Raw genomic sequence first — 72089 nt, 5'->3', positions numbered from 1 at the left:
TCTTAGAAAACCACGAGTTACATTTTTTATATAAAATATATTTTTTACTTTGCCATGGATATTTTTCTTAGAAACATGTTGTTTGCTTTGAGTTCTCAAGTTCTTTTTTATGTGCTTAATTAAATCATTTAAAACATGTTTACTGACTCGGTTGGCATGCGTGTAAAACAACTTTCATCTCATTAATCATACAGATTTAACTGAGGTCATTGACCAAGTTTGTCCAGCTTCAAAGCTCTATGTTCAAATCACCTAAGTAAGATTCTCGATTTTGAAGAAAAATACCAGGATACTTAGTTTTCTCATCTTTTAATTTTTCAAAAAATGACAAAAATATCTGAAAATATTAGTTTTTGTGATTTCCCCCCTGAATATTATAACATTTTCAACAACCATGTTCTCTTCTTCATTTCTATTTGTTCACCTAGGTTTTTTGCCGACCAGGCTGACATGTGCATAGACCTTGTGCGATGTCATTATTGGTTATATATATTCAACTGCGGCTAGTGACAAAAAGTTTTTCGGATTTCAAAACTTTAGGGTACGTGATGTAATTTCGGGTATCAAATTTCGAACCGTCCAATAGCTGTGGTACCAAAAGATAGAATTCATTGTTTTGAGACAATGCAAATGACATGGTTCAACAGTTTATTCGAATTAGTTGATGCAATCTAGAGAAAATTAGCCATGCTTCCGCTAATTTACATTTGTAAGGGAATTCTTATACGTGTACGACTACAATTGCCCTCATTTGGTGAAGAGATGGGTGCTCAAATCCCAATACTTACCACAGTGCAAAAACCCCTAATCAGTGGAATTGGTAAAGGTCAAGAGGTTCAGAGAACCTTTTTTATGAACCTTGGAGGTTCAGACAACCTAACCATCAAGCACATGCACGATGCATGGGTAGATAATTGTGCGGAATGCACCAGGGCCACATCAAATGAAGCTTGGGGAAGCCATAGCTCAAATGGCCAAGCCATGGGGAAGATGCCATAGCAACAATATTGATTGTTTTCCGCAAGTAACGATGCTCCCACATGAAGGGAAAGATCTTTCTCTGACCTGCTGTTGAGAGGATTGATCCCTCAAGCAATAGTGACGCTGGTCGAAGGGAATTTGGCGTATGCTACCACACTGACACATGACACTTTCCTAAACACATAACTGCCCTCACATGTTGACGCATGCAGCTCTCTGTGACAGGGCATAGTTCATCAGCCCATGATCATGTGTTACATTTTTTTTATACAAGAATACCGAAATTGCAGGAGCCCCAGTACTAGACTGTATGTGTTATGCATGGATGACAGTGGTATCCCCAATTTTTACAATACTACTTCAGTATGGCAGGGAGCTGGGGGAAGGATCTTGATCTGCAGGACTGCTGTTCTGTTGGATAGGATCGGAGGCATGCAAATGCAAGAACCCTGCAGCTTGTCCAGAAAGGCAACAATTATAGATTTGGCAAACTATTTTTCGTAGAAAGTATATTGGTTCGAAGGCGCTATCCCAAGTGGTTTGGAAACCTGGGGATTCTCACTTCTGGGCTGGTCACATGGCGACAAAAAATGTATTCTTTTGCCATGGTACTTTCTCTATTAAGAATGGAGAACAGATACGGTTTTGGGAAGATGTTTGGTTAGACAATGCTTCCTTAAGTGAACAGTATCCTTCCTTGTATAGTATTGTTCGTCGCAAAGGTGATACCATTGCTACAGTAATGGCTACCTCACCTCCGAATGTGACCATTAGACGGGTTTTACTTGGACAAAGACTATTGGCATGGAATGCTTTAATTCAACGGCTGGGAGAATTCACCTATCGCCTGAACCGGATGAATTTAGATGGAATCTTCATGTAGATGGCACTTTCTCAGTCAAATCTTTATACAATGTGATTCTTCATTCTGATATACCGGTTGATAATAATAAGAAAATCTGGAAGATGAAAATACCATTAAAAATTAAAATTTTCGGATGGTATCTTCGTCGCGGAGTTATACTTACCAAAGATAATCTTGTCAAGCGGAATTGGCATGGAAATTCTAGGTGTGTTTTTTGTCACCAAGATGAAACTATTAAACACCTTTTTTCCAGTGCGATTTTGCGAGATCTATTTGGTCAGTCATCCAAGTAGCATCTACCCTGTATCCCCCTACTAGTGTAGCCAATGTCTTTGGCAACTGGCTTCACGGTATCGATTCAAGGTTTAAGTTGCTTCTTAGGGTGGGGGCGCTAGCAGTTATCTGGGCACTCTGGCTAAGTAGAAATGACAAGATTTTTAACGATAAAAATTATTCTTTGTTGCAGGTCATCTACAGATGTACAGGTATTCTCCGTTTGTGGTTACCTCTTCAGCGGATGGAGAACCGAGACCTATTTACGGAGGTCTGTACACGGTTGGAGGCTACGGCGAGGGATACTTTTTCCCTACATGGGTGGCAGCATAGTCTACGGATTGCAGCACCACCCACACCTTAGGCGTTATATGATTCATCGCTCCGATATGTATTCCGTCTAGTTTTATATACTTTGAATCCAGACACTTTGAACGGCTGTGCGTATCCTGGTTATGCAGAGGCTGGATGTAATTGCTTTCCCAAAAGTAATAAAGCATCTTTTATCGGAAAAAAAGAAAGGCAACAATTGTTTGGTCTGGTTGAGAAATCCTTAAGCAAGAACCAACCTGCAAGCCAGCCACCCACTTAATCTTGACGCATTTGCAGGATTTGCACTGCTCGCATTTGGTATTAACCTCTTCCTGTGCGTTGTCTGCAGGAGAACAGTTGCGCTGTCTGCTGAGCGTAAACTCCGTAGTTCATCGATGATGACAACGGCACTAACCAGGGCTAACAAATTCTGAAGTCCACCGAGAAATTTTATTTATAAAACCCTGAGATTTTTTTTAAAAAATTTCTTGCGTTGTCAGAGTGTCTGCAGTAGGTACAAGACTTGTTGCAGGGAACATGGGAGCATATGCTCCCTATATTTTGAAATATATCTTACACATATTTTAAATTTCAAAAAAATTGAAACAAAAAATTCGCACGTACATCTTTACGTGCTACACGCTCACAAAGTCGTTTCATAAAAAATAAACTTATCATGTGACGTGTGTAAAAAAGACAAAATTCAGTGCTGAAAACAATGCTTTTCACAGGATAAGTTTTCTTTTTTTTACATAGGTCACAAAAAATATTATTTTTTCGTGAAACTTGACGCATACACATATATTATGGAGATGTACATGTAGAATTTTTTGTCAAAATTTTTCCACACTTCGAAATATGTTTTATTGGTAGAGGGAGCATACGCACCCGGGAGCCGAATTGAATTTCCGTTGTTGCAGTCTTTATATAACCCAGTGAGTCTGGTCGAAGAATAAATATATTTTATAATCAGTTCACTCCATGGTCATCCCCCACAGGCAGCACGGCAACACTTCTTGCATCGTGCACAGGGTAAAAAACTACACTTCACCCCGATTAGCAATATTCATGTACTAGCAATGCATGCCTTAATTACTTTTTGTGGCACAAATCTCGAGCTGACAGCTGACGGCCAAGGATACTGGAGCAGCGGTTCCACAGTTTTACGGAATATTCCCGGTTTTCAGAAAGCAACATGCATGGTGGAATACTTCTCTGTAATATTTTGCTGAGACTCATTTTAATAAAAAGTTCTATGCTTCGATTAATGCAGAGGCAGTGGCTACACCAATTTCGGAAAAATTTAACATTGTAACATGCTATAATAATCAAGTTTGCCTATCTGGTTTTTGTTCCTTAGAGTTTGTTAAACCAACTTCCAAACAATTCTGTGGCCACTATTTTGTAGTAAATTTGAAAATAATTAATTTTTTCATGGCTATTTTTTGCGATGAGTTGAAAAATAGTTTTAGCACACTGCATTACCAACCGCAAACTATTTTGATCAATCTGTAGGCGATACAACACTAAGGAAAACCAATGTGAGAGTGTGTGCACCTCTATGTGTGGTATTTTCTAGGCATATTGGCTAAGCATCTCCAGTGGCGCCTACTTGACTATGTCCCAAGAACTCAAAATAATATCTAGTTTGAGGGTGTCTGGACACAGCTGACCCACTGGCACCATATCCAGCTCGTCCTATTCATTTTGGCACATTTTCTAGGCATAACGGGTTATTTTCTTCTGTTTTCTTCTATTGTGTTATTATTTACTACTATTGAGCATACAAATATTAAAAAATGGAAAAAAATACAAATATGTAGCAACAAAATCAAATTCAGGGATTAAAATCAAGGCCAGCCATCAAAATCAAGTACAAATCTGGCTGTCACAAAATCATTCATTCTTGACACATCACATATGCTTGGAAATAAAACATTGTTTGCAAGGATTCTCGCATGAGCTTGATCGAACCAAGCTTCTCACTTCGCCGATGTTGCTTGTGTCGGTTGTCATGATCCTCATCTCCAATTCTATTTGTAAAACCCCGCTATCTTCTTCGCACGTGTGCGCTTGTGTCCCCTTTTGGGGTCTCGGTCTCTACCTGCTTCGTCGTCTTCTCCATCAACAACAACAATGAATGAGCCAGATGTCTTGAATGAGATGTGGCAACAAGCTAGGTAGGATAAGACACGGTGGTGTGGGAGTGCGGCGGTGGACATGATGTGGCGGTGTCAGCTAGAATGGGACCGGTGACCGATATTGTGGGACAGGAGGGGAGAACCAGGTAGTTTTTTTTTTGCTTATCTCCCTCTTGGGTGGCCTAACTGGTCTTGCGTGGCAGACATGTCCAAACATGTCTAGAGACCCCTAGCTGACCTAGAAGGTTCGGGCGGTCAAGAGGTGTCTGATCAAAACATTGGCATGTCCATACTAATGGGGGTGCCACACAGGAGATGCTCTAAGAGTTCGTTGAACCAACTTCTAAAATATTTTGCAGTTACTATCTTTGCAGTAAATTTGAAAGTGATTAATCATTTTCAACGCTCTTTTTTGTAGTAAATTGGAAAATAATGTTAGCAAACTGCTTAGATCTAGATTCTTCAGAAAATCTCGAAGGCAATACAAAATACCGTTACTTGTGGTATTTGGTGTTCGTTATCTATTTCATGTACTCTTCTTAAAGGTGTCCCCGTGGAGAAATAGTGACTTACTTGGTACTCACTAGTCTCTTTATTTTATGAGAATTGCTAATTCACAGTGAGTTGAGGATTAGCTTAATTAGAACTCAGTTAACTTACAAATCGTCTGATTAAACACTAATCAAGATTCCCCTTGATTAGTCTTGATTAGTGTTTAATGAGGCGGCTTGCGAGCTTGATAAATATATATATTGCTTTAAAAAAAACACTAATCAAGATTCGTGTTAGCGCGTGAGTGTATGGCGCGATGGCCGGCCACCCCTGTCTCTTGCTGCCTAGTGTATGCGGACGAGTGCCGCTCTAGTGTACGTACAACCAGTCCACCCAGTGAAAATTGTCATATCCTTCACTAATTAGCACTAATGGATGTGTAATTATAGAGAATGACCCCAGTGAAATTCAAGTATCATACAGCTGACCCCATTGGAAAACAATTCTAGCTTCGTCCCTGCCAGTACAGGTCAGTTAAAAGCTTGCATTCATTTTTTTTTTGTTTACTTTCGTGGGTAAGACGTGGACATCTAAATTTTTTTCACCTCCTTTGTTTAAGTCAGATGGATGGGTAAAAGGTTGCAATTTCTAGGCTAACTAAGAAATAATGGTAGTTTGACTGACTCAGCAACTGTAATTGTTGTTGCGAATGAGTATTTATTTTCAGTTACAATTGTAACTGAGTGTACCTAATTGCAATTGAGGTCGTAGATGATTTTCTTTAATTGTAAATAGGATTGCAACTGAGTTCTCTTAGTTGCAACTGTGGTTGCAAAAGATTTTTGTTCATCTGCAAGTGGAGTTGCAACTGAGTTGTCTTGCAATTGACACTGCAACTAATTATTTATTGTTAGCTACAACCTCAGTTGCAACTTAGTGTATCCCATTGAATTTGAGGTTCTAGATAACGCTTTTAGTTGTAAATGGGGTTGCAACTGAGTTCTTTGTCAGTTGCAATTACAACTGAGATTTTTTTTAGAGTTGTAAGTTGAGTTGCAACTGAATTGTGCTAGTTGCAACTGGTGTTGCAACTAAATTGTCTTAGTTGTCGGTTATAATTGAGGTTGCAACTAAGTTTTTTTAAGTTGCAACTGCGATTATTGTTGTTACAAGTTGAGTTGCAAATGAGAAAAAAAAACTCAATTTTAGGTTCTAAGTGAGATTTTTCTTTTAGTTGAAACTACGACCCCTAATATATTAGTCATACAAAATAAAGCACGATGGGCCAATTAAGCGACCAATTAAGCGCGACTAAAGGCCTCCCCCCCTTTAGTCGCGGTTGCTTACGAACCGCGACTAAAGGCCCGTCCACGTGGACGGCTAGCGTGCGCCTGGGCGAAGGACCTTTAGTCGCGGTTGGTGTCCCCAACCGGGACTAAAGGCTATTTCGTTAAATTTTTTTAATTCATTTGGGTTTCTAATTTTTTTTCACTCCGTTTTTTTTCATTTTTTTTTTCAGAATTTCTATTATTTCAGTTATTTGCATAGCTTAGTCTCTATCTCTAACTACACTTATCTCTAATCAAATTACTTACTCGTGGTCAAACTTCCCGCTCGGTCACCCATCCTCCCACTACTCCACCTCTAGCACGCTTAAATTCCGAGTTCCATTCCGTCCCGCATCCAAGTGCTACGCGCACATGTATGTGATACTAGTATCATATCAATCCTATTAACATGTTGGTCGATATCACATTTTTTTATTGTTTGAATTTCAAATAAATTTTTTCATAAACAAAAATAATGATGTAATAATAATCGTGAATAAATAAATAAACATTAACTTTTTAATTTTTAATTTTTTTAATTTTTTTAAATATTTTTTTGCCAGAACCTAAAAATTTGAAAATCTAAAATTTGGGTAAAAGTAATAGTAATCTTTATGCTGGATGCAATTATTAATTTTATTTTTTTGAAAAATTTTAAAAATATAAAATCCATAATTTATAGCAAAAACAAAAATCTTCCTGCTTTCATATTTTCATTTGGAATTTTGAGAATCTAAAAATTGGCTAACCGGATGTAACTTTTTCCCAGGATTTTTTTGATATATTATACGTTTTTTCCGACGTCGTATGCAAAAGTTATTGCGGTTTTACCATTTTTTAAACTTTTTTTGCAAAAAAAGTGAAAATTCGAATTTCTTAATTTCTCCGAATAGTAGGTTGCATAACATACAAGAATCTGAAAACAATTTTTTTTTTTGAATTTTCTATCATTTTCTTTTGTATTTTACAAACCAAAAAAAGGTTTTTCCGCCGGCCGCATCCCTCCATAGCCCTTTAGTCCCGGTTGGTGTTACCAACCGCGACTAAAGGGGTACCCTTTCGTCTCGGATGGATCATTAGTCGCGGGTCGCCTCCCGAACCACAACTAAAACCCCCTTTAGTCGCGGTTCGAATATTTCCGGGACTAATGGGGGTGGACGGAAGCCTCTTTTTCTACTAGTGATCTAATGATGGAGCCCTCCCGCACCCCTCCTGCCCTTCGATCTCGCCGCCGTCAAAGGAGTTCGCCAAAAACCGGCGCACGGCTGCAAAGGATGGTGCGATAGGACTTCGATGCTTCGCTTCTCCAGCGAAAGACCTCCTGCCCCTGCGCGGAGGCCTCGGGAGGTGAGCACGCAACGTCGTTGCTGGCGGCGGGAGACATTTGCTGGTGCAACTGGTCGCTATCCTTGCCCATGCGGGCGGCGAGGGGGTGGAGGATGGTGGTTGCTTCGCTCTGGTCGCCCCATCGGCCTCGGCGTAGATCCGAAAACAATGACTTCGATACACGTTGTATCCATCCCAGCAGACAAGGATCTTGGCATCCTCGCCATATTTGGAGCCTATTTGGGTTGATGGTCAGGGACTGGAGGGTAGAAATCTTTGGCCGGTGGTAGCGGTCACGGTGTCGGTGACATTGAGGACATTGTTTTCCTCCTTGGAGGCGACGTCAAGGTACAACCCATTCCCCTCCTCCCCATGTGGCCGGATGAAAACCCAAAATCTTTTGATTGGGTGGTGGTGATGTTCTAGTGTCGTTTACTCCTTAGAGGCACCGTCTTGACTGCGGGTAGGTGAACGTGCAACATGTGATTTGTGGTATGCTTGCGGCGATGTTTGTCGTGTCTCGCGGCGATCTCTCGTCCTAAAGCTTGTGTCTTGCCGGGTAGCCCGGTGCTTCGGCCTGCGACATTGTCCGTGGGGTTCGTATAACGAGGTGTGCATGTTTGGGTCCATCCCTTGGCAAGTCGTCCTATATGAGAATGCGTACTTTTGGGAGCTACTCTACCTTACGACAATGCGGCGCTCGGGCGAGAAGGTAGGGGCTTTCTACGGAGGTGGAGGGAGATGGCTACATGACCACTACATACCGGGACATGATGAAGGTGAGTTCTTGTTGGCGTGTTTCCTAGCATTTTCCTTGCTTATGTTCTGATGAGAGTGGATTTGGTGTTCAGATGGGTACGTGCGCATGCATCAGCCGTCGTTGGATTGGCTTTGAGATTCTTCCATCCCACTTTCTGAACTACCGGTGACATACGGTGTTAAAGAGAATTTGTTTATCTGTTAAGTGTTGCTCTGGACCCGATGCGCTCTGTCTCCATGCTCTCTCTTAGTACTTGGCGAATGAAACCAAAAAGTACTCCACAGTCCACAGTCAGACACAGGGGAGCCAAATTCGTATTGAGCCTGCTCTATTTAATATTAATTAAGTTTAATAGTTAGGTTAATTAAGCCTCATTGCCAGGTTAATCGCCTAATCGTGCACAGTGGCGGCTCCCTCCCTCCATGCGTGCGTGGCGGTGGCGAGCGGCGGCGCCCTCCCCCGATGCGTGCGCAGTGGCGGCTCCCTCCCCCGATGTGTGCGTGGCGGTGGAGGCAGCGGTGCTGGTGGCCTCACTCCAACAACGGAAGAGATGCAACATCAAAGCACAAACCAATCGCTGGGATAGGAAATTGTTGGAGATAAAATCCAGCAAGAGGAGAAGGACGTGGGGATTTATTGGACTCAAACAAGAAGGGCTATTTGATAAAATGCCCCACTTTACTTTGCCATCTCAAAGGGCATATTTACTTTGGCATGGATGAAATGCCCTGCTTTACATTGTCCATTTGTTAAAGTGCACATCTACAGATCTACCTCTCCTCCGTACGCACTTGCGCAGGAGATGGCGACCACCGGCCGGCCGTCGCCCAGTGCCGCGCTTTCTTTTTCCCACGACGTCCCTCTCTTCTCCTCCGTCCGTGTCCCGGTGGTAGGGCGACTTCACCGGCAAGGTGGCGAGCACGGATAGCGGTGGCTGCGCATCGCGGCGACTCGTAGTCCGGATGAGAGGGGTGAAGCGGGACGCGCCGGCGTAGAGAGGGCGGCACCGAGCTTCGTCGCGGCAGTCGGAAGGCTCGTCGCCGTCGCCGGCGTACCCTGGCTTTGTTCCTACTTCCTACATAGAGATACAGATGATACAGATTAGCTTAGCCAGGTTTTCAGCAATCCACTTTAGAGATTAGTATTAACTTCCAGTAAATCATTGAAATAGGGCATTTTAGCAAATAAGCAATGTAAAGTGGGGCATTCTATCCATGTCAAAGTAAATGTGCCCTTTGGGGCAAATGGCAAAGTAAAGTGGGGCATTTTATCAAATAGCCCAAACAAGAACTAGACAGAGAGAGACTCGCCGGGAGCAACCCGAGAAAATCCCAGAGGTTATTGAAAGGAGGGATAACGGATTCTACCTCTCCTAGACCGGCGGCCACGTGGAGAAGCATAGCACCGAACAAAACTCGCCGGATCCTCCACTACGGCGAGCTTCTCCAGGAACCAGTCCTCCAGCGAACAGGCGAGGCGTTTCTCCTCGATTGGCCGCCCGAAAATCATTTGATTTCTCCTTGATTGACCACCCAAGTCAAACCTGACGGAGAGAGAGAACAGGAGAAGATGTTTGATACTCCCGTCACCGGCACGCGCTCAACCTCCATCAGAGAAGACTGCCACGCCCGACGCGCCTGGACTCTCGGGATGCAGCCACCGAGCTTGTTGTGCGCGAGCACGACGACGGAGGCGGGGGAGTTGCCGAGGTTGGTCGGGATGGGCCTGCAGAGGCGGTTGGAGTTGAGGTGGAGGAGCGCCTGGTCGGCGGCGGCGCGCGGGGTGCTGCCGGCTAGGGCGGCGCACGGGGGACAGGCGGAGGGCACGGCAGGAGGACCCTCGACGGCCAGCCTGATAGCGGTGGCTCCCCCGGCGCTTTCTCGATGGAGGCGGCCTCCCTCGACGGCCAGCCTGATGGCGGCGGCTCCCCTGGCGAGTTCCCGGTGGCGGCATTATCTTGATGCGTGACGAGGTTGTTTTGGAGAGAGGGAGTGAGTGAGGGACTGAGTGAGTGGTGGAGATGAGGGGATAAGATCTTGTATTAGCAGCTTTGCAGTATGACGCGTGACGCCCGCATCCAGCTTTGCATTAGCGGCTGATCGTTCCCACCTCATCACATGCTAACGGTAGAATAGACGGCGTTAGACACGTGTCGGGTAGAAAACGCGTGCTCACGTACCCATGTGATCACCGGGATTCATCCGTATGTTCTGACTACTCCGGCGGATCAAGACATCAAAGTCAAGCTGTGTTTCTTTGTCATTTTTGTTTTCGTTTGCTTGTTGTTCTTATATATATGCCGTATGTGGCTTCGTTAATTCATTTCGATCAAACCGTCCAACCAAAAACATGTAAGTCGGGTAGTTTAACCTTCGTATTAAAGCCGCGAATTCGTGGACGTCGCGGCTCGCGGGTTGGAACATCTGAAATCCCGATCACGCATGGTCCGGCGTCTTTCGGTAGCGCCGCACCGGCGGGTCACAGACAGGCGGAGATGGGAGGATTAAAAAGCGATCGACGCGCGCGGGATGCAATTGAGGCAGGGCGCATCGTGCGTGATTTGAAAGGGACCGGGGGAGATACGTGAGGCCGGTCCGTGCGTGGTCCATGATCATGTCTGTTTCCTTTCCCTATCAGCTCGAGGTGAGGTGGATGAGCCAAAGGCCCCTTGATCTTGATGGCCTCCACCACCACTTCTCCCAACTCCATCCCACCCACCTCCACAGTTGCACCGCCACTTCCATCGCCTACCACGTCAATCACCACCGTATCCTTGCAGCAACAGATCGAGCGCAGACGCAGAACTTAAGGTGCACCTAATTACCATGATGTATGTAAAAAGACATCATCTCCTTTATTTTACTCGTTTCGGTGTAGACTTCTAAAGACACATTTGCAAGATTAAAGGATGTTCAAACTGTCGTTTAGGTATATGAGTACGTGGGAAAATTGGACAAGACCATTGTGATGTTGAGTCTTCACTTTGGAAAATTACCACCGGCAGTGGGGTCTAGGTCCCACGTGTCTGAGAGACGTCCAATCAGGGACGGAGCCAGCAGGGGCCATGGCCTCCCTCATGGTGGAAAATTTTGTAAAAAAACTCTGGTTAATATGTGTATTTGACCTGCAATTTGCCTAAAATTACCTATATGGCCCCTTCCAATAATTACATGCAATTGCCCCCCTCCTTGTATTAGTTTCCTGGCTCCGTCCTCCCCAGCAGAGACTTCCCCATGCAGCAACCGGATGACGTAGTTGGACAAATACCGTGCGACTGACGTTGTGGTGGCGTTTGTGGATCTATGTTCTTGTGATCGACATGTTTCAAGTATAATACATAAATATATTGAAGTATACTCGAGTTAGAGATAGACCTGGAAATTTCCTTGTGCTAGTATGTTGGTGCTTATGCTGCCAAGTTGTCCACGATGGGCGGTGTGCCCTCTCCTGTGTCAGTAGGGCGGCTTCGATGTTCGTGTCTTGTAGGTTGTCAAGTCTAGGAGGTGTGTGTGTGCGTGTGTGTGACATCTTGGCAAGTTGGGTATCAAGGAATTTGGGTTTCGTGGAGCTATCCGAGAACGGATTCTTGAACTTTGGTGTAAAACAGCACATATGTAAACCCTTTGTTGCAGGCGTTGTTTACAATTTTGTTGAACTCAATCTTCCATGTTAATCCCTAATCTGGCTTCATCCAATAATGACGACCCTTCATGGAGGCCTTGCTCCGGAAGACTATTCTCGGTGTCCTTGTGTTGTAAAAGGTGAGGGTTGATGTAACGTTGGTCGTTGCATGCCGATGTTCACTATGGAATGCCAATATGTTGCCATGTTTGTAGCTTTTTCTTTTGTAATAATTTGACAATGTGCATCGTCGATATTTTGATGGCCCTTAATGTCATGATGTTATGGAGGCAAGGTGTTTTCCCCTCATCTTGATGTACTAATGAAAGGTGATGTACCGATAATGACCATCTTTTCTGAAGGCGTTGTTTTTTATTTTTTCGATAATGGGCGTTTCATTACTTACTCTCTCCGTTCCTAGATATAAAACATATAGTTTTTTTTGGAAAAAAAATCATAATGTAAGGTGTACTGCGTTGCATCACTTGTATGGACAATATTTTTAGGGATGTGATTATGTTTTCTTATCTTATGCAAAGTCCTCTATTAGCTTACGTCCATTGTCGAGGGTTAATCCCGCACAAACTTGGCATAATTTTCACTCAATGTGTGTTCTTTAATATTTGTGCCAAAAACTATATGGCTTATATTTAGGAATGGAGGGAGTAATAAAAAAATTACACCCGATTTCTGCATAGTTAGGGTGCACACAGCTGTACTAATCCATGAGTTGCAATCATTAAAATTGTAGTTCTCAAGTAGCACACAATAAAATTAAAAATAAACTAAAGTGAAGGAAGATCGATCCGCGAATCACGTTGACATCCATGTTGGGAAAAGATATTACTCTTCGTATAACCATGTAGACACCTTCGTAAATAGGTCATGATGCTGCGCATGTGTAGAAGTGACCACAAATGGAGCGCATCTATACACCGGTAGATGACCTGCATAAGAGATGCATTTTTATTGTTATAAACCTTGTCATTCTTACATAGACATAGCAAAAAATAACAATCGCGCCATCCCTAATAAGTAGCTCGACCTAGGATTACACCATTAATATATCCGCAACACTACATGGTGGATATAAGGTAGAACCAATCTGGATGGCTGATCATATAGATCTAGCAAGTTTGCACTAGAATATTAAATACTTAATTGTCTCTTCATGGTGATAAAAGACACGTGTTTTACTTTTCTGCCAATTGCATCTTGCAAGGTTATCTGTTGTAAGAATTACCCCTCGATGAAGATACCATGAAGACACTTTAGTCTTAAATGGTATCTTCATCTTCCAATTTTTCTTATTATGATCGATTTGAAGCTACTGAGAAAGTGCCAATCTCAATAGGATTCCAACGAAACACACCAAATCCCTAGATGGACAGAATCCACACGCTGTAACAATTCATTCCACAATGCTTGTCTAGGTCCAATTAGACTTCTCTTGAACGATACATTCGATGGGGTAGTTACCAACAACTTGGCAAGCGTATCACTCTTGTATCGAACTATATTGTACAATGCCAAATATTGTTCTGGGGGATTAGTGTTGCCTGACCATTTATCCTCCTAGAATCTAATCTCTAGTCCATCACTAATGGAAAAAGACCCATATGGGAAGAAGAACTTCTTCATCGCCATCATACCAGCTCAAAAAAAAGAGTCCCTAGGTTTCCAATAAAGCTAAGATAATGCATTTGGGCCAATGTACTTTCTCCTAAGGAATGCTAGATTTCATCCTCAATTAATAGCTTGATTAGCCATTTACCAAGTAATGCCCTATCTTTGATATATCAAGATCTTGGATTCCAAGACCTCCAAACCACACTCCATTTCGTTAGTCGATATTTCTATTTCTCACTATATCCTAGCCAAAAGAATCTTAATCAGAAATAAGCCAATCTTTTAAGACTCCTTTAGAAAGTTGGAAGAATGATATTATATACAGTACCATATTGCTTAGTACTAAGTTCATAAGAACTAATATTCCTCCTAAGGATAGTAATTCTCTTTTTCAACTGCTTAATCTAATTTGTAGTCTCGCCACCACCATTTTCTATTCGGAGTTTGTAAATCTCCAATAATGGATCGGAATACCCAAATACCTAATCGGAAACTGGCTTTGTCCGTAGCTAAGCTAGGTAGGATCAAGCACAGAACTGAGTTTTGGCTGAGTGGACACCCTGTGGAGGTGGCCAATGCCATGAACTTGGATTTGTTGGAGATATGCCCAAGAGGCAATAATAAAATGGTTATTATAATATATCTTTATGTTTATGATAATGTTTACATACTATGCTAAAATTGTATTAACCGAAACATTGATACATGTGTGTTATGTGAATAACAAGGAGTCCCTAGTGAGCCTCTTGTATAACTAGCTTGTTGATTAATAGATGATCATGGTTTCGTGATCATGAACATTTGATGTTATTAATAACAAGGTTATGTCATTATGTGAATGTGTAATGGACACACCCAATTAAGCGTAGCATAAGATCACGTCATTAAGTTCATTTGCTATAAGCTTTCGATACATAGTTACCTAGTCCTTTCGACCATGAGATCATATAAATCACTTATGCCGGAAGAGTACTTTGATTACATCAAACGCCACTGCGTAAATGGGTGGTTATAAAGGGGTGTCGTCTAATTAGCTTGCAAGCATATGAATGGTTCATAAGAGATGACATATCACGGTACGAGTAAAGAGTACTTGTCAGGAGACGAGGTTGAACGAGGTATAGAGATACCGATGATCAAACCTCGGACAAGTAAAATATCGCGTGACAAAGGGAATCGGTATCGTATGTGAATGGTTCAATCGATCACTAAGTCATCGTTGAATATGTGGGAGCCATTATGGATCTCCAGATCCCGCTATTGGTTATTGGTCGGAGAGAAGTCTCAACCATGTCTGCATAGTTCGCGAACCGTAGGGTGACACACTTAAGGTTTGATGTCGTTTAAGTAGATATGGAATATGGAATGGAGTTCGAAGTTTTGTTCGGAGTCTCCACTACAAGAGATGGGGGATTTGTTGACGAAAACCCTGGTGACAAAAATGCATACCGTCATGGATGTGTCCTTATAGGTGACGAATTCATCTTTCGTCAAGCATTTAAGGTAATGCTTGACGGTATGATTTTTCGTCAACAAAAAATCGTCACCCATTACCCAAGCGGGAAGGGCTTCCATCGTGTCTGTTAATAGGTGACGAAATCAAAGATCGTGGTGACGAAATAATACTAAGTTACTTTATTAAATGTTAGTAGTTTTATATATCATGCGTGACCCACTTGTCAGGAACATATTTAATTAAGTAAAAATTGTGGTTTGGAAGAATCGAACAAGGGCTTTGGCGCGACCGACGCGGAGTCTTACCGCTAAGGTAGATATGGAATTTTGATCTGGATCCGTAAGTAGTCTATTCTACATATTTATTTCAATGGTGTGATCTAGATGTTACGACATAATAATTCCCTTATTAATATTTATGTCGGCCGAGGGTGCCTCGTTTAAGTCGCGCCGCTAGCAGACACGGCCTATATAGGTGCTCTTGCTAACAGTCGAATCGACTAGGGTTCTCGTCGAGGTGAGAAGAATTCCGTGAAGGCTCCATTGTGGTGGCGGCGAGACGCATCATCGGTGAGTTCTCCTGATTGTTCGTTAGGTCTAGATTTTTTAATCAGTTGTCAAGATCTGTTCTGAAGAACGTTGGCATGTTCTTAACTGAATTGTAGGCAATGGATCGAAGTTGGATAACTGATGGCACCAAGAAGTTCACAACAAAGTACATGGCAGGTGTTAGGGATTTCATCAAGTTTGCGCGAGAACACTTGGACAATACAGATGAACCAATCTTGTGCCCTTGCAAGGACTGCCTAAATCTGATACGTCAGGATATAAAAATAGTCGAGGATCACTGCAATTGTTCAGGTATGTCCATGACGTATACAAGATGGACTAGACATGGGGAAGGTTTTAGTGATGACGAAGGGCGGGATAGAAACGATGATGGTGCGTATGATAGTGACAACGATGAAGAGGAAGACAATGGTGATTGTTATGTTGATGATTCATCTAGTATGATCGATGAACTGCAGAAGTCTGGAAATAAAGGTCCTGAGCTGCCAAATCTGTATGCTAATCTAATTGAGTCAGCGAAAAAAGAACTTTATGAGGGATGCACCTCTTTCACTAGGTTGTCGTTCATTATTAAGCTCCTTCATGTCAAATCATACAGCCGGATAACAAACAGAGGATTTGATCTCTTACTTCAGCTTTTACGTACAGCTTTGCCAGATGTGGACTTTCCCAAATCATATGTTGATGCTAAGAGTGTTCTTTCTGATGTTGGGCTTGGTTATGAGACAATTCATGCATGCAAGTTTGATTGTTCTTTATTTTGGGGAGATCACAAGGACGATACGAACTGCCATGTTTGTGGATTATCAAGATATAGAGACCCTACTGGAAAAAACAAAATCCCTCACAAGGTGTTAAGGTACTTTCCTATAATTAAAAGGTTGCAGAGACTATTTGTTAAAAAAGAAATGTCGACACATACTAGATGGCACAAAGAGAAGAGGGTTGTTGAGCCCAATGTACTGAGGCACCCTGCTGATGGTGAGGCATGGAAGCACTTTGATGGCAAGTTTGATTGGTTTGCTAAAGATCCTCGTAACATAAGACTAGGTTTTGCCACAGACTTCTTCAGTCCTTTTGGAAGTATGAGTAATCCTTACAGTATGTGGCCTGTTTTTGTGATTCCTTACAACTTCCCACCATGGATGTGCATGGATCAATCGAATTACATGATGGCATTGCTAATCCCCGGAAAGTATTCCCCAGGGAAAGATTTTCATGTATTTATGCAGCCACTGATAAAAGATATGATGCAGCTATGGAGTGGTGTGGAGACATTTGATGCATGCACAGAGGAATATTTCCCATTGCATGCTGCGTTTCTTTGGTCTATTCATGATTATCCTGGATATGCCACTATGTCAGGCCGAAGCACAAGAGGATTTCATGCGTGTGTGCATTGCGATGAGAATCCTTGCGCTGAACCTTTGAAAAACAAAATTGGATATATTGGGCATCGGCGATTTCTTGATAAAGATCACCCATACAGGAAAAGCAGACTTTTCAATGGTACAACTGAGACTAGAGATCCACCAAGGAAGTACACACCCAAAGAGGTAGCTGGGAAGGTAGAAAGGGTTAAGGATTTTGAACATGGGAAAAATCCAATAAGTAGAAAGCGGAAGCGTGCAACTGTACCCGGTGAACCAACATGGCACCTGAAAGTCAGCTTACATCATCTACCGTATCGACGTAACTTAATATAGCTCACAACTTAGATGTGATGCATATTGAGAAGAACATATGTGACAATATTGTTGGTACACTACTTGAACTTGAGGGCAGGAATAAGGACACTGTTAGTGCTAGAATTGATTTCAAGAAATTCAAAATGTGGAAGAAGTATTGGTTGAAGAAAATTGTGAAGGATGATGATGATGCAGCAGTAACTTATGCGAAGCCCCCTGCACCGTGGACGCTTTCGAAGGAACAGAAGAGACATTTGAGTAGGTATTTGGCAAACACTAGGTTCCCAGATGGTTATTGCGCAAACTGGGGAAGATGTGTGAATATTGATGGTTGTAAGGTTACCGGTATGAAGACGCATGATTGCCACATACTTCTGCAGCGAGTGTTGCCGGCTGGGCTCAAGGGAATTGCATCTAAGGAAATGTATGTGGCTATTGCAGAGCTAGGAAGATTTTTTAGGGAGCTGTGTGCCAAAACCCTGAAAGTTGATGTGCTGAATCGATTGAAGGTTGAAATTGTTGTGATCCTATGCAAACTTGAGAAGCTCTTCCCCCCAGCTTTTTTTGATGTAATGGTGCACTTAGCTATTCATCTTCCTGAGGAGGCTCTTTCGAGGGGTCCTGTTCATTATGGTTGGATGTATCCAGTTGAGAGAAGATTAGGTTATCTAAAGTCTATGGTCCGTAACAAAGCAAGGCCAGAAGGTTCTATCGCAGAGAGCTACATTGTTGATGAGTGTTTGATTTTTTGCTATAGATTTTTCAAGGATGGCACAGAAACAAGATTTAACAAAGATGATAGGAACCAAGACATACGGAGAAAACCTGATCCTGACGAGATGGAAGTATTTTCAGTTGGAGCTAAAGGTCTTGGGAAATCCATTTTGAAACATTTTGACAAGGAATTTGACAAAATGGTTTGGTATGTGCTGAACAACTGTGACGATGTAGAACGTTATATCAAGTAAGTAGTTAGGTTCACTTTAATAACTACTTCTCAATGTTGCAGACATAATTGTCCTGTATTTCATATGTGTTTTTTCTATGTTTCAGTGAATTCCGACAAGAATTGGGAGGTAGAGGTGTGCGTGACATCGAGGAGACGGTTCAGAGAGAGTTTGCAGGTTGGTTTGCAAACCATGTGAGACAGTTGGACAATGCATCAGAAGATTTGAAGTCTCTGGATGCTGGGCCAGACCGGCGTGTAGTAGTATACGCTGGTTGCAACGTAAAGGGTGCGAGGTTTCGCACGCTTACTCGGGATAAAGACCTGAAGACTCAAAATTCGGGCGTAGCGACTAAGGGATCTTTTGGTGATGCAGATGAGACCGACTACTATGGTGTTCTGCAAGAAGTTCTTGAAGCTCGATACGGGACTAACAAACACGGTGACAGGTCCGTGTACTTGTTTCGTTGCGACTGGTTCGACCTTGCGGGCAAGGGTTCCAAGATGATGATGGTTATTTTAAAAGCGTTAACACTTCTATCCTATGGTTCAAGAATTCACCATTCATATTGGCCAGTCAAGCTGAAACATGCTTCTATTTGGAGGATACAAAGTTTGGTGATCCGTGGAAAGTGGTGCAGAAGTTCAGCCATAGACATGTGTACGACGTTCCAGAATTAGAAGATGGTAACGATGATGCATTTGTACGGAATGAAGACGCATACCAGGAGGATGAAGGTTCAGTCGACCATACATTTCATGATGTTGTCGACCTAGACGAGGAAGCAGAGGTGGAAGCAGAGGAGGATGATCATCGTCTTTGCTGAAGTTGTACGTATTCATGATGCTCGTACAATCCGTGAACTAGAGAATGGGGAAGATAGTCCCAATGTTGACATGGATATGAGCGAAGATGAACTAGAGAATCAGGAAGATAGTCTCATATTGGAAGAGAACATACATGATGACGAGGGAAAAAATTCAGAAGAAGATAGTGATTTAGATTGATAGAAACATGTAATGCATACAACTATATGTTTTGTTCCAAACATTTGAAATGTTCTTATTTAGATGTTTACGATCTCGAACTTGTCATTGAATTATCCAGAAGGGTTTAAGAGCAAATTAATATAAGCAAAAATATGGACAAATATAAGAAAGCCAACATGTCGGTAACATAACTTTGACAATGGTTTTAATTAATCGACACTTGACACGATTACAACCAGCAGCACGATATGACTAACTATTGTTTTAACACAAGCAAAATCGACAATCGCATAAAGAGTCTTACAACTTAATTTAAACCTAAAGGGGCTGCATAGTTGGACACACGGGCACCATGAATCACGGACTAGCTACTCCGGATCGATTTCGGGCACATGGGTAGCAAACAAGTAAACCCCTGCATTTCCCGGGTAAAGCAAGAACAACATCTTGTCACCCATCTGAAGGTGCTTTTCCTTGTCCATGAACTCCTTCCACCCATCGACGCAGACGACCATCGTCTCAAGAAATTGCGTAGGACGCATGCACCAAAGTACCGGGATGGCACACAATACTGATTGCACCATATTGTTCCATATCTTTAGGAACCAAACGGCTAGGGATTTTCTGTTCCAACAGTAGGGACATAGTTTAGTTAACACTTGTACGTAATGTAGGTCGCAAACTTAATGAAATGATATGATCTACTGCTTACCACGTGTTTGTTGTAATTTTCGCTGTTTGTCCAATTCGGAGTATGCAGCATTGGGACAACTAGTGCTCCTTGATCATAATCTCCAGCATTGTGGTACTCAACAAGGTAGTCCAAGTTGTCCACCTGAAGAATGACGGTATGCATCATCCTCCAATTTATCATTGTTCCATCAGTACTACTGAGCGAGTCAACAATGTCACGCTTCGTACGAGACAACTGGTAGTAAGCTGCATAATTAAAATAACTGACATAAGATGGAATAATTAATATGATCAATCATTCTGTCCAAAGGTGGAAAATTAACTGGATGGATTAGTGGTTCAGTTCCAGTTATTACAAGAGTATCCTGACCAGATGAGTTAACTCTGAAAATTAACTCCATGCCAACCTTAAAATTGTACACTCTAGCAAATTCGTTCCAAAATCTTCCGTTGATATAGGTTCTGCCAGCTCTGTTGGTAACATTAACAACAAATGCATGGCCATCTTTGGTTTTGAGTGCAGCTTCAAAAGTTGTCCTGTGGGAGGTCTGGACACCATACTTCTTAAGGAAATATGGTCTATAGTAGCAAGGGATGACCTAAATTCAGTAGAGTTAATACAAAAGTAAGTTAAATATGCGTCTACTCGGATAATCACCGAGTCTCAGATCTTGGACTTCTATCAGCACATATCTGAACTTCTATCGGTATAGGACTGAACTACCGATACCTCTATCTCTAACAGCTACAACTATCGTAAAACTGGTATGAACGTAAAAGTTATCACAACTATCATAAAACTCAACCATAAATAAGCGGTTAATACATATGGTGACCAACAATTATTACACACATCTGAATAATAGTACTAAACTAGCAATAACTACTAGGATCACGTGTTAAACTTTGATGTGGCGGCGAATTAATAAAACATCTGAATGAATTTTAAACTTATAAGTGCATGTACCGTATTCTCCTCAAAACCCTCTTGTAGTGTTTGCACGAAAAAACCTAACGCGACTCCCCCTCCGCCGCACATCCCCTTCTTGTCAAAGCAAAGCGGACACCAAAAAATATGAAGAAAGATTACAAATCGGAAACAACGATCGATCGCGAGACGTACATGTTATTTACGTACTCCACTAGTAGGCGCCATCCTTGGTCTCGACGCGGAGCGAGAGTCTTACAAGTCTCGCCGGCGAGAGACGTGGCGAGCTGTGGCGGCGAGAGACGTGGCGAGATCTGGCGGCGAGAGACGTGGCGAGATCTGGCGGCGGCTGAAGGAGGTCGTGATATGATGGCAAGTTATATCGTGGAGTAAATTTCGGTAGGTCAAGAGGAGTGCAAATGGGCGGTGCTGGGTTTTGACGTGACAACACGATCGAATGCGCGTCAGTTGGACTAGACCCGCGTCAGTTTTCTCTTCGTCTACCGTGTCAATATTCGCACGGAGTAATTAATGGGGATGATATTTATCCCCTTCCCCCTCCCCTACCGTCTCAATATTCGCACCGCATCCTGGTTTCCACACTTCTCGTCGTCTCCTCTCCCTCATTATCTTCGTCTCCCGCCGCTGCGTTGCCATGGACATGGATGAGCAGCAAATGTACAACTGGACTAGCACGCGCGCAGTCCACATCCACGACGAGGAGGACCTGGAGGTGGTCTACACCAACGACCCCTGGGAAGTGCGCCGCGTCCTCGACATGTACACGGAGTGGCTCATGGAGGACGAGCACAAGTTTGTCGGCCTCGACTTCGAGTACACCAACCATCGAGCCGAGGACGAGAAGAAGATCGCCGTGGTTCAACTCTGCATGCGTCGACATGTACTGGTGTTCCACTACGCAGCGTAAGAACTAATCCCCTTTTTTAATCTTTCGATTGGGGTTTTTTACTTGCCGCCGTTCTGTCTCTCTTTGATTTTTGTTAGACATTGTTCCCGAAAATCAGTACATTCCCGATCTAAATCTGCTAGACAGTGTTCCGTAAAAGCAAGACATTCCCGATCTAAATCTGCTACACATTGTTCCCGATTTATTAATTTGTTTCATCTTCGTCTCCTCTGTAGGTTCTTGCATATTTGTAACTGATCTGTGACTAGTACATTACTTTGTTTACCGCAGTGCTAACTGGTGGGAGTCTCCGGCTATCTGCGATTTCTTTCGAGAAGGCGCTACGTTTGCGAGTGTTGACATCCGTGGTGACAAGAGAGTTCTGTGGAGGACATGGCACATGGAGATTCCTTCTGAGTACTACGTCGATCTCCAGGACGAGTACTTCAAGTACGATGGTCATGCGAGGGCTGGCATGGCTACCATGGCAGCAAGACTCATTGATTCATGGTTCGGTGATATGAAGAAGAAGTTCCACCACCATCGGCACAGACTGTGGGGGGACTTCCCACTTCCAAATATGAACATCGAGTATGCAGCCATTGATGCTTGGGTCTCGTACGAGCTCTACCGCAAGATCGTGGTCGACAGAGTCCTGCTGATGGTGGATTGATCATCTCTTCTGCTGCATGACCCCCTGATTTTTTGGTTTGGTCTCCCTCCTGCGTGAGGTGCTTTTGGCTAGTAGTCCATTCTTTTGAAACTGTAAATATTTTGCCATGATATGTTAACAATTGTCTTGGGAGGTTTCAATTTTATGTTGTGTACATCCTAGTACTTCAAAGTGCTAGTAAACTAAATGTTCAGAGCAGTAGAGTTCTTCAAAATCAAAACATACCAGACGTAAAAATCACCAAAAATTGTGATTCAAATTTTCTTTATGACTTTTACTCATTTATCTGAAATTTTTCATCGAAAAAAGCTCAAAGTGGTGAACAATAATATAATATGGTGGCCCCATGGTGGACATGTGTCGAACGAGGGGTTTTCAGACGAAAAGAGGGGGAAATCGCCAAAAACTAACCAAACCACCATGGATTTGGGGCATGATTTGGCACCCTTGTGCACATTGTGATATGACACCTTGGTTGCTATGGGTTTTGATTTTTTGGAGTTGGTGGCATGGTGTCCCCATGGTGGACATGTGTCGAACGAGGGGTTTTCGGACGAAAAGAGGGTGAAATCGCCAAAAACTGACCAAACCACCATGGATTTGGGGCATGATTTGGCACCCTTGTGCACATTGTGATATGACACCTTGGTTGCTATGGGTTTTGATTTTTTGGAGTTGGTGGCATGGTGTCCCCATGGTGGACATGTGTCGAACGAGGGGTTTTCGGACAAAAAGAGGGGGAAATCGCCAAAAACTGACCAAACCACCATGGATTTGGGGCATGATTTGGCACCCTTGTGCACATTGTGATATGACACCTTGGTTGCTATGGGTTTTTATTTTTTGGAGTTGGTGGCATGGTGTCCCCATGGTGGACATGTGTCGAAAGAGGGTTTTTCGGACGAAAAGAGGGGGAAATCGCCAAAAACTGACCAAACCACCATGGATTTGGGGCATGATTTGGCACCCTTGTGCACATTGTGATATGACACCTTGGTTGCTATGGGTTTTGATTTTTTGGAGTTGGTGGCTTGGTGTCCCCATGGTGGACATGTGTCGAACGAGGGGTTTTCGGACGAAAAGAGGGGGAAATCGCCAAAAACTCACCAAACCACCACGGATTTGGGGCATGATTTGGCACCTTTGTGCACATTGTGATATGACACCTTGGTTTCTATGGGTTCTGATTTTTTGGAGTTGGTGGCTTGGTGTCCCCATGGTGGACATGTGTCGAAAGAGGGTTTTTCGGACGAAAAGAGGGGGAAATCGCCAAAAACTGACCAAACCACCATGGATTTGGGGCATGATTTGGCACCCTTGTGCACATTGTGATATGACACCTTGGTTGCTATGGGTTTTGATTTTTTGGAGTTGGTGGCTTGGTGTCGATCCCCATGGTGGACATGTGTCGAACGAGGGGTTTTCGGACGAAAAGAGGGGGAAATCGCAAAAAACTCACCAAACCACCATGGATTTGGGGCATGATTTGGCACCCTTGTGCACATTGTGATATGACACCTTGGTTGCTATGGGTTTTGATTTTTTGGAGTTGGTGGCTTGGTGTCGATCCCCATGGTGGACATGTGCCGAACGAGGGGTTTTCGGACGAAAAGAGGGGGAAATCGCCAAAAACTCACCAAACCACCATGGATTTGGGGCATGATTTGGCACCCTTGTGCACATTGTGATATGACACCTTGGTTGCTATGGGTTTTGATTTTTTGGAGTTGGTGGCATGGTGTCCCCATGGTGGACATGTGTCGAGCGAGGGGTTTTCGGACGAAAAGAGGAGAAAATCGCCAAAAACTGACCAAACCACCATGGATTTGGGGCATGATTTGGCACCCTTGTGCACATTGTGATATGACACCTTGGTTGCTATGGGTTTTGATTTTTTGGAGTTGGTGGCATGGTGTCCCCATGGTGGACATGTGTCGAACGAGGGGTTTTCGGACGAAAAGAGGGGGAAATCGCCAAAAACTGACCAAACGAAAAGATCATGGGGTTTCGGACGAAAGGAGGGGGAAATCGCCAAAAACTCATCAGTAACTAGTGGGACTGAGTAAATGTTATGAAATTCATGTGGAAAATTCAAATTTAAATTTTTCATAAGGTTTGGTGTAGTTTGATGTGAATTTACACAAGTGAGGGCATTTTCGGCATTGGGAAAATTGGGAGCACGTGCTGGTCTCATTTAAAGTCACCACATTACCCTACAACAGAAGTTTCACTTGGAAAAAGGTTTGACAACCTCTTAGTGCAATTAGGTCAACCTAGGTTTCACCAAACACTCAAACTTTCATATAAAATTGAAAATTTGTTGAAATCTTTCCAAACCTTGTGTATTGGCCAATGTGTGGCTAACACTTTCCATGGAAAATAACAAACTAGAAAAAAAATTGTTTCCCTACCAAAGCACTCACAAAAGTGAGGTGCGTAGTGAAAGATTATGCCCGTCTACCTCGAACGGGCAGTTCTTGACCATTTTTTGAGGTACATAACTTGAAATGGACTGAAATTTGGTATAAGGGTGCATCAACATGTGGGTAATGACGCTAGCATGCTATCTTGGCAGTTTGGTTTGAAAATTTTCAAAAATTCATCCCCTAAACTCAAGAAGAGGCTATGTGTGATCACTAATTCGTATTTCAAATACTTTAGAGTTTTTAATACCCATACTGAAAATTCTGTGCCAGCCCATCCGTCATGCGTGGGACCCATGTCAAAGTAATGGGAAAGTGGACTGACTACATGCAGCAATCCACGTTTTCACACCCACGCGTCAGACAGAGGAACCCAAACGGCAGCACCTACTGTATATCCATCGGCCCCATCGTCTCTCCCACCCACAACTTCTATTCCCCAATCTCTGGCGAAAAACCCTGCTTGCACCTCCACCAGCGCAACACCGACCTCCCCTTCCACCGAAGATCCCGAAGATGAAGCGTGTTCGCCGAGACGAGCCGGAGGCGAGTGCGGTCGTCAACATCGACAGAGGCGACGGTGATGGTCCGGTAGTAGTCGACGTCGCGGAGGCGGGATCTTCTTCCGGAACTGGAGCCGCTCTTCGCCGCGCCGTGACCGTGGAGGGCTCCGCCCAACCGGCCGTGGTCGCCGTCGCTGATGAGGCCAAGGGAGACGTCCTCGCTCCCGCGGCACAAGCAGATGACCAGGGCTTCGATCCGAATGACCCGTTCTACCGCCACTCCAGGCAGTACCGCGAGCTATATGGCCCCAGAGAGTGCGACGAGTTCGAAGAGGAGGCCTCCGACAACTGCAGCGAGGTACTCTACTATTCCGATCGATCCCCTGTTTTTCTTGATCTTACTGTTGACCATAGGGTTTGCTCATAGGGTAGATTGATTTGCCCTGTCTGCGACTTCTTGTACAAATTGATGATTCTGGGGTTCTTGCTCATCTGATTTATGGTTTGTAGTTACTAGATCTGTAATATTTGATGCACATCTTGATTCAACTGTAATGTTTCCTTTTGTGTGATGAATCATACCTGCTTAGTGTAACGCTCACTGCATTTCAAACTTAAATTCATCCGAATATGAATCATACCAGAGTGATTATGATTACAAGAATTATATTATAGGTACTATTAATTGATCTGATACATGGATTTTATAATCACCATTTGTCTTAAACTGGTGCTTATTTATACGATGAAACCATAGTGTGTACATCATTTTTATTTGGGGAACAAATGAATTATCAGTTGCATGTAATTTATGACCATAATTTTTGTTCAATTCCTGCTTATTGACGTCATGAATCCATATTGTTTTATGAATCAGTACATCTTCAGGGAACAAATGATTGATCCCTGATCCATGAAATTTATAATCACCATTTTCTCTTAAATTGGTGCTTAGTTATAATACTGAAATAATGATTGGACTACCCATGAACAAGTTGTGACAACAGTTTAAATTGGTGGTTATTTATATTATTGAAGTAATTATGTATGGTTGGATCTGGATCATAAATGTTGATTCTACATGATTAATTCTTAATAATGTTCATACAAAAATATTTAATGCTTCAATTGTATTTCAGTTAATTTCCTTCTCTCACTTCTTCTTTACTTTCAAAATCGCAGGAAGACTCTGAGGACGTTGACAGCGACAAGGAGGACCGGGACCGGAAGAGCCGCTTCGTTCTGAAGAAGCTGAAGACTGGCCAGATCCCTTTCCGTCGTAACGGAAAGCCACATTGCCCATTCTACGGCAGGGTTTTCCCGAACGATCTCGAGTGTCTGATCCAGCACGCGACGGGAGCTGGAAAAGGTAGCAAGCAGAAGCACAAGCCTGCTAGCAAGGCGAAGCACGCTGCCTTTGGCAAGTTCCTCAGGGACTACGTCAGGACTGGCCTCATCCCGCTCGTCGGTCCAGCTGTTGGCCTTCATGTTCTCCACTAAATTTAGTTTCTGTTTAGTTGTTCCCTTGGAGGTTCATGGTTAAACTATGTCATGTTTCAAAGACTATGTTCTACTTTTGTTATTTGGAACCTGGGCAATCATACCCAGTTGTTTAACTTCCAGCCTAGTGGGATTGTTCTGTTTTCCCCAAGGCCCAGGGAAGTAAAACACTTAACTTCCAGCCTAGTGGGCTTGTTCTGTTTTTCCCAAGGCCCAGGGAAGTACATATTAATTTGCAAAAAATGAACAATTAAAATCAGTGAAAATTGAACTGGCAGTAGAAAAAATGCAGGACCAAATAGTCAATCGTAAAGTGTACCCCCTACATAATCCCACTATACAATCCCTTCACACAAGAGCGGCCAGGGTAGCGAAATGACATAAACACACAATGGGCACACACAAATTGTAGACTAAAACAATTATATCATATGATAAAGATTATATCATATGATATCAACTGAAACTTCAATACCACCACGGCCGCCCTGGTTGAAAAGAATGAGAACAACATTCCCAGATTCAAAGTTATACTCCTTAGTAAACTCCGACCAGCAGGAATCGAACTTCATCCTTCCATCAGTAGTAGTATAGTATGCACCCTGAGGGCGGTAGCCATAGTCATCAACAAAAAAACATGCCTCCCCGCTTTCAGAGATATTCAAGGACCTAACAACTTCCTTCGGTATACGCTGAATAATAAAAATTAAATTATATATGGGAAGGATATAAAGGATAACTAAGATTACATAAAGAAAAGGAGAATTATACCAGTCCATTGCCCTTCAAATCAGTATTCGTCAAGGTGTGCACAAAAACAACACCAAGACCAAGACCACGCTCACGGAGAAGTTGTTCCTTCTTCAATGTTTGAGCAGTAGTAAGCATAACACCTTTAGTGTGGACAACTGCAGTTGGAATTTCTGCATACAAATTTAAAATTAATAAAAGAATAAAAAGAGGAGATATAACATCAGTTATATTAAAAAATGGGCAACACATGGTAAAGGATAAAACAGAATTACCATCGACACGATGCTTTTCGGTGCCATCGGGACCTTCGCAAAAATCCCAAACAGTTCAGGAGCACTATCAAACCCAAACATGATACAGTCACCAACTTTCGTGTCGTAGTCATGAAGAAATTTTTGGTATCCACTACCAAAAACACGTGTCTTCGAACTGCCTTTCTTAACATGAAATTTGTACTTCACTTCATCCGATGTAACGACAAAAAAGATATTACCAACAAGGTTGTTGAACTGCCTCCTCACAAAACAAGGCACAACTGAAAAAACAAGAGAACAAAAATGCAGAAAATAAGGATATAGTCTAGAATCTGTCAACAAAAAAGATACATTCTAAAAAGGTTATATACCATAAAGTCATCAAATCTGCTTCCAAGATAACAACGAAATGAACTGAGAGTCTCCCGCCTCTGCTGACAATGATTGCCCATCGAACCACAAACAACACAGTTCATCCTGTGTATATTTAGCAATTACCAAAGCTAGTAAAAAATACAGGTAGGTAGGGCATATTCATAGAAATCTATCCATAGATCTGAAACCATACACATATATCCATAGATCTGAACAAACAAGATTATTCAGAGGACAAAAAGGATTTTCAACAAACGAGAGAAAAAGGAGGTGAGGTGAAGTAGTGACATGTAAAAACATATTTTCCTACCTCTCAAAACAAACGAAAATCTTCAGAGAGAAAAGAGTTTTTCAGCACAAAAGAGAGAGAAAGAAGATGAAGGAGACTTGCTTCACCGCATGAACAAGGGAGGGCAGAAGGCAAAACCAACCAGGGGCATTATAAATACAATAAGTAGTAGTAACTGCCTACAACCGCTATTTAATGAGGCTGTGGGGTAGATGGTGGTTGCTATCCTGTAAGTTCAAAAGTCAAACACAAAGTATCTCATGCAAAAATGGAGCCCACTGCTATTATGTAATCTCTGTCAATAAGTTCACAATGGCAAAACATCAAGACACCTTGAAAAAAACAATGAATCATAAAGTTGCACTTCAAAATTATTTAAAACCATATGATTTACAACTTCAAATGTACAACAAAATGTTGACTACATGCCTTTGTTCGGACTATAGGTTAGGTCAGAACAATTATGGCATGTTAGTCATTTTTTCAACATACATAAAAAACAAATGCTCATTTGTGGACGAAGTGCACAATTATACCAAAGTAGGCATCACTTCAACACATCAAACTACACCAAACCTCATGAAAAATTTAAATTTGAATTTTCCACATGAATGTCACAACATTTACTCAGTCCCACTAGTTACTGATGATTTTACATTGAATTTAGCATTTATTATGAGTTTTACTCGTTTTCTGTCATTTTTTAATAAAAAAATCAACAAACACCTAAAATTGTCAAAAAAATCTGAAACTCCTTAGGCACACATACCTACCCTTCATGACCACTCACAAAAATTTGCAGCTCAATCTGAGTCTTTGAAGTGCAGCTTGCTTGAAAAAGAGACCTTCACCGACATGATCGATGTGGGTCCACACATGGATCGACCCAACCAACATGAGGTTCCACAAGTGTTTTCAGACAAAATCTCACATGTGTGAACAATAACATGTATATGTGGGATGTGTTCTCACATATACCTCACATGCAAAAGGTTTTACAACTTCCGGGGTCGACGATTCGACCGTTATGCCAAAAATGCCCTCACTTGTGTAAATTCACATCAAACTACACCAAACCTCATGAAAAAATTAAATTTGAATTTTCCACATGAATTTCACAACATTTACTCAGTCCCACTAGTTACTGATGATTTTACATTGAATTTAGCATTTATTATGAGTTTTACTCGTTTTCTGTCATTTTTTAATTAAAATATACATGTACAGTTCCATTTTCAGAGTAATATTTTTTCTTTCACGGCAAAAACTTGTTCCCTCCAAATTGTAGTACGCCGGCTGCCAAAACACCCAAATTTTTTGTTCCCTCCACTCCTCCCGCGCACCCCACCTATCAAATATTTTGCCCTCCCTTATATACGTCGTGCCTCTACCCCATGATTTACGAGCATCTTAACTACCCACCCCCCGACCTCATCCTCTCGTGCTCACCCCGATCCGGTGTCTTCGCCGGACGTTCTTCCATCTCGCATCTATCTCCCCGGCCGGTGGTCGCCATGGCCGGCAGTCGTCGAAACGTCGGGGGGAAGGAAAATCGCGCACACACGCCGAAGAAGGCGCCCAGCTCGAAGAAACGCCAAGGTAAATCTGTTGGTGATCGGCTTGTTGTTGTGTTTTTCGGATGGTTAGATCGAGAGATCGGTTTTACATGTCTACCACGCCCGTTTGACCTATATCTAGATCTTGCATATTTGATAGATCCAATCCCGACATCATACGTATAGGGTTTATCGTTTTTATTGCAGAGACAATCATGCCGTGCTATACAATCTTTGCCATCCCGCTATTTGTACAATCTTTTGCATAGACAATTGTTTGCCGAAACACTTAACTGAACTAATTCCAGCCGTTGCCGAAAACAGCCTCGACGAGCTACGGTGAACAACGACATTGCTTCAGACTTTTATTCCTCAGTTTCGTAGGGAAGCGAGTTTGATCTAGAACAATTGTTTGCTGTTTTCTATGGAACTAGTTAGTTTGCACGTGCAATGCACGTCTTAACAATGTAATGAAGTTTTTTTAATCATGTACTTTGTTTCATCAGTCTATTTATTTCCACAATTTTTGTTTATCTATGTCTTTCAAAAGTCAAAAATCAAATTTCAGCACATATATGAACTTCTATCAGCACAAATCTGAACTTCTATCAGCACATATCTGAACTTCTATCAGCACATATCTGAACTTCTATCGGTATAGGACTGAACTACCGATACCTCATTACGTGCATACCAAGCCCGCCAAGCAACCAGAAGGGTAGTATCCACCATGTGAGGTGGTAGTTGTCCAATAACAGATCAAACCAGCTATCAACAGACATGCATAATTCAGTGTGCGAGGGGAGTCTCATGTGTCAATTATTTGTTACGAGTAGATATCTAAAAGCACATGATGTCCCTTAGCCTGGCATATGCCCCCTCTTATGTTTTATTCGCCGACATCATACGTAGACTCTTATGTTTTCAATCATTTGCTGCTGTACAATATTTTGCAAAGACAATTATTTGCTGTTTTCTATGGAATTGGCCCCCTCTTATGTTTTGTTCACGCTCCGCTCTTCCGATTATTTCAGCGGAGACACAAAACCCCGTCAAGCCGGCATATGAGCTTGCCAAGGAGAAACAAATGCAAGAAAATGTAGTACGCATGGAAAAAAATTTCGCTGAAAGATATGGACCTGGCCACAAATTTCAGAAAGATTTCTCTGGTTTTGCACGTACATTAGTGTATGGTGGGGTACAAATAGGAACTAGTAACAATCTAAAGGACACAGACTACGAAGAGATGGAGGTCGAAGAGGACCCTTCGTATGAACCGAATCCAGAAGAGATAGCTACTGCTGATGATGATCTTCATTCAGATGAGGATCAGCGCACTGTCGGCAAAACTTCAGCTCAGGTCTGTGGAACTATGTCTGAACTATGATAGGAAATACGTACATGCTAAATGTTTCCTACTAATGTAGCATCTACTTTGCTTGCAGATAGTTGCTTCTTCTGCAATAGTTGCACAGAAGAAGCGATCCATACCTGAAGTTGCACCATCCAACATTGCAACAAGATCAATGGCAACAACTGAACCTGAAGCTGGGTCATCTGATGAGCCGACGGCCACTGCTGGTCTGAACACTGAAGGAGCACCCTCACCTAACCAGATCATGACATCTGGAGGCAGCACCTCATCTCCTGAGGACAATCAAATTGTAAACTTTGAGCTGCAAGGTATGAAAATTTTTAAAAACTAAACACTGTACCGCATATTTTCATATAAAAGAGAATCATTTCATATCTCTTCTTTCAGAGACATTGACAACATCTGGCGGTAGTAAGAGAAAGAGAGGTGGACGCAGACGTACCATGGGCCATGGACTACATGAGTACACAAGAAGACATGGTGGCAATAAGATGCTAATTGAATTCACTGCTGGTGTCAGGAGACCCAAGGATTATGTCCAGTCAGCAAAGCTGAGCAATGAGGTTGGTATTCACATCCGTGAAAAATGCCGCTTGCAACATACTGGACACAAGACAAGAAAGATGAAACTCTCAAACATGTCATTCCTCATGCTATAAGTACAGAGCGGTGAGTCCCGTACAATCTTGGTTTAACCTAATTAGTATGCTACATGATCAACTATCTAAGAATCTACTGATTAATGCATCACTATTTTGAAGGGAAAGTTTAATATGGACAAAAATGATGAGGTGGCTCAAGATGTGTGCACTGATATGCTGCAAGTTAGTATTCGGCAGTTCCAATATAGGCTTAAAAAGGAGTATTGGCCGAAAATTAAAAATCTCACACTAGAGCAAGCATATCTCAAGAAGCCAGATCATGTAGAAGAGAAAAGCTGGAAAGAACTGGTGAAAAGATGGTTTGATGAGAAGTACCAGGTACATAAACGTTATTCCTTTCAATAACAGCTATCAATTCTTACATTTCTCTGATCTGGATAAATAAAATGCATGTACCGAACATAGGGACTGTGTGTAATAAATGGAAAGAACAGAGAAGCTGTGAAACAGCCCATACCACTGGATCTCGAAGCTATGTTGCTCACCGGGAACATCTAGTAAGTGTTCTGAATTTCCCAATACAGTTCATACTTCACATACACAGTGTACAATGGTAATGTGCATTCTACATTTTTTCAAGCGAAGGCTACAAAGCAGGAAGAAGAAACCTCTCCAATTGAATTTTTTAGAATCACACACACTAACAAGGATAACATTATGAGTGCTGAAGCAAAAAGTGCATATGTAAGAAATATTTCTTATTAGCACAATATAATATAATCCAGTTTTGTATGTTGTCCATGCAATGATTGTAATCTTTATGCAGGATCAAATGGTGGCAAAAAAAGCGGCGCCACGCAATGAAGATGAACCTGATTTGACTGATTTGCAAATTGTTCAGCTAGTTCTGAGCGAGAAAAGCCCATCCACCACCTGCAACAGCACATTCCTACCAAGATTGGGCGTCGCAACAAGTTCCAGGAAGTCTTCTGTCTCAGCTACACGCATCCGAGAGCTACAACAAAGATCGCCATGGGATCAAGAGCAGAACTCCATACGAGGCAGCTGAAACGCATTACCACGGTGAGATGCAGAGCAAGACTGCAAGAACAAGATGAAAAATTTGAAGAGATCAGAAGAAGCAGGAGGAAGAACTTGAAGTCGTGAAGAAAGCCCAAGAAGAAAAGACTCTGGCTTATGAAAAGAGGCTGACAGAAATGGATGCCGTGCTTAATTTGCTCTTGAGGACATCCCAGCCACCATCCATGTCTCAATCCCAGGGCAACTAATCTATTGCACCACCGTCCTACAACATTATTAATCATAGGTCTTTTAATTTCTTTGTGTTCCAATTGTAATTTTCTTATGAATCTTTCGGTCTGTGAGAGACATATATACTTCTTGTGCCACCATTTAAGTATGATATTTATTGTCTACTTTTTGATATTTCGCTAGTTTTTTTGTTTCCCAAATTTCGCAAATAATTCAAATGCTCTCAAATTTTGTCAAATTCAAAATGTGACGGAAAATGTCACAACGTCACTATTAAATGAAACCACGTGGCACCAATTTCTGGTCCCACTTGTCAGAATTTGTGGGTCCCACCAGTCAGCATTATTGGGACCCATATGTCGGCAACAACCTGGTCCCACTTGTCTGAATTTTGTGGATCCCACCGGTCAGAATATTGTGGGTCCAACTTGTCATAATATTTTGTGGGTCCCACCAGTCAGCACCATGCCGGTCCCACATGACAGATATCCATGTCAGTGCCGTCGGACCCACACGTAAGGCCACGTATGCTTTTTTGGACCAATCAGAAACTTCCCAAGATTTAGATATAGACGAAAGTTGCAATTTTTCGTGACAAACCTGTCTGTCAACAATGAACCTTTGATGTTGACGAATTTGCAGGTCATCACCATCAAACATTTGACGTTGACGAAAAAATGCATACCGTCACCCCCGATATTTTATGACGGAGCTTCCTTGACGAACCCCATGACGATCAAATTTTGTCACCGCGAAGTAATCCTTGACGAAAATTGGCCTTAACATGACGAAAGTGATTTGTCAAAAAAATTGTTTTCCTTTTTAGTGCTCGGATGGGATCCAGGACATCACGAGGAGTTCCGGAATGGTCCGGAGAATAAGATTCATATATAGGAAGTCACTTTCCAAGTTTGGAAATGATCCGGTGCATTTATGGAATGTTCTAGAAGGTCCTAGAAAAGTCCGGAAGAAATCACTATGGAAGGCGGAGTCCCGGAGGGACTCCACTTGCATGGCCGGCCAAACCCTAGGGGGGGAGGAGTCCTAGGTGGACTCCACCTTAGGTGGCCGGCCACCCCCCCCAAGGAAGGGTGGGAGTCCCACCTTGAGTAGGACTCCCACCTTGGGTAGGTTTCGTACCTATGGTAGGTTTTGGTTTCAGGTCTTATTCGAAGACTTGGATACCAACACTTGGGAATTTCCACCTATAAAAAGAGGGACAAGGGGAGGGTGGCCGGCCACTCTTGCCTCCCACCTTGGCCGACCCCCTTTGTGGCCAGCGCCCAAGCCCCCTCTCCCCAAACCCTAGCTACCTCTCCCCCACATACAACTCCCGCATACGCTTAGGCGAAGCCCTGCCGGAGTTCTCCATCACCACCGCCACCACGGCGTCGTGCTACCGGGATTCCGAGGAGGATCTACTACTTCCGCTGCCCGCTGGAACGGGGAGGAGGACGTCGTCTTCATCAACACCGTACGTGTGACCGAGTACAGAGGTGCTGCCCGATTGTGGCACCGTCAAGTTCTTCTACGCGCTTTTGCAAGCGGTCAAGATCTTCTACGCGCTTTTGCAAGCGGCAAGTGATCGACTACATCCACCACGAGATCTAATCTCGTTAGGCTTTGGAAATCTTCGAGGGTTAGTCTCATGATCTTCTCGTTGCTACCGTCTACTAGATTAGATCTTGGCTTGTGTTTTCGTTCTTGCGGTAGGAATTTTTTTGTTTTCTATGCTACGAATCCCATCAGTGGTATCAGAGCCGTGTATATGCATAGATTGGTTGCACGAGTAGAACACAATTGTTTTGTGGGCGTTGATGCTTTGTTGTCTTTAGTTCGTGTACTTTGCATCTTGCGGCATGGTGGGATGAAGCGGCCCGGGCTAACTTTACATGACCGCGTTCATGAGACTTGCTCCACGTTCGACATGCAACTTGAATTGCATAAGTGGCTTTGCGGGTGTCTGTCCCTCCCACCATAGTGAAGATTCAATTTACTCTTTCTATTGACAACACTAGTATCACCGTTGTGGTTCATGTTCGTAGGTACATTGGATCTTACTCGAAAACCCTAAACCACGTAAAATATGCAAACCAATTAGAGGTGTCTAACTTGTCTTTGCAGGGTTTGGTGATGTGATATGGCCATGATGTGATGATGAATATATATGACATGATCATTATTGTATTGTGGCAACCGGCAGGAGCCTTATGGTTGTCTTTATATTTCATGTTGTGGTATTATATCAAAATAGTTGTAATAGTTGCTACACACGGTGAACAACCATGAAGACGGCGCCATGGACGTTGATGCTACGCCGACGATGATGGAGATCATGCCCGTTGATTATGGAGATCAAGTTCGTGCTTTGGAGATGAAGATCAAAGGCGGAAAGACTAAAGGGCCATATCATATCACATTATGAATTGCATGTGATGTTAATCCTTCTTGCATCTTATTTTGCTTAGATCGCGACGGTAGCATTATAAGATGATCCCTCACATTAATATCAAGATAATAAAGTGTTCCCCCCTCGTATGCACCGTTGCTACAGTTCGTCGTTTCGAAGCATCTCGTGATGATCGGATGTGATAGACTCTACGTTCACATACAACGGGTGTAAGCCATGTTTGCACACGCGGAATACTTGGGTTTGCTTGACGAGCATATCATGTACAGACATGGCCCTCGGGACAACGAAAACCGAAAGGTTCAACACGAGTCATATGGATGATATGATCAACATGTTGATGTTCACCATTGAAGCTACATCATCTCACGTGATGATCGGTTTTGGAGTAGTGGATTTGGATCGTGTACCACTTAACAACTATGAGGGATGTTGTGTTAAGTGGGAGTTTATTAGTAATTAGATTAAAACTTGAACTAATTATCATGAACATAGTCTGTATAGTATTTTGAATTGAATTTGTAGAATTGGCATCCATTTTCTACCATGCGCTAGTCTTGTAATTGAGATAGAAAAACTGTTTAGTCTGACAATTAACTTTACAGACTGGTACCGTATTGTTAAAGAATCAAGAAATAATTAAGTCCTATTGCAAAATTTTAGTAAACCTCACATTGCTTATTCAAAGAACAATGGTTTCAATTAGTACCTAGAATCATCTTGTCTCCATGAAACTTGAAGTTCAAATCTGTTTGAAAAGTAAGGAGCTGAAAATTTAGTTTTCAGAAATAAGCAAGGTATGAGATATATGTGATATCTAAGACCTTATTGCAAGATGATAGAATATAATTTGGTGAGACTACATAAACTCATAAGTTTTATGGGAATGTACGAAGGTTGAAGACGCCCGGCGTTCCAATCCTCCAACTATTGGGGCACTAACGATATTCGCATATCCATGAAGTGATCGTCCTTAGTATGCACCGTTGCTAAGACTCGTCGTTTCGAAGCATCACGTGATGATCGGGTGTTATAGATTCTACGTGTGCATACAACGGGTGCAAGCCGGATTTGCACATGCGAATACTAAGGTTAAACCTTACGAACCTAGCATGTACAGACATGGTCTCGGAAAGTCGTCATGATGGATAAAATTATGAGTGAAATTGTTCATCATATTACAAAGTTGCTAATAGTGAAATCTGGAACACTTGTCATATGATGATCAACTTCAAAGTAAGAACCTCAAGGTTATTGGTATTTGAACAACAAACCTAGAAGTTATTGAAGGTGAAGTGTTTTCTGAGAATGAGGAAAGCTAAGAGAGAAACTACAAAAGATATTTTGGCAGAAAGAAAAGAAAAGACTAGAAAGTCTAGCTCAGGTGTATATAAATGATATACATGTTATGGTTGTATTCCTTGTTTGGTCACACAATGAAATTCTTGGGTATTTGTACCAGATTGGTTGGTATGAGATGTCATACAGTACAACGCAATGCAAGAATACAATGGCTTAAGTGACTGACAAGGAATATGATAGGAATGCACGTCTGGAACAAAAATAAAGCGTTATTATGTTCGTCATTGGCATTCTATCTAGCCCTTAGAATTTATAATAAAGAACTTAATAATTGTTATTTTGCTCTGGTCAAATGAAAACAATGAGTTGTTCAAATTATGACATTAATCCATGTACGATGGATAAGTTATTATAAATCTTAATGGTAAAACACACATGCATAACACTGACGCTAAAATGACATAAGGCAAATGATTTAAATTCCACTTATTTGTGGAACCGTCATTTAGGTCATGTTAGAAAGGAACGCATGAAGGAACTCCATGCAAATGGATTTTTTAGAGTCATTTGATTTTTGAATCGTTTGGCGCTTGCAAATCTTTTCTAAAAAGAATGACTAAAATACCGTTCATAGGCCAAGATTTGAACGGGCAACTAACTTAGTGAAAACATATATGATGATGTATGTGGTTCACTGGGCATAGTTGTGTGCGGGAGATTCTTCTACTTCATGAAAACTTCCAACAATGAATTGAGTCTATATATGTGGATATATTCGATACGGAAGAAGTTTGAAATATTTGAATGGATTCAAATAAATTTCAGCATGAAGTGGAAATCATCGTAATAGAAAAGTCAAATATCTATGATTGGATCATAGTGAAAATATTTGAATTACGAGTTTTAGCGAACATCTAAGAGAGTTATAAAGTTGTTCTACAACTCACGTTTCTTGGAGTATCATAGTGATAATGGAGTATCGAGAGATGTATCCAAATCTTGTTGGATCAATGATGAGATAAAATATGATGCCATTATATTTTTGTGGATTATGCTTTAGAGACTACCGCTTTTACACTGAATAGAGCATCATCATGATCCGTTGAAATGACACCATACGAGTTATGGCATGGGTATGAACCCTAATAGTCCTTTCTTAAATTTTGGTATGCATAGCATAAGTAAATAAGTTTACAACCAAAATCGAATGAATGTCTTTGTTGGTTATCCCAAAGAATTGATTGGGAATTCTTTCCACTATGGAGACAAAGAAAAAAGTGTTTGTCAATGTTTCTTACTTATTTCCAAGAAATTGTTTCTAGCAAAGTAATTAAGTGGGAGGACAATAGAACTTGATAAGGTTTATGAACCTGAGCATAATGATTAGAGTAGCGCAACATCGGAATTGGTTCCGGAAGCGGCCACGACGATCATGGCTCCCATGACTACAAAGTGTTTTAGCCATGGAGATTGAAGTACATATTGAACCTTGTAGGTATGGTTTACTTTGTGATAAAATAATTGATTTGTGAACAAAGGATTGATTTTGAACAATGATAAACCAACTACAAAAAAATAAGTTATGATGGGCCCTGACTCCATTAAAATGGCTATACGCCATGAAATCCAAGATAGATGAATACTTTTTGAAAGTAAATGGATCTATAAAATTGGTGGACTTGGATGGAATATCCTTGAATAAGTTCGACTTGTCGAAAAGTTGTTTACGACAAAGTTCAAAGAGTTGACTACGATAAGATTAGATCTTCCGTAGCAATGCTTATAGTCTATGTGGATTATTCTAGTAATCGCTACATATTTCTTTTATGAGATATGCTAGTAGGATGGCAAAATACATTACTTAACTGAAGTGTGTATTAAAGGTGTATACAAGATACAACCAAGAATTTTGCTAGTCCGTGGAATACTAGATAAGTATACGAACTTCAATTGGATGAAGTGAGTATCGCGGAGTTGGAATCTTCACCGGATGAAATAGTCAAAGAGTTTTTGATTTCATAAGAAACGATGAAGATGCTTGCATTTGCAAGAAATTAAGTGGGAGCGCTGAGACATATTTATAATACTTTATATAGATGACATATAGTTGGTTATAAATGATGTAATTATATACTTGATTAAAAGGTTTCATTGAGAATTAACTTCAATGAAAGAATATGGACTGAAACATATTTAGTGTCAAGATCTATGAAGATAGATTGAAACACATAATAAGTTAAGTCAAAGTACATAGAATGGATATTGAAGTAGTTCAATATAGAAATTTTAAGAAAATGTTCTTGTCATGTGAAGGTTTAATAAGACTTGAGTGTATCTAACACTCAATGAGTAAAAACACGGGAGTGATTATAGATCACGAATGATATGTACAAAATCAGATGTCATGTGCTCTAAAAGGTTAGGAGCATATACCAGAATGATTCATGTGATGATCATTGGATGACAGTAAGAATATCCTTGAGTACTTTAGAAGAACCAAGGATATATAAATAGTTTTGTATGGAGAAATGACGAACAAATCGCTGTAAGGTGTTGCACCGATATTTGTTTGGTCACATATAAAAATGAATTTCAAATCTCAATTAGGCTAAGTGTTGTTTTTAAAAAGGTAGCACACTGCTAGATTTAGAAGAGTTCTAAATATTGTGACGGATTCTACAAAAGAAGGCAGAGTGTGTCATTATTTTGACAATGATTGAGGATGTTAAGTCGAAAAGTTCTTTGAGAACTTGGTATAGTTCCGATAGTGTCAGAACTTTGAAGCTATATTGTGTGTGACAATATTGGTGACATATTTCAGACCGCGGAAGTAAGGTTCCACAAGAAGACCAAACATATTTAATGCCGACTCATTTGGAAAATGAGTGATGCGTGAAGACGCAAATGAATTGCAAAATACATACGTTTCTGAGTGTGTCAGAACCGTTGACTAAAACCTCTCCTGTGAGCAAAACATGATAAAGCACCGGAAGGCCAAGGTGTTATATCTTTACAAATGTAAACTAGATTATTGACTCTAGTGCAAGTGGGAGACTGTTGGAGATATGCCCAAGAGGCAATAATAAAATGATTATTATAATATATCTTTGTGTTTATGATAATGTTTACATACTATGCTAAAATTGTATTAACCGAAACATTGATACCTGTGTGTTATGTGAACAACAAGGAGTCCCTAGTGAGCCTCTTGTATAACTAGCTTGTTGATTAATAGATGATCATGGTTTCGTGATCATGAACATTGGATGTTATTAATAACAAGGTTATGTCATTATGTGAATGTGTAATGGACACACCCAATTAAGCGTAGCATAAGATCACGTCATTAAGTTCATTTGCTATAAGCTTTCGATACATAGTTACCTAGTCCTTTCAACCATGAGATCATATAAATCACTTATGCCGGAAGAGTACTTTGATTACATCAAACGCCACTGCGTAAATGGGTGGTTATAAAGGTGGGATTAGGTATTCGGAAAGTATGAGTTGAGGCATATGGATCAATAGTGGGATTTGTCCATCCAGATGACGGATAGATATACTCTGGGCCCTCTCGGTGGAATATCGTCTAATTAGCTTGCAAGCATATGAATGGTTCATAAGAGATGACATATCACGGTACGAGTAAAGAGTACTTGTCAGGAGACGAGGTTGAACGAGGTATAGAGATACCGATGATCAAACCTCGGACAAGTAAAATATCGCGTGACAAAGGGAATCGGTATCGTATGTGAATGGTTCAATCGATCACTAAGTCATCGTTGAATATGTGGGATCCATTATGGATCTCCAGATCCCGCTATTGGTTATTGGTCGGAGAGAAGTCTCAACCATGTCTGCATAGTTCGCGAACCGTAGGGTGACACACTTAAGGTTTGATGTCGTTTAAGTAGATATGGAATATGGAATGGAGTTCGAAGTTTTGTTCGGAGTCTCGGATGGGATCCAGGACATCACGAGGAGTTCCGGAATGGTCCGGAGAATAAGATTCATATATAGGAAGTCACTTTCCAAGTTTGGAAATGATCCGGTGCATTTATGGAAGGTTCTAGAAGGTCCTAGAAAAGTCCGGAAGAAATCACTATGGAAGGTGGAGTCCCGGAGGGACTCCACTTGCATGGCCGGCCAAACCCTGGGGGGGGAGGAGTCCTAGGTGGACTCCACCTTAGGTGGCCGGCCACCCCCCCCCCCCCAAGGAAGGGTGGGAGTCCCACCTTGAGTAGGACTCCCACCTTGGGTAGGTTTCGTACCTATGGTAGGTTTTGGTTTTAGGTCTTATTCGAAGACTTGGATACCAACACTTGGGAATTTCCACCTATAAAAGGAGGGACAAGGGGAGGGTGGCCGGCCACTCTTGCCTCCCACCTTGGCCGCCCCCCTTTGTGGCCGGCGCCCAAGCCCCCTCTCCCCAAACCCTAGCTACCTCTCCTCCACATACAACTCCCGCATACGCTTAGGCGAAGCCCTACCGGAGTTCTCCATCACCACCTGTCGTTGCCTAATCGACGGTACCCCGGAGGAGGGATCCTCACGAGGGGGAGAAGAAGTAGGGGCCATAGGGCGGAGTGCTCTCGGGACGGTGGTACGCGAGTTACCCAGCTTCGGAACACCTGCACGATGACAGGGCCTACTGCTGCTTGTCTGGAATTATCTGGGCGCTTTCGCGTTGTTACAATGAGTTGTGGTTGTGCCTCTAGGGCTCCCGGGATCCGGCTTATAAAGGCGCACGGATCTAGGGTTTACACGGAGAGTCCTAGCCGGATTACAGATAGCCTAGCTACGGTACAATATCTTGCCGTGCACGTCACGGATCCGCCTTCCATACACGTCGTACTGGATCCGGGTTCCTCATGGGCCTCCTTGGATCCGGGTCACTCCTAGGTCGGTACGGATCCGGCCTGCTGATCCTGGGCTGGATTTCTTCCTTCATGATCAACAGCAACTGGGCCGCCCGATGGGCCACATGCCTCATCACCATCTGTGGGCCACCCGGGCTTGCCGGATCTAGGCACTGTCGATGGTACACCCATGAAGTATACCCACAACAGTAGCCCCCAGAGTTCTCCGAGTTTCCCCTGCAGTTTCCGTCTTGCTGGTCCATCATGATCTCCGGCAAACGTTGGTAACGCGGAGAAACTTGAAGAGCTCCAACTTTGCATTTTCTTCTTTTTCCAACTTATAGCCGGAAAATGCTCCCATCCCGAGGGACTTCATCCATCGACGTTCCAAAGAACATTTCCGGGTTACTCCCTGCTTGAACGAAAGCCAATCTTATCTTCACAGAATCACCCGGAATCTTAAAAGACTCTAACGGTCTCGGAAATCCTTCATCTTCAGATCATGCTTAACAACGGAAGTTCCGTATTTCCCGCGCACAACTTCCTCATTTCCCGCGCTAAAGTTTCGCATATGCAAATCTTCAGCCGGAATTTTCGGGAGTGCATGGTTAAGTTACCTCCACGTCGTTTTACCGCATTTGACCTAAACACGTGTCATCCATCCAACGGCGCGACCGTTCAGTTTCCACCGTTGGATCCGGATCCCGAATCTCCGAGCGCGGCCTATAAATACCCCGCGGCCCGGTAAAAATTCATTCTTTCACCCCCTCTTCACCACATCGTCTTCCTCCTCGCGCCGCGCCGCCCGCCAGATCTTGATTCCGGCGAACTTCGCCCCGGTGAACCTCGAGTGCCGCCGAACCAAGGCTTCCCTCGCTCCAAGATTCTCACGTTTGAACGGGAAACTCGCTCCGCCGCCGATTCGTGGTCACGCGGGCCGATTTCCTTCAAGTTCGGCGACCTCATCCTCCGCCGGAGCTCCGTCGCGCCACCGCGCCATTAGCGGTAAGTACGCCGGACTTGTAGAAGACAACCTAGTGTAGAAGATAGGCTTAGTGATCCGGGTACTCAGACACTTTGTATGGGTGCAGCCGGAAGCATGCCACTCGAATCGTCACTTTGCACTGGTAGCTCTTCGAGTAGCCCGGATCCCAACCAAATAGAACCCATATGCCCGGATCCTATATCATTCCTGCCACCGTATGTTTCCGACATCAGACTAGCTCAACCTTTTTCCGCATCTTCCAGCACCGCTCCAAGCCGGATCCCTACCCTCCAAGAGCTCCAAGAAGAACTCGAGGGACAAGCTCGGATGGCAGCAAAGGTGCAGGAGGCGGAAAACAAGAGGGCGTCCAAAGCTCGGATCCGTGAAGGAGAACGAGGTCAATGGTGGCCTTGCGCAACCACCGACGTGGAGCTTAGAGAGCTCCAGAACGAGGGAATGATCTCCTCACACTGGAGTTTCGTTCGTGACTCCGACGCCCCCAAGCCAGAAGCCGGAGAAGTTGTCATGACCAAGGCTTGGGTGGAACGCGGACTTTCACTCCCTTGTTCGGAATTTTTTCCTCTCCATCCTCAACACCTACGGGCTCCAGCCCCACAACATTTGCCCCAATTCATACCTTCTCTTGTCCAACTTCGTGACTCTCTGCGAAGGACATCTTGGGATCCGGCCAGATGTCAAGTTGTGGCAATTCTTTTTCCGAGTGAAGAAAGAAACTAAGGACAAAGCAATGGTGAACTGCGGAAGCATGACGTTTATGCTCCGCCCTAATCGTATGTATCCTCCCCATGATTCACACTAGTCCGTCCGGTACTGGAACGCCGGATGGTTCTACGAGAAGAATGCTCCTGTTCCGGATGTCCACGAAGGCCTTCCCCAGTTCGTCAACGAACCTCCGGAAGAACTTGCAAGCTGGAGCTTCGTCCCTCCACTCGCCCTGACTCCAACCTTGGAGAAAGCTGCACGGAGAATCTCCTGGCTAGTCCACGACGGACTTACCGGACCCCAGCTTACACTTAGCTGGTTTACCCGGAGAATCCAGCCCCTTCGCTACAACGCGCGGTTGATGTGCGCTTACACCGGGGCGGATGATCTTCTCCGGGTTACCCGCCATGATCTTCCGGCTGACTCTCTGAAAAGAAGATTCAAGACGCTGGTGAAGATTCCGAGGGGCCAACAGGTCCCGGAACTGTTCAAGGATATCTATACGCACGATCAGTGTCCTCCGGTAAGCTTCGTTCTTTCCGTTGCTTCAAACTTCACAAGGATAACTCTAACTTCTGTTCATTTTCCTTCCAGCTCAATACTTTGGCGGAGGACAACTTCCGCACCATCATTCGCGTCCCCGTCACCAGCGACACGGCGGAGGAGGCTCCGGAAGACGACGAGGAGGAAGAGGACCAGGCACCCCGCAAGGCGGCCCCTCGACCTACAAAGCGTCCCCGCGCCAAGGCTTCCGGCTCTGAAGCCGGAGCTAGCGGCGAGGCCTCCGCCAAGAAGCCAAAGACGACGAAACCACCTCCGCTTGACTCAAGGAAGGCGGAGCGTGCGCGTCTACGGATGCTCTCGACGGCTGGCCAGGGCACACGCCCCATCATTCCCGGCGCCCCGTGAGTTTCCGAGCATGATGCGATTTTTACTTAGCGAAATTATTTCTTGTCTAAACCCTTTCACTTGTTTGCAGGAATCCGAAAACCGCTGCCACGCGGACCACCAGCCAGGAGCCCATCACGAAGTACATGAAGAAATCTCCGGCTGTTGGTCCCTCTACTCCAGTTCCACCCAGCGCTTCCCACCCAACTCCTCAACCGTCGCCTCCTCAGGCTGACCCATCTCCCCCGCCTGCCGCAAACACTCCACCGGAAATAATTCCGGTTAGCAGCGGGCACGTGGAGGAAGAAGATCCCAAGGCCAAAAGCCCTGCCCAAGAAGAGGCGGAAACACAAGGCCAAGGAGATGCGGAAGTCACTTCCGAGAAGGCTGGAGAGGGCGCTGGCGACATAGTCGTTTTTCCGAAGAACTTCGGAGATCCGGCGGACACCACTTCCACCCCCAAGGCGTATGCCACCAAGTTTTTTAACAAGCTGACTGAGGCGGAGAAGTGGGAACTTGAACAAGACCTGCTCAACGCCATGCTGAACAACGCCTGGGGGAAGCCGGATTCCAGGACATCGGAGATCCAGGACTTCAAGAAAAACATTGGCCAGTTCTGCGATCAACTTATCTGCAAGCAAAAGGTACTCCCCAGTAGCCCCCAAGCATGTAGGCGGAAACTCAAAAAGTAGTTAGCGCTTAAATGCTTAGAGAAAAATTACTTCCGGGAAAGTTTTTTAGAATGGACCAGTAGCCCCCAAGCATTATGGCGGAAAAGTTCCGGCAATGATGCTTTAAAAGAAACTACTGCTACAAAGTGAATTTTTACTCCTACACTGTTTAAATTTTACAGGAACAGCAGGCGCTGCACTACGAGCTGCACAAGAACATTTCCCTGCAGCTCCGCTTTACTCTGAGTCAGGCGGAAAATATCCGGACCCTGAAAGGATGAGAATGCGGAACTGGCTAAACAACTGGCAGACGCCCAAGGTTGGTTTCCGCCTTCTTCGTTATTAACCAAATTCCGACTTCAAATTTGCTGTTAACGTATATTATTATAGGCGCATCCTCCTCCCTTGCAACAGCTTCGACTGAACTTGAGAACCTGCGCTCCTCGTACCAAGAATTGGAGACGAAGCTAAAGGAGGCGGAACTTAAGAGGGAGCAGGCCGAAAAGCAGCTGGCGGAGAAAAACTCCGAGCATATCAGGGAGAAGGGCGAGCTGGAGCTGAAAAAGAATGCTGACAGCGAGACCATCAGGAGGCAGCAAAAAGAGCTCAACGGACTCCGGAAATTTATGGAGACAGCGGAGCAGCACTGGGACTTGCTCAATGAGAACATCTTGGGTATGATATCGGAACCTTGTCAAGATATTTGCTCCGATTCTTTTTACTTTGCGCTCAAATTGCATGCTTATATCCTGATTATCTTTTTATGTAGAGCCGCTTGGGTACCCGGAACAGCGCCGGAATTTGTTCCCACGAGACGATCTTCTGCAACTCGCGGGTGATGACTGCAAGGATCTCATCTCCGCCTCCCGCAAAATATGCCATAACTTGAACATCAAAAGGAGCCGCACTTGTGACGTGCGCAAGCTTATTGGTAAGATGGACGTTCTGCCGGAGCTGGTGACTGATCTACAAGCATCTTCAGCCCGAGGCGCAGCTGCAATGGCCTTGACCATGTGCCTAGCACATACTCCGGGTCTTGATCTTGATGAAGTGACCACGGGCGTTCCTCCGGATGCGGACGTCGGCGAGCTGCTGGATGCAGTGAGCGGCTACGACACCCGCATCGCGCGCAGGATCCGGCACGAGGAATTCTACGACAAGGTCGTCCTCGCTGCTGACGAGCCCTTAGAAGCGGAACTTTTGAAGGATCTCGACGCCCAGGCGCGACCTGCGGAATCCGGAGCCGAGTTTACCTGGACCAGCTCCAAGGATGCGCCCCAAGAAGAACCCAAGACCAGCACTGCTGCTTCCGAAGAAAAGGAAAGTGAAGAAGACGTATCTTCTCCGGCCGAAGGCGCCAAGGAACAAGATCCAGAGGGCAAGACTTCTCCGGCTAAGGGGGAGTGAGAACTTTTATTCCTGCGGGAAAAGCAATGCATCATTTTGGCCCCAGCGAGGGTTTGTAATAAGACTTTAAATTCTTAAGTAGCTAGGAACGAAACAATTATGCATGGGGCGGAAACACTTATCCTGCTATCCGTTAAATATTATGTGCATGTTTCGTTTTATGTCGGAAAGCAAGTGCTGACTTCGTTATTTTCCGGCTTGCTCGCTTGACCTTCCACGAGCCGGAAAACCGTAGCCGGAAACGCTCGCCAGCGGCGACGAAACCCAATGGCAGTCCGTCCATAACCGCGGAAACAAGCCCCCAGGCATAGGTGCCGGAAATCGCTACTAGGAATCCACGAGTTCGCAACAGATAACAACTTAATCAGAAAACTTAAGCTTACGTCCTAAAGGACGATTTTGAAAATCACAACTTTCATACACGCCTAGGCGGAAAAAATCCAGCTCTGCGGTTTTAGTTGGAAAAAACATACACGATCTAAAATGAACAAGTAAAGGAGGTAAAAGACTCGAAGAGTGAACCAGAAGCTTTATTTCATTGATCATGTATAACTATTACAGAGTTTAGAACTCGGAAAATATATGCTAAGTGTAGAAAGGACGTAGCTGTGCGATATTCCAAGGGCGATCTGTTTCATCGTAGATGTCATCCGGATCCTCACGCTTGCGTTTCCGGTGCCAGTTAGCAGGTCTATCCCTTAACTCGCGGAAATCAACAAGGTAGTACGACCCGTTATGAAGCACTTTGCTAACGACGAAGGGTCCTTCCCATGGAGATTGCAGCTTATGGTCTTTCACCTGTCGAAGGCGGAGGACCAGGTCTCCTGCCATAAAGGAGCGTTTCCGAACTCGACGACTGTGATAACGTCGGAGCTTTTGCTGATAGATGGCGGATCTCTGATCTGCTAAGTTCCGAGCTTCCTCGATCAGGTCCACAGATAGCTGTCTGGCCTCGTCAGCTGTTTCTTCATTGTAGGCGGAAACTCGCGGTGAATCGTGGATGATGTCGGAGGGAAGTACGGCTTCGGATCCGTATACCAGGAAAAAAGGGGTAAACCCTGTTGATCTGTTAGGGGTAGTTCGTAAACTCCACAGAACAGCCTCCAACTCATCAGCCCAAGCTCCGGCTGCTCGTCGCAGCGGTCCTTCAAGGCGTGGTTTAATTCCTGATAATATTAGGCCGTTAGCCCTTTCAACCTGACCATTGGACTGTGGATGAGCCACAGATGCGAGGTCCAGTCGTATCCCCATTGTCTCACAATAATCCCTCAATTCTCCTTGAGCAAAGTTCGTGCCATTATCTGTGATTATGCTGTGCGGGATGCCGAATCTCATCACGAGGCTGCAGACGAATTTTAGTGCCGTAGCACCGTCGGCTTTTCTCACTGGCTTAGCCTCGATCCATTTGCTGAACTTGTCAACAGCGACCAGGAGGTACTCAAAACCGCCAGGAGATGATCTTTTTAACTTACCAACCATATCGAGCCCCCAGACCGCAAATGGCCAGGTGATAGGTATGGTCTTCAGCTCTTGGGCTGGAGCGTTTGGTTGAGTAGCGTAGTACTGACAACCTCGGCAGGTCTTGACTATTTTATCAGCGTCTTCTTTAGCTGTAAGCCAATAGAAACCTAACCGAAAAGCTTTTGCAACGAGTGATCTGGGAGCGGCGTGATGCCCGCAATCCCCTGCGTGGATCTCTGAGGATTTCAATGCCATCTTGATTGGAGACGCATTTAAGAAATACCCCTGCTGCACTTCGTTTGTAGAGCTGTCCATCAACTATTGTGTAGGTTCTTGCTCGTCTGATGATCTGTCGTGCGAGGACCTCGTCCTCTGGCAACTTCTGATCGATGAGGTAGTCCAGGAAAGGCTGGGTCCAAGCCGGAATGATAGCCATCACTTCCCTAGCCGGAGACACTGCCACCTCTGGGTTTTCCGGGTTAGCGCCCTTAACTGAGGGTATCCGGAGGTGCTCCAGGAAAATGCCAGGCGGAATTGGTTTCCTGCCGGATCCGAGCTTGGATAGCATGTCTGCCGCTGTGTTATCGTCTCTCCTGACGTACTTGACTTCGTATCCGAGGAAGCTCTTGGCAATCTCGTCAACTTCGTCTCTGTAGGCCGCCATGACGGAATTTCTGGCGTTCCAGGTTCCGGCTACTTGTTGTGCCACCAGGTCGGAATCTCCACAGCATATGATGTGCTTGATCCCAATTTCCTTAGCGATGCGCAGACCGTGCAGTAGAGCCTCATATTCCGCCATGTTGTTGGTAGCTTCGAAGTGGATCTGCAGAACATACTGCAATTCTTCTCCGGTAGGGGATTTCAGGGTGACTCCGGCTCCTGAGCCTTGATGCTGTTTGGATCCGTCGAAGTGCATGACCCATGTCTCTGGTTCCGGCTCCAGACTTGCATCCGGAGCTTCTGTCCAATCTGCAACGAAATCCGCCAGAACCTGGGATTTTACCGCGGTCCTTGGCTTGTAAGCGATGTCGAAGGCGGATAATTCGATGCCCCATTTAGCCGTACGTCCTGTTGCGTCAGCGTTGTTGAGAATTGTTGACAGCGGAGCCTTGCTCACAACTGTTACTGGATGCTCTTGGAAATAATGCCTCAGCTTCCGGCTGCCTAGGAACACGCCATAAGCTAGCTTCTGAAAGTGAGGATATCTCTGTTTTGATTCCGTCAGCACCTCGCTGATGTAGTAGACAGGTCTCTGGACGTCATATTCATGACCTTCTTCCTTTCGCTCCACCACGATGACGAGGCTGACGACTTTGTTGGTAGCTGCCAGATAAAGGAGCATTGGCTCGACTCTCTGGAGCTGCCAAGATAGGCGGGGAGGTGAGTATTTCCTTCAACCCTCGAAGAGCTGCATCAGCTGCGTCGTCCCAGACAAATTTGTCTGTTTTCTTCAGCAGTTTGTACAGAGGTAGTGCCTTCTCGCCAAGACGGCTGACGAACCTACTGATTGCTGCAACACAACCAGTTAGTCGTTGCACATCTTTGAGACAAGTTGGCCTTTTGATGCACAGGATTGCCTTGATCTTTTCCGGGTTAACCTCAATGCCTCTGTGAGAGACTATGAAGCCAAGGAGTTTTCCGGCTGGCACGCCAAAGACGCACTTCAGCGGATTCAACATCATCTTGTACCTGCGGAGGTTGTCGAAGGTTTTACGTGAGGTCGCTGATCAAGTCGGATCCTTTCCGGGTCATGACCGCGATGTCGTCGACGTAAGCGTGCACGTTCCGGCCAATTTGGTCCTTCAGGCACCGCTGCATCGTACGCTGGTAGGTAGCACCTGCATTTTTCAAACCAAAGGGCATAGTAACATAGCAGTAAGTACCGAACGGGGTAATGAATGAAGTCGCCTTTTGGTCGGATTCCTTCATCCGGATCTGATGATACCCGGAATACGCATCAAGAAAACACGAAGTTCCGCCCCCGCCGTCGAATCAATGACTTGGTCAATGCGCGGCAAGGGGAACGGATCCTTCGGGCAGTGTTTGTTCAAGCCAGAGTAATCGATGCACATTCTTAGTATTTCAGTGTTCTTTTTGGGTATAAGGACGGGATTCGCGACCCAATCGGTGTGGATAACTTCCATTACAAAACCTGCTTCTAATAACTTTGCTAGTTCCATCCCTATGGCGCGGCGCTTCTTATCTCCAAAGCGTCGCATAGCTTGCTTCACTGGTTTGGCCCCCGGATTTATGTTGAGGTAGTGCTCGGCGAGTTCCCTAGGTACTCCGGACATGTCAGAAGGTTGCCATGCGAAGATATCCATGTTAGCGGAGGAACTCGACGAGCGCGCTTTCCTATTTGGGGTCCATGTTGGCTCCGATCGAAACCTCGCTTGGAAGAGTCACCTGGAATGAGGTCATGCTTCTTGGTTTCTATCGCGGGCTTGAAGGAGGTTTTCTGCTCGGAGATTTGCTTCTTGGTGGTCTGCATCTCAGTCGGATCCACCGCGGCTCTATAGCCTTTCAGCTCTTCTCCGGATATCACAGACTCTGCGAAGGCGGCTTCGCCTAACTCGCACTCATGAGCCTTTTTGTAGTCTCCGGATACGGTAATCATACCTTTGGGGCCCGGAATCTTGAGCTTGTTGTAGATGTAGCACGCTCTTGCGTGGAACTTGTGGTAGGTGGGCCTGCCGAAGATGACGTGGTAGGAGCTCTTGAAGGGCACAACTTCAAACGTGATCTTCTCTTCGCGGAAATTATGAACATCGCCAAAAGCCACGGGAAGTGTGATGCTGCCGAGGGAGTTCGCCTTCTTACCCGGAACCACGCCATGAAACTCAGTGGTGCTGTGTTTGAGCTGTTCCTTGGTGAGGTTCATCCGCTCTAGAGTCTCCAGGTACATGATGTTCAGGCTAGCTCCGCCATCCATGAGGCACTTGGAGAAGTCATACCCGTCTATGCGGGGACTTACAACCAAGGCGTAGCACTCCTTTGGCACAATTGCGGGATGATCCTTCCGATCAAATGTGCACGGAATTTCCGACCACCTGACGTACTGCGGCACAGCCGGAACTATGGCGTTCAGGATCCGGGTAGCTGACTTGGAGGCGCGTACTGTTGGGGTTCCGAGGAAAGTGTGGTAAGCCCCCACGCTCTTTTTGTCGAATGGGTTGGATTTTCCTGCGGATCCTGCCTTGGGATCCGGCGAGTTATCATCCTCATCCATCGCCTCGGAACTATCATCCTCTTTGTCCTTGTTCTTGCCCTTGCCACCTTTTCCGCGAGGGCGGTGCTTCCGGGCGCGCTTGTATCCGGCCTCCGGGTCGTTCTTTAGATCATTGACCCACTTGCAGTTGCGGTTGGTATGAGTGGACTTCCCTGTAACCGGATCCAGATGGGCCAGGCAGGGCATGTCTCTGTACTCCTCATAGGTTTGCGGTGCGCGGGATCCGGCAGCAGTGACCTCGGAGGTATGCTGCTGACCCCTGCCGGCTCCGCCTCCGTGTCCGCGTCCTCTTCCGCCTCCTGGACCTCCGCGTTGAAACGCCATGGCGACCATCTCGGATCCGCCACTCTTCTGGTCATCAGGGTTCTTGCGCTTATGGCTGCTGCTGCCGCCATTGTCACGGTTCTTCTTTTGTTGGTGCAGGGGGATTGCTGTAGCTGCGAGATCACCGCCTGCGTCGTCATCGGCGGCATTGTGGTCGCTAGCGATGGTGATCATGTCATCCAACGTTAGTTGATTTGCATTGACCATGCAGGTTAGCTTGTGTCGCAGCAATCCTCCTCGCTGCAAGCCCCCAATGAAGGCGTGCATTGCTGTGCGGTTGTCAACGTTCTCGCACTCGCTTCGCATGCCAACCATCGGGTGAGGAAGTTTCTCGATGTTTCGCCCTTCTTCCGGATGCAAGCACCGTAGGTCGCTTGTTGTGGCAGGTCTCTTGTAGGTGCCCCTGAAGTGTTTCTCAAAAGCATTCTTCAGGTCGAACCAGCAAAAGATGGAGTTCTTCTCGAGGTCACTGAGCCAGATCCGGGCTGGACCTACAAGGTACAACTGGAGCATGCGGCAGGCGATGTTAGGGGTTCCTCCGGCGAAGGTTACAGCATTGTAGTAATCCTCGATCCAGGTATCCGGCCTTTCGGTGCCATCATAGTGCTTCAGATTTCCGGGTAGCTTGAGGTTCATCCTTGGCTTTGGTTCCTCTCGAATCATCCTGCCAAAGCACTTCGGGCCAATGTAGTCGGTTCTGTACTCGTTAAGGCGGTCCCGCGCGTCGCGCGAGCCGTGGCGAGGAGACTTTGAGCGAGAGCGAGATCTCCGGCCATTGCCTCCGCCTCCACCTCCGCCGCCACCGCTAGGTGGTGGGGAGGGAGACCTGCGAGGTGGGCGGTCTGACTTCTTGCTTCCGCCATCTGAATCTCCTCGGCCTTCCTGGTGCTGACTCCGGCTCCTGTGGCTGCCTTCGCCTTGGCGCTGGCTGCCCTGGTCGTGCCGGCGAGGCTCCGGGTCACGGCTCCGACGAGGCTCTGGGTCCCGGCTCCTACGAGGTTCTGGATCGCGGTTCCGGCGAGGCTCTGGACCGCGGTCTTCATTCCGACTCCTCCTGGGCTCGGGCTCATGAACATTGTTCTGATTCCGGCGAGGTTCCGGCGAGTGCTCCCTGTTTCTGTTTCTTGGCAGCACGTTGTCGCGGATAACAAGCGCACCATGCCCTACGGGCCTGGTGTTTCCGGCTGGACTACGGCGGCGAGGGGGTCGCGGGTAACCGTTGGGTGGAGGTGAGGGGTTGCGGTATTTGTCTCTTCCGGAGTACCTCGCGTCCTTTCCCTTCCTTGGATCCGACGGAGGCGTCTGTGACGGAACGGGGATCGGATTTGGATGCTCCCTGGCCCTTCTTCTGCGCTCCGACGATCCGGTGTGCGATTCATCGTCCTTCTGCGCGGTAGATACACAGTTATCCGGATTGGATTCCAACCTGCGCGAAGTATCTGCCTTGCTCTGCTGCTGCATTGCTGAAGCGACAAGTGTGCGGAGATAGTTGATGTCAACTTCTTCGTCCTTCTTCTTCAGCAATTCCGCTGCTTTCGTATGTTGTCCTTGGGATTTTCCAGTGCTGGTGATCTGCGGGCGTGTTGAAGGGTGATTCTGCGAGGCGGAATTGCTTCTCTAACAATTCGATCGGCCTCCGCCTGCGCATAGGTCATCTTTACCTCCCACTCAGCCCTCATGCTCTTGACTTGCTCGAGTGTGGCAGCAATCTCGCGGTCCTGTCTCTCGAAGTTTTCCGTCCAGGCTGCATGATCTGCCCTTCCTATCCTTAACGCAGCTTCGGTATCGGCGAGCCTCTTGGCTGTGGCCAGCATTTCCTTTCTGGCGGTCTCTAGGGCCTCCAGATCTGCGGCGTCGCCCGGGGTTATAGGTGTGTTAAGAACTGCTCGCGCGGCCACCTCTTCTGCTGACAAGATTTCCTCCGAGGGAGAATCCCTTTGGGGTCGCACCCGAGACATTGGAGATCCTTGATGGGATGGTTGGGGGTCAGATTGGCTGACTTGGTCTCCGGATCCAGTTTGCCCCAGCGCTGCTACCGTTGCGAGAACCTGCTTGGGCTGGGCGGAGTCGACTTCAGGCTGATCGCCATATCCGTACTCCCTTATCTTGCGAACGAAGTCATCAGATTCCGTGGACGGGGTGTCGCCGGAAATTGGGCTCAGATTGCCCAAAATCGACTCTTCAACCGGAGCTTCGCTTTCTCCGACAAGCTGAGCCTGATCCGGATCCGCGTTGTGCTCCGGTGCCTCTACCTGCTCAGACCAGCTCCGATCGCTTGAGGGGCGGTTCCGGCGGTGTGGGCCAAGAAGTGTACGAAGTGGCACCTCTGCTTTTCTAACACCTGGGAGACCCAGCGGATCCGCATTGGTCTTCCACCTTTGTTTCCTGCTCAGGCGGATTGGGTGGGCTTTGAAATTTCCAGATCCAAGGCGGAATCTTCCTTGGGAAGCTCCTGCATCTCAGATCGGATCTTCGTGACAGCGTCCAGCTCTGCGGCGGTCGCGTCTGCGTTACTTACCAGTGGGTTTCCGTCGGAATCGACGGTTTCCCCGATGAAGATGTGAATGCCGCCAATTGGGACGATGGAGAGCTTGACGGGGTTTGTCCTAGCCGGAATCCAGCACTCATCCGGAGGGACGATCGGCAGATTCCCGGCGTAAAGGACGCGCCCCACAGCGATGGTGTCGTCGTAGCTTCCCATGGCGGAACCCTCCCGGTTCCGGCCTCCAGACGCCACCGGCCCCACGGTGGGCGCCAACTGTCGTTGCCTAATCGACGGTACCCCGGAGGAGGGATCCTCACGAGGGGGAGAAGAAGTAGGGGCCATAGGGCGGAGTGCTCTCGGGACGGTGGTACGCGAGTTACCCAGCTTCGGAACACCTGCACGATGACAGGGCCTACTGCTGCTTGTCTGGAATTATCTGGGCGCTTTCGCGTTGTTACAATGAGTTGTGGTTGTGCCTCTAGGGCTCCCGGGATCCGGCTTATAAAGGCGCACGGATCTAGGGTTTACACGGAGAGTCCTAGCCGGATTACAGATAGCCTAGCTACGGTACAATATCTTGCCGTGCACGTCACGGATCCGCCTTCCATACACGTCGTACTGGATCCGGGTTCCTCATGGGCCTCCTTGGATCCGGGTCACTCCTAGGTCGGTACGGATCCGGCCTGCTGATCCTGGGCTGGACTTCTTCCTTCATGATCAACAGCAACTGGGCCGCCCGATGGGCCACATGCCTCATCACCATCTGTGGGCCACCCGGGCTTGCCGGATCTAGGCACTGTCGATGGTACACCCATGAAGTATACCCACAACACCACCGCCACCACGCCGTCGTGCTGCCGGGATTCCGAGGAGGATCTACTACTTCCGCTGCCCGCTGGAACGGGGAGGAGGACGTCGTCTTCATCAACACCATACGTGTGACCGAGTACGGAGGTGCTGCCCGATTGTGGCACCGTCAAGTTCTTCTACGTGCTTTTGCAAGCGGTCAAGATCTTCTACGCGCTTTTGCAAGCGGCAAGTGATCGACTACATCCACCACGAGATCTAATCTCGTTAGGCTTTGGAAATCTTCGAGGGTTAGTCTCATGATCTTCTCGTTGTTACCGTCTACTAGATTAGATCTTGCCTTGTGTTTTCGTTCTTGCGGTAGGAATTTTTTGTTTTCTATGCTACGAATCCCATCAGGATTGTCATCCTATCTCTGGTTAATATAATTCTTTTTCCCCCACAAAAAAATTAGTTTATCATATAGGTCAACGTGGTCTTGAGCCTCGCCAACTCACTCTTATGGAAATTTATTTTCAGACCCGTTAATTTCTCACACGTTGAAAGGATTAACTTCTGGTTCATTGCTTTTTCGACATCGTGTTCCTTAAAAAGAATTGTATCGTCGGCGTATTGGAGAACGGATAATCCACCATCAACTAGATGTGAAATCACATCTCTCATTTGCCATCAGACTTGGCGCGTTCAATCACGACAACGAGCATATCAGCCTCTATGTTAAATAGCATTTGTGATAATGGACCGCTCTGTCTAAGCCCCTTATTGGTCTGAAAGTATTTACCAACATCATCACTCAGTTTAATGGCAACACTTCCTTCCAAGACAGAGCAATAAATTAAAGCACGTCATTTATCAGAAAACCCTTTCACTCTGAGAGTTTGTTGAAGAAAAGACCATTTAACTTTATCATATGCCTTGTCAAAATCAAATTTTAATATGACCCCATTCAACATTTTGCAATGTAGTTCGTGAACACTTTAGTGAAAATTAATATTGATGTTGAAATGAAAGGTGAGGGACTTGATGTTGACCATGCATGTCGATGTTCACTACGGCACGCGAGTAGGTTGTCATGTATTTTTAGTTTGGCAATTCAAACCACGATAAGTATTATGGATCGGAGAGGGAGTATGTTTTTGGCACGTGTTATCTTAACAACATTGGGCATGCACCTATATATACGTTAGTAGCAATAGGTACTGATGTACCCTCTGGTAGCTCCTGCAGGAGATGCACACATCCTGTGACTCCAAAAGGTAAAATGTACAAGATTGCACGCTCCACCTCCTGTCCTTGGGATGTTGGTGGTTAGATTCTTGATCTGAAAATCTGGGAGGATCCGGCGGTGACATGAGCCTGCTGCCTGCCAGAAGGAGCAAGAACAGCAAATGACCACGGCGGCCGCGTGAGCCTGGCGTAGCGTACCCTATGGTTTTTTCGAGAGCAAAGGCTGTCCACGCATCGCCGGACAGGATACGTGGCCGTCTCCCTCCCCGATCGAACCGACTGAACCAGCCGTGCACGCCTGACGGTTTAGGCATGTGTGTCTGTCTGCTCGCTGTTTTATTCAGACTAGTCTAATCCATAGTTTAAAATACTCACCTATCTTATTTGGCCGCGATATTATTGGAGGCTCTCAAAGGCTATAGGCGACCGTTCCATTATTCAGACTAGTCTGATCCATAGTTTAAAATAAGTTTAAAATAGCCGGTTATCTTATTTGGCCGCGATATTTTGGAGGCTATGAAAGGCTATAGCCAGCTATTCCATTTAGCGGTTTTTCAAAAATTTGAAATATTTCAGTCATATCTTACCAAAAAAAAAACAAAAAATATGACTTAAACACGATTCGTGATACAACTATTCAAAGCAAACAAGTATTTAATTATTTAACTCACAAGTTTTATCTAATAATATTGAACGCAAATTTCAGAAAAAAAAGAGAAGAGAAAATCAAAATACATAAGGTTTAGCAGCTAAATTTAAGGCTAATTAGGGGCTAAATATGGCTATAGCTGGCTATTAGCAATTTTTCCTCATTTAGCCTATAAATGGCATAGCGGCCGCGGCAAGTCTCCGAAAAAGCGATAGCCCCTTAAAACTTTGGTCTAATCAGCATTTGCATTAAGAACCATGTCGATCCGGGTGATCGCTAAATTAGGCTCGCGCCTGCAGAATCCTGATGCGTGTGTGTGTGATTCCTTGGAATCGAAATGGAACCGAAAGGATAAGTGGACGTGCGATGCCTGTTTGTTGCTAAGAACCCTGCCAACCGTTCTATCAACCGACCAACCTACCAACAGCTACAATTCGAATCAGTGCCAGCTCAAATATGTGTGCTGCCATGGCAGGATTAACACAAGCAATGAACCGGAACTCGCTTCACGACATAGGCTAAACATATATAATCTCTTAACTGGTTGAAACAAAACATTTTTTCTAAGAAAGCATTCTTGTTTATATGCACCTTAAATTTGACAGTTTTCAGTTAAAAATGTTATGGGCACCCCCAGGTAGCCATTTGTTCAGAATGAAACTAACATTTCACAGCATTGCCAATACAAAATGTTGGTAGCATTTTCAGCCTTTGTCGAAAAAAAGGTAACATTTTCAGCCAGTAACAGCCATTTAGCTTCCAGACCAAGAGTAACAGCAATATGAAAAATAACAGAGCACATGGTTTAGGCTACAACAGCCATGACAGATTCAGGTTCGACTGAGGAAATAACTGCTAAGCAAGCAAAAAAAAGCATCTGAAGTATCACAACCATTCCTTACAGTATAGTCAATCTAGGTTTACACCCACAAAATGCAGTGAACATTTTTCAGGAGGCGAGAGCTAGAAGAATGAATTTGAATAAAAGCAGCGCCGAAGTTTGTGGATTCATGCACCTGCCACCGACCAAAATTTCCACAACGGCTATCATGCTCCTTTGTTCTGAGACGGCGCAGCATTCCCGCTCCTACTACCAAAGGAAACACAGGAGTACACAGGCACAGAGTTGCCGTCACCCGTGCTGCTATCGCTTGGCACCAATATATGCTTCGCCCCGGGAGTGAGTCTCACCGGTCCTGATCTCTTCTGCGCATAGCGACCAACAGATGAAGAATTGGAATTGCCAGGAACATCACTACCTGTTATGTTTTCTGAATATCTGGGTGAATGGGCTGCATCTCTTATGCTATTAGAAGCTTCTTGAACTACCCAGGCTGGATGGCTGAATGTAGAATTCACATAGTTAAGAGGGCGAGCTGATGAGCTTGCTGGATGCACAATATGTTGCTGGGGCAAACTCCCATGTAAAACTGAAGATGGTGTCCCATGCTGTCTGGTTGTAGGCCAAAATTGTGCTCTAGGTGATTCGGTCCTATTGATGGGATCAGAGTAATAACCCCAAGGAGGCAGCGAATTATGATGGAGTGCTGGACTGCAGTTATTGGGAAGAGGTGGACACCCCAAAAGAAAAGGCTGACTGGAATGCGAGTTTGGAAAATTGCCCAACCTGTTTTCATATGGCGACCGATCTCCAGAAAATACATTAGCTGCAGGGATTGAATGACTGAAATCATGTGGAGTCCTGTATCCAAAATGTGCCTTACTTGTGCTTGTATGATATGTCGAAGCATGCATTGTACTGGTAGAATTTACTGCAAGACTGGGGAAACTTTGAGCTTGTAAAGAGAGAAAAGGCTGTCCTTGACGCGGCAACTCCAGGACAGCATTTGTCTTCCGATGATCATTGGTGGATGTACCTGTATATTTCTGTCTAGTGTCCGCAGACGTTTCACCTCTGGTTGTGCAAACTGCAAGATCTTTACCCATCAAACGAAGTGTTTGTCCCATAGAAGGACTACATTCACGCTGCATGTTCAACTCACGAGATGACCTAGAAGGAAGTCTCCCGCCCGTAGAAAGCTGGGAGTCACCATGATTCAGATTAGTGTGCAACCCATTCTGGTGCTGTTGAAAAGAGTCACGATGAGTCTGACCAAGCTCTGTTAAGCTCAATGGAGGAAATTTCCCACTGGTAGAAAGCTGGGAGCCACCATAATTCAGATTTGTGTGGAACCCATTCTGGTGCTGTTGAAATGAATCCTGAAATCTATGGTCTGACAATGCACAAGGGGACATACACGTAGTCATAGTATCTTTTACTGAGAAATTACTACAGTCACGATGAGTCTCACCAAGCTCTCTTAAGCTCAATGGAGGACCAACTATATCGATGCCAGAAACTTCGACTTGATCAGCTCGCAACAATGTGCCTGCCAACCTTGTGTTCCTTACACTTTCCGAGTCAGCGGTAGGTAGTTGGTTTGCCAGTCTGTGTGAATCAAAAGAAAAATTCCTCTGGTTTTCTCTCCCATTAGGCAGATATGGTACCTCAGAATTTGAATTATACGTGTAGTTCAGATCTGTAGTTTCTGGTAGTGCCTCCTGATTCAGATCAAGCAAATGAGAGGACAGTTCTGTGTTACTGGGCTTAGGAGAATACTCATGATTTGGATTCAGATTTGCTTCTTTAGTCTTAGTGACGGCTTCCTCCAGCATATGAGAACTACAACTTTCTGCAGTTGTGCATTTTTCTCCTTCATTAGGAGAATCCTCATGATTTGAACACAGGTTTGCTTCTTTATTCGTAGTGACAGCTTCCTTGGGCATATGAAAACTACTACTCTCTGTAGTTATGCATTTGTCTCCTTCAGTAGACATGGATGATGATGACGACGACGATAAAGAAGCCATAGCAGCTGAAAACAGCTTGCTGAGACTTCGCTGTTTGGGTAGCTCACAACTTTGCATATCACTGCCAAGTATATCATCTGCTTCTGAGAATTTGACTTGCTTCACTGATTTGCGGCATAGTTCTATCACTTCCTTGCCTTTTGAATTTCCATGTTTCTCCTTGACCATTTTGACAGATGTGCGCTTTATCTTCAGTATGCTTTGCCTAGGGAGATGTTTTCCCAGGTCTCCTGGTTTCCGCACTTTGTCAGCCTTATTACTGTCAATGCATTTAACTGTGTCAACCTTCTTTGTATTATGCTTCTCCAGCTTCCTTTTCCTAGATATATTTTCCATCTCTTTTCTGAGATGTTGTGAAGCTTCAGGTTTCTCCGATGGCTGTGTACCCAATCCATCAGGCAAATTTGGATTTTCCAAAGCTTCCTACATAATTGAGCATTGTTATTGGAAACCATAAGATACATATAACTGTTAGTACAGAAAACCATAAGATGCATAATTGAGGAACATTATTGAAACCATATAACTTTGCATCCAAAAAATAAATGAAAACTAAACAGCACATCATATTTACCACATGTTTACCATTTTCAAACAAAACATCAGGAAAATGGACACTCTATATGGAAAAGCGATTAGCACAACTGTGTTATAAGGAAATGAGGTTGGTGTTGCAGGCTTGCATCTAGGTGATGAACCATGCTTTTACCCCCACGCGAAATTCACAATCTTCAATGTACTTCTGTAGATACAGCTTGTTAATGTCAGCCTCGTATGCCATCACCAATCTTTAGGAAAAAGATAGCTTTAAGATCATATACCAAAGTAACATTCCTGGTAACAGTGATACATAGACGTGATACATATAGGGGCTATGATGGACACCTAATGTGGCTCTGAGCCTCTAACACTCTCCGTATGAATTTTTTTTATGCAAACACGGTAATGTTCTGTTGGTAATTTTTTTTATTCAAACACTCGTTCCAGGACAACTAATCTAAATTGATGCCACCTGATGTCAAACATGTGTGCATCAAGTGGACCCGAGATGACAGAAGGTTGGTCAAGTAAAAGTAACAACCAGGTGTAAAGCAGAATTTTGGAGTTCTAATCCAGTATTGACTGTTGAGAAAAGTTCAGGATGGTGTCTAGCATCAGAATCATCTATGGACAAATATAAGACATACACACTCTTCTCTATCCCCAGTTGCATGTAGCGCAGATGCCATACCTCTCCAATCCCAACATTTTGAATAAACAAGAGCACTTCAAACATAGATTTTTTAGCATCGGGATCGAGAATGAGACTGAAATGTCTCTCCATGTAGGTGCACATCCTCAATCGTTTTTGTAAGGTAGCCATGCTGTCAATGCCTCCTAGGCGTCCATGGTCCACGGAAACATTTCCAATCGTCCGTCAGTGGACTCTGATCATGCATAGGCCCCGGCAGTTGCATACTTCTAGCACGGACAGGTGAGGGCACCGCAGGATCAGCCCACGGATGCTGATGCGGCAGCCAGAGCTTTATAGCCTCTCCAGCACATGGAACTGAACACCCCCGCCAGCGGTAATAGATAGATGTTGACCACGTCGACCTTGATCGAGGAGACACAGTTGAAGCAGCGGATCTCGATAGCAATGTCACTATCATTGGTGTGCCAGCATACATTAAAGATGATATCCGCCAGGACGAGCCTCGTGTTGGCACCTAGTAGCGTAGATACGCGGGCAGGATAAACTGTGTGTCGCTTGGAGGTTTTTATTTTGAGGTGGGAGAGGGCAGGGCAGGTGACCTGGTTGAGGGCCGCGTCGAGAGAGACCGGTTCAATATTGAAAAAGGAGAATTCGGTGATGTGCGTCCAGAGTCCGCACCACCAGTGGGGAGGTGCCCGTTTGGGCGGTGTTACGGACGCAACAGAGGCAAACCAGGACCTGAGCAGCATGTCATCTGGAAGGTTGCTGACCAGGCACAGTCCACTGCTTTCGGGCAGTGACGAGGCTGGCAACGCCGGCGAGCTCCAACCTGAGGCGACACCTCGACCGCAGCTCAATTGCTAAGTTCTTTCACAATCACAGGGCACCACATGTACGAGTGGATACTCGGTTGTCTTGTTTGGAAAACATAGAGCGAGCAGGGAGAGAGAAAGAGGAACAGAGCGCTCTATGGAAAAACGCTGACACCGGTGATTGCTGAGACCACATATGAGGACATCAATGGTGAGTGTTGGCACCAATTAGCGAAGATATGCGGGCAGGGTGAATGGTGTGTCTCTTGCGGTTTTTATTTTGAGGTGGGAAAGGGCAGGGCAGGCGACCTGGTTGAGGGGCATGTCGAGAGCGTCGGACGCGATATCACGGAAGGAGAGCTCTATGAGGTGTATGTCCATAGGCCGAACCATCAGCGGGAGAGGGCGCGTCGGTGAGGGCGCCGGCATGGGCGCCACCGAGGCGATCCGGAACCTAAGCAGCATATCATCCAGAAGAGTGCTTATCAAGCCCGCTCCGACACAGTCCGGGCAGCGATGAGGCTGGAAATGACAGAAAGCTCGGGGAGGCGGGTGCAACCTGAGGCGACACGTCGACTGACGACTACAAATCAACAACTAAAATTCTTTCACAATCACAAGGGACCACATGTACGGGTGGATTCAATTGTCTTGTTTGGGGAACATAGAACAAGATTAGCTGAGAGAGTATGAGAGAGATTTAATGGTAAAGCTGCCGCGCTAGTGGGTGTTGAGACCATGCATGAGGAAAGATGAGGCAATGGTGAGTGATGGCATCAAGTAGCAAAGATACGTGGGAAGATCAATGGTGCGTCGTTTGGGGATTCTTTTTTGAGATGGGAGAGGACAGGTCAGGCGACCTGGTTGAGGGCCACGTCGAGAGCTTCCGGCGTGATATTGTGGCAAGAGAGCTCGGTGAGGTGCATCCATAGGTGGCACACTGGCAGTAGAGGGCGCCGGTGAGGGCAACGACACGGGTCACGGGTGGACGAGAGGAGAAATAGCACATGAGCAACATGCCATCTAGAAGGGTGCTGATCAAGCTTGCTCCGCTGACGTCTGGGCAATAACAAGGGCGGAAATGACAACGAGCTCCGAAAGGCGGCTACGACCTAGGGAGACACATCTTCCATCGCTCAATTCTTTCACAATCACAAGACACCACATGTACAAGTGGATACTCAGTTGTCTTGTTTTGGGAACATAGAGCAAGGGATAGAGAGAGAAAGAGAGTACTTTTATGGACAAAAGCTGCAGCACAAGACCACAAGTGAGGACGTGTGTTGAGACCACAAATGAGGACATGTGTTGAGACCACAAATGAGGACAGAGGAGGTGAGTGTTGGCACCAAGTAGCGAAGATACACGGGCAATATGCAATATCAATGGTGTGTCGCTTGGGGATTTTTTATTATGACGTGGGAGAGGGTAGGGCAGGCAACTTGGTTCAAGGCCGCATTTAGAGCGCCCAACGCGATATCGCGGATGGAGAGCTCAATGAGGTATGTCCAAGGGCTGCATCACCGACGGGGGAGGACGCCGGTGAGGGTTTGCGCACGGGCACAATGGAGGCGAACCAGGACATGAGCAACATGTCATACGGAAGGGTGCTGATCAAGCCTGATCCGCTGCAGTCTGGGCAGGGACGAGGCCGGCAACGACGGTGAGCTCCAGGAGGCGGTTGCAACCTGAGGCAACACGTTGATCGCAGCTCCATCGCGTACACAATCATAGGGCGCTGTATGTACGAGTGGATACTTCGGTTGTCTTGTTTAGGGAAGATAGAGAGAGCGAGGAGAAAGAGAGAGAAAGAGAGCTCTTTAATAGAAAAGGTTGCGGCAAAGGCAAGTGTTGAGACTACAAATGAGGACAAAGCAAGCACCGGTGAGTGTTGGCACCAAGTAGCGAAGATACGCATGCAAGATCAATTGTGTGTCGGTTCAGGATTTTCATTTTGAGGTGGGAGAGGGCTAGGCAGGCGACCTGGTTGAGGGTTGCGTCGACAACGTTTGGCATGATATCGCGGAAGGAGAGCTCGGTGAGGTGCTTCAAAAAGCCGAGCCACTGGAAGGAGAGGGTACCGGTGAGGGCAGCGACACGTCTAAAATAGAGGCGAACCATGACCTAAGCAACATGTTATTCGGAAGGGTGCTGATCAAGCCCCCTCCACCGTTTTCCGGGCAACGACGAAGCTGGCAACAACGGTGAGCTCCAGGAGGCGGCCACGACTTGAAGCGACACACCGACCGAAGGTCAATCGCAAAATTCTTACACAATCATAGGGCCGGCACCGTAAGTGTAAGCGGATACTCAGGTGTTTTGTTTTGGGGAACATAGAGCGAGCGGGGGAGAGAGAAATAGAGCGGTTTCATGACAAAAGCTGCAGCAATCATGAGTGTTGAGACCACGGATGAGGACAGAGGAGGTTGATCCAGACAAGAAGAGAGAAGAGCTCTAAACCATCACTAGTACAGTGCATGCTGGGCAATGTCGATCACCCCGCATGACACCCCTTCTCATCTGACATGGATAATTCCCCCCCCCCCCCCCCCCCCCTCTCATACCAATCGGGGGTGTATATAAATTAGGGATTAATGGTGCAGCTAGGGAATGAGACTAAAACCCATGACCTGGGCACTCTAATAGCACGTTAGGTACACAAACCAACCAACTATTTCAAAAGATCGATTTGATGACAAATGGTATCATAATATACTTAACTGCATGACAAACTAATCTTAGGGAACATGAACTCATACTACACCAATAACACTTTATAGTTGGTTGCACATGTTGCACCAATTTTGCATACAAATTATTGTATTCACAATCAAATGCAAATTGAATAACAAATTGGATGGATAAATATATCCATACACGCACCTACTGGATTTAAAATGGTGTAAAAATCAAATATAAACAAAAAATAGTCAATAGGTCATGTGAAAAATTAGTCAATAAAATCATGGTCGAACAAAGATGTCAAGGACATATTCTCATCTATACGTTAAGGCAATCCATACCAAAATTTGGGACAAAGGTTTTGAAAATAAGTTGTTGTCATTTCTAGGTTTCTATTGACCCGGCAGTGTGGCCATACCTTCCCACCATACATATCTCTTGTAAACATCATCTATTTCGGAAATAAGTTTATTTAGTTAAGTATGTGTAATGCATATTTCAAATTATGACTACTATGATTCATTAAACTTGTGAGAAAGGAGAAGGAAAACAAACCATCAAGTAATGAAAATGAAAGGATAGACTCGTATTGTGATGGGACGGTCAAGATAACGTATTTAGTATACAGACATCAACCTTAGGGTGGTATGGTATAAAATAAACCACTTATAAAAATAAAATAGAAAAACAGGAACAACATGCTTAACAGATATTAGGTGGCTCCCTGTATATTTCGTAAACATGTGGACGGATATTTAATCCATAGGTAAGTCTAAAAAATAATCAGTACTAATTATTTTCTCTTCTCTTGTTCCCTAAATTTGTACAGCCCGTTTTTATGATAATTTGGCGAGTCCTTAAGTTTTCTTAAAATATGTAATGCATCATCACGCAATGTGTTTTTTTTTGTTCAATTAAAAAATAGCATGCCTGTTATATATGAGTAATCATAGTTCAGTGCACCAATAAAATAATATTCCTTTTATCTTATATAAATGGTGATAACGAAAACTCTTAATCGAAAAATCAATTAACCATCTAACTTTTTGTATTGAATGGATATGCATGCACATTTTCAGCCCAATTACATAAGGGATAAACTATATGTGATGTGGAGATTTTCTCGGACATGTTTTCTACTAGGACACTGGTACACCAATTAGAAGAGAATACCGCAAATCTCATACCTTTACCATCCAAAAGAATTGAAAAAATGTATTCCAATTTAGAACCCACAACGCGGATACATTATAACCTAAGTTCCACGCAAAGCAGAGCACGGCGCACTAGTGACTAGCGATCGCTTCTTCCCTCAGGTATTGGGTTCAAAGTCTCACTCTCAAAGCCCTTGTATTTTTTCAATCTTTCAACCATGGGACCCACATATCAAGAGTAAAACTAGAGTGAATTAAAAAATCCAAAGAGCACCGCCAAAAATCGAACCTGCGACCTATCAGGCTCGCGCGCCATGACGAAGGCTCGTTTCGTTAAGTATGCCTATTAGCAATGTATCTGGTCTAGTTTGGAACCTTTCAATTCAATTTGTTTGAAACGCTTTGAATGGTAGCTTCGTTTGGTACCAAAAATCTCAGGAGAGAAATAAAACGTAGGTGCGATAATTTTTTAAGTAATATATTTATTTGGCATATAAGGTGCGTGCAAAGAAGATTATATATACTCCATCAAGATCATTGAGCTAAGAGCAAAAGAACTATATACTAAAGCAACACGATGCCTACAGCCTAATTTGTTTGTGAATCTCAGCACTAAAATATTATTATAAAATGCAACAATAACTATTACTCCGTATTTCAACAAAAGTTACATGTTTAGCTACCAAGTTGCTCCTAAACGGAGAACCAGTTGATGAAATTCTTATAAATATTACTAGCAAATGTTTAAAATGCATTGAGTAGTTATCATATCAGTATAGTTCATGGGTGAAATATAAATTAATCGTGGATTATGAATCTTAAAGGGTGCAACACATGATAATGATAAATGTTTATGCATGTACGTTAACTTGGTCTCAGAGTATTATGAGCATTGGCTCTATATACATTGAAATTTTATGGCTATACCAAGTAGGGAAACGTCAAAAGCTAATTATCAGAACTCAAGAAATAGGACTAACATTATCACAAACTTCAAACTTAGATAGAGGTAACCGAGGCGTCGGCACGTTCGCCAGTACCTGGTGACTCAGCAACCACAGCAGAGTACGTATCCCTATTCCCTATTAAATTCCTGTCACATTATATGAGTGCCTGCTCTAGCCCGGTCAACTAGCTAATTATTTGAACACTTCCTAAGAGGGTACAAACAGCAGACCATGAATTATGACAAACAACGGTGACAGGCTGACTGCGACATGCATACTGGGAACGACCACCATCTTGTAAACACCTGTTCGTTCCTATGCTTAGTGAAAAACAATTTCTAGACCAGCTATATCATGCGCATACATACATTCACAAAATATAGAACAGTTTTTAAGACTACAAGAGGCGAATAAAAGTACCAGATAAGCAATGGCAAAGTCACGTATCCAAGAGAAAAAAATGCAGAAGATGGCAAATCTGGCAGATGCCTGCTCCACGTCCCGTTCGTATGATAAAGTCTCGTGTATGGGAGTCGGGACCCAGCTGAAATGTGCAGGACGGGACACAAGTTGGCAGAGCTCACAACTCACCGTGCATGGTGCCAGAAAAGGCAACACGATACACCATGTACTAACAAGATATGGTACAGATGCTGGTGCAGTACCAGCTAGGATGTCGAGTGCAACCACTACTGGTTTAGCTAGTCATCATGCATAGTCTAACTGATTCTTACTGCTTATTGGTCTTAATTCTATGCATGAGTTGTAGCTAGCTGCACGTATATATCTCAGCAAGTTACCCCAGCCTCTGCACAGATCCACATGTACGTCCAGTGTCGCCCCGGCCAGCTCGATCCAATCGATCACAGTAAACAAATTAAGCATGAAATAACACTATCCACATACACCAAACAGTAACGGAGGGTAGCAAATTATGTAATGATGCCAAAGAAAGAAACACAATGAGCGTTGTAACTTTATCGCTTAGGACACGACGCGACCAGCAAATCATCGTGCGCCTGGTTCAGATTATCGAGTACCCACAGATCACACAGGCTTGTTGAAGAACAAGCTAGCTAGGCCTGGTTCAGATTAGCAACCGGCCGGCTCGGCACGGCAATGCACAATCTCTCCATACATAAAATATCCAGTGACTCGACAGGCCGGTCCCCAAATAAAGCTACAACTAATTGCCCCCCATAATAAGCTAGCATGCATCCACAGACTGCAACCAGAATAGCTACGTACTAATGCTAGCTAGCAATAATAACATGGCGACATGGGACAACAACAATCTAATGATCTTGTCCGAATCCTCAATCTTATGGAGCTAAGAGAGTATCTAACCAGCCTAATACTGTGCAGCAAGTCAATGAAAAATCTGAATCAATCATTCCATCTATCCCGAGTAGATCATCAAAAGTATAAAGAAAAATCAGCGGAAAATGCACAGGAATAATAGCAGGCGATATCATTGCATAGACAGGCAAGGGAAAGAGATGGGTTCGGGCTGGGCCGGGCTGGACCACGTACCTTTGTTGCCTCGAAATTCCTCTCGGTATCGCGACCTCCGCTGCCGTCCGCCGACGCAGCCGCCGCCTCCTCTTCCTCCTCTAGCCGTCTCCTCTTCCGCCTCTTCTCCTCCTTGGCCCGCCTCACGATCGCCAACAGCGCCTCGTCGTCCTCCACCTCCGCTTGCTCGCCGCCTCCGCTCTCGTCGGAGGGCGGCTCGGGCAAGGGGGGCGCCGCGGCGAAGAGGTCGGAGATTGACCGCTTCTTCTTCTTCGGCGGCTTCCCTTTTGGTGACATCCGCGGGGATGGCGCCGCAGCAGCAGCTACGGCGGAGGCGAGCTCGTTCTCCCACCACCGGAACTTTGGCGCCTCGATAGGAGGGAGAGCCTTGATGCCCAGGGGACGCCGCCCCTCCGCCGCTTGTTCGCCCCTTTTGCTCGCCGCGAACCCCCTACGGACAGATCACAGACGGAGATCAGGTAAAAAGTATTACCAGAAAACCGAAAACTAGTCGGCGCTTCCACACGGACCTGATGGAGAACGCGGCGGCGGCCATGGATGCGACGTCTGCGCGCTCCGGCGGAGCGAATCTGCGCGTGATTCGCCACGAGTTTTGGGGGAGACGAGGAGTAGACTGGAAGGAAGGAAGAAAAGAGGCGCCGGGGATGGAAAAGGAAGATAGTATTTAAAGCACGCAGCAATTTACGATACGGAATTAAATATTCGAGATGGCGTTTTGATAGCATCGAGGCGAATAATTTACCCTTTTCCCGCTCCCTCCACCGATTATTTGGCGATTTAACGATTTTTTTTTACTGTCCTCGGCGTCGTGAGCGTGAGACCCACGTCCCATTTACTACAGCAGACAGAGACCTGTGATGGACAACGGACAAGTTTTTTTCGCTTTAATTTGTGTGGTTGTTGACGTGGCACCATCACGGACGTCCGTTTGCAGGATGGCATCATGTGATAGCGACTGCTCGGCGGTGGGGGTAGGTGTGAATTGGTGTGCTCACAACTCTGCCCTACCCAGGCATCCAGTACTAAACATCACCCTGCGTTTCAAAAGACTCCATATGATGTAAGCCAACTCATACAATTGTTCCCTAAAAAACTCCATGAGTATTTTCTTCATCATTTATTTATATTTGGAAGTGTAAAAATGGCGAACTTAGACACGACTAGGCATACCTGCACAGGAGACTACGTTCGGGTGTCGATTTACATGTAAACGTGTTTACGCGATTGCTGGCCAGCTGTGACCACACATAAGACTACGATTGAAGAATCGCGCAGATTTAAAAGCACATATAGTAATGCGGAGGCGCCAGTCACGCATGACAGCACAGGCCTGACAGCGCACGCGATTATGGTTCGGTGTTAATGCCCTTCTGAACATATTCATAGGATAGTTGGCTAGGTGAACAGGTTGTGCGCACGCATGCTAGGTACGAATTGACGATGGATCCGCCAAACACTCAAGTCTATGGGTTCAGTGTTGGTGGTCATGTAAAGAGATTCACGGGGCAATGGTTTTCGATGTTCGTGTTCTTGTGTGTGTCTAATTGTGCATGCCAAATTATGACCTTTTCTTACAAAATAATAAATAATTTGAGAATTTTGTGAAAGAAGTTACTTTTACGCATCCTGCAGCAGAAAAAGTGCCCATAAAGTAAAATTTATGATATGATTTGCATTATTGTAATTAACACCATGATCTAAAAAATAATTTCAAAATATAAGACAGGTGATAGAAGATGAAAGTAGATTCTAGAAGTTTGAGAAAGGGATAAAAACTACAATTTTTTTGGAAATTAATCAACGTACCTTATGAAACTCAATGCCAACTTAGTTTATAAACTGCTCAACATCATCTGGCTCTACATGTTTTAGCCTCGTCCAGGCTTATAAAGGGAGAAAATAAAGGGATCAACCTGTTGATGGTTGTTTTAGCCTTTAAGGGGCTAGTGATCCTAAAAACTATGCCCATTTTCAAGGAGCAATCATGTATGTAATGAAAAGAATGAGCACGGTAACAACCTATAGAACTAGCACACAAAAATAATACTACAAGAAAATACTTGCAAGCTTCTTCATTTTCACGAATCGGCCAGGAACAAGGAGGCAAGAAACAACCTAAGATGAGTAGACCAAGAAGTAGTCAATCAACAGTCTACCAAACAATCAACAGAAAAGATCATGATAACTCCACGGACCACAACCACCACAGAGAGCGGATCAAGAAAACAATAAAAGGGTTGAGACCAGGTAATGGTCCATTTCTCATGCGCTTACTATCAACGTTGTCGTCGTCACTCCCAAGGTTGAAATTTTTCCTGTTGCGGCAGCCTTTGCGCGGCATGGTGGCAGCTCCTCCCAGGGGCGAATGGATTGGATTCATAGGGTTGGGTGGCTTCAAAATTTTACAAAGTGGTGGTGGCGAGTTCAGATTTGGGAAGTGGTAGCGTAAAGGGAGGATGTATATCACTTCTCCATTGCGGGCTTTCCTCTAGCGTTTACTTCCTTTTTCTGGAGGAGAGAAGAGAACACGCTTGTTTTTGTATATATTTTGTGTAGAAGGGCCTGCCTTTTTTGTTGGCCACTGATACGTCCAATTTGCATCACGATTTTATATCATAATTTGCTGCTATTCATTGATATATTACATATTTGGAGATGATACTTATGTTATTTCATCTATTTTGCATATTTCATGATTATTTGGAGATCGCGCACCGGAGCTAGGATTCTGCTGGAAAAAGCACCGTCAGGATGCAATATTTCGGAAGATCAGCAGTTGACGAAAATTATATGAAAAATCCTATTTTTCCAGAAGACGAAGGGAGCCAGAAGGGGGAGCCGAGGGGACCCGAGGTGGGCCCACCTCATAGGCCGGCGCGGCCAGGCCTTGGAGGTCTTGCTGGTAGAGATAACGTCCTTCATGGGAGCCGCTCTTTGGAGGTCTGTTTGGCAAGGGGGTTAGAGTACCCGCTACCATTCGTTGACAACAACAAACACCTCTCAAAACTTTACTTTTATTCTCTTTATATGATTTCAAAACTGAAAAAGCTCTAGCACATGATTTAATCCCTGTTTCCCTCTGCGAAGGGCCTGTCTTTTACTTTATGTTGAGTCAGTACACCTATTTCCCTCCATCTCAAGCAAGCATTTGAGTTGTTGTGATCAAACTTTTATATTGTGATTTGGTTCATCATGTCTTTTATTCTTCCTTGTTTAGTACAAGTTTTATCTGAATGAATATAGCTTTGAAAGTTATCAATGATCATTATGATTGAGTATGCAAGATGAGCCACATAAGCTTTAATATGAGAGCGCTGCTCAATAGATAAATATAATCTGTTAACTGTTCTCTGACCAAGAACAAAGTTTGCCATCACCAATTATGATTTCTTATGCACCTTTATTTGTGATTACCTTATACTTGTTTCAAGTTGAGTTATATGAGGAAGTTGTTTACTAGAATGTCTTGTGTGAATGAACATGATGCTTCTTGTCCGTATTTGATTTATCGACTCTTCACTCCATAAACATGTGGTCTTGTTTACCGAGTTCAGTTTCGCTTGGGGACAAGCGAGGTCTAAGCTTGGGGGAGTTGATACGTCCAATTTGCATCACTATTTTATATCATAATTTGCTGTTATTCATTGATATATTTCATATTTGGAGATGATACTTATGTTATTTCATCTATTTTGCATGTTTCGTGATTATTTGGAGATCGCGCACCGGAGCCAGGATTCTGCTGGAAAAAGCACCGTCAGGATGCAATATTTCGGAAGATCAGCAGTTGACGGGAATTACACGAAAACTCCTATTTTTCCAGATGACGAAGGGAGCCAGAAGGGGGAGCTGAGGAGGGCCGCCATGGGCCCCCCTCACAGGCCGGCGCGGGCCCTGCCTTGGCCGCGCCGCCCTATTAGGAGGGGGCCCACAGCCCCCTCTCGCCTCCATTTCTTCGCGTATGCCTTCGTCCCGAAAACCTAAGCCA

The 72089-nt window shown here is 44.8% G+C and overlaps 3 protein-coding genes across 3 annotated transcripts; 2 read left to right on the top strand and 1 right to left on the bottom strand.

Annotated features, from left to right (window-relative positions):
• The first annotated feature begins 11542 nt into the window (after positions 1–11542).
• Positions 11543–45599, top strand: LOC139837928 (uncharacterized). Its single transcript, XM_071827247.1, has 3 exons — positions 11543–11569; positions 44878–45291; positions 45501–45599. The coding sequence occupies exons 1-3, from the start codon at positions 11543–11545 to the stop codon at positions 45597–45599; spliced, it is 540 nt and encodes a 179-aa protein (XP_071683348.1).
• Positions 45599–48381, top strand: LOC127341809 (uncharacterized). The gene is made up of 3 exons (XM_051367742.2): positions 45599–45637; positions 45709–45993; positions 46088–48381. Exons 2-3 carry the CDS (start codon positions 45945–45947, stop codon positions 46723–46725), a joined length of 687 nt encoding a protein of 228 aa, XP_051223702.2. The 5' UTR covers positions 45599–45637; positions 45709–45944; the 3' UTR covers positions 46726–48381.
• A 9257-nt stretch (positions 48382–57638) lies between these two features.
• Positions 57639–68766, bottom strand: LOC127341810 (uncharacterized). The gene is made up of 3 exons (XM_051367743.2): positions 68611–68766; positions 68102–68531; positions 57639–60201 (listed from the first exon to the last, which is right to left on the bottom strand). Exons 1-3 carry the CDS (start codon positions 68634–68636, stop codon positions 57955–57957), a joined length of 2703 nt encoding a protein of 900 aa, XP_051223703.1. The 5' UTR covers positions 68637–68766; the 3' UTR covers positions 57639–57954.
• Between the last annotated feature and the right edge of the window lie 3323 nt (positions 68767–72089).

This window comes from Lolium perenne, chromosome 3 (assembly GCF_019359855.2).
Source record: "Lolium perenne isolate Kyuss_39 chromosome 3, Kyuss_2.0, whole genome shotgun sequence".
Classification (NCBI taxonomy): Eukaryota; Viridiplantae; Streptophyta; class Magnoliopsida; order Poales; family Poaceae; genus Lolium; species Lolium perenne.
The sequence above is the reverse complement of the archived record's forward strand: the minus strand, read 5'-3'. Positions and strand labels throughout refer to the sequence as shown.

What these genes read in the sequence shown, in the direction of transcription:
- LOC139837928 (XM_071827247.1), top strand. Translation starts at nt 11,543, where the DNA reads ATGGCCTCCCTCATGGTGGAAAATTTT. An exon ending in CCCTCATGGTGGAAAATTTT is followed by an intron (nt 11,570 to 44,877) that starts GTAAAAAAACTC and finishes TCGCCTCCTCAG; the next exon opens with GCTGACCCATCTCCCCCGCC. An exon ending in AACTTATCTGCAAGCAAAAG is followed by an intron (nt 45,292 to 45,500) that starts GTACTCCCCAGT and finishes TAAATTTTACAG; the next exon opens with GAACAGCAGGCGCTGCACTA.
- LOC127341809 (XM_051367742.2), top strand. Translation starts at nt 45,945, where the DNA reads ATGGAGACAGCGGAGCAGCACTGGGACTTGCTCAATGAGAACATCTTG. An exon ending in GCTCAATGAGAACATCTTGG is followed by an intron (nt 45,994 to 46,087) that starts GTATGATATCGG and finishes CTTTTTATGTAG; the next exon opens with AGCCGCTTGGGTACCCGGAA.
- LOC127341810 (XM_051367743.2), bottom strand. Translation starts at nt 68,636, where the DNA reads ATGGCCGCCGCCGCGTTCTCCATCAG. An exon ending in GCCGCCGCGTTCTCCATCAG is followed by an intron (nt 68,532 to 68,610) that starts GTCCGTGTGGAA and finishes ATCTGTCCGTAG; the next exon opens with GGGGTTCGCGGCGAGCAAAA. An exon ending in GGAATTTCGAGGCAACAAAG is followed by an intron (nt 60,202 to 68,101) that starts GTACGTGGTCCA and finishes TCAATTATGTAG; the next exon opens with GAAGCTTTGGAAAATCCAAA.